Source organism: Copadichromis virginalis, linkage group LG3 (assembly GCF_057382275.1).
Source record: "Copadichromis virginalis isolate Kocher_CV1m ecotype Utaka linkage group LG3, C_Virginalis_male_GT1.1, whole genome shotgun sequence".
In the NCBI taxonomy this organism is placed as follows: domain Eukaryota; kingdom Metazoa; phylum Chordata; class Actinopteri; order Cichliformes; family Cichlidae; genus Copadichromis; species Copadichromis virginalis.
The window spans coordinates 18,711,495-18,783,583 of record NC_140620.1 but is presented as its reverse complement, the minus strand read 5'-3'; the positions used below and the strand labels follow the sequence as shown (position 1 = coordinate 18,783,583).

General features: G+C 39.8%; 3 protein-coding genes and 1 pseudogene across 3 annotated transcripts; 3 read left to right on the top strand and 1 right to left on the bottom strand.

Moving 5' to 3' along the window:
- Positions 1-39,201: 39,201 nt before the first annotated feature.
- On the bottom strand, positions 39,202-40,298 carry LOC146713203 (uncharacterized; annotated as a pseudogene).
- A 6,584-nt stretch (positions 40,299-46,882) lies between these two features.
- Positions 46,883-51,809, top strand: LOC146713202 (butyrophilin subfamily 2 member A2-like). Its single transcript, XM_085452383.1, has 3 exons — positions 46,883-46,971; positions 50,512-50,865; positions 50,961-51,809. The coding sequence occupies exons 1-3, from the start codon at positions 46,905-46,907 to the stop codon at positions 51,194-51,196; spliced, it is 657 nt and encodes a 218-aa protein (XP_085308509.1). The 5' UTR covers positions 46,883-46,904; the 3' UTR covers positions 51,197-51,809.
- A 2,606-nt stretch (positions 51,810-54,415) lies between these two features.
- On the top strand, positions 54,416-58,150 carry LOC146713201 (putative butyrophilin subfamily 2 member A3). Its single transcript, XM_085452398.1, has 3 exons — positions 54,416-54,491; positions 57,299-57,652; positions 57,924-58,150. The coding sequence occupies exons 1-3, from the start codon at positions 54,440-54,442 to the stop codon at positions 58,148-58,150; spliced, it is 633 nt and encodes a 210-aa protein (XP_085308524.1). The 5' UTR covers positions 54,416-54,439.
- A 7,408-nt stretch (positions 58,151-65,558) lies between these two features.
- On the top strand, positions 65,559-67,863 carry LOC146713200 (low affinity immunoglobulin gamma Fc region receptor II-like). Its single transcript, XM_085437680.1, has 6 exons — positions 65,559-65,574; positions 66,499-66,759; positions 66,839-67,084; positions 67,306-67,374; positions 67,520-67,609; positions 67,727-67,863. Exons 1-6 carry the CDS (start codon positions 65,559-65,561, stop codon positions 67,861-67,863), a joined length of 819 nt encoding a protein of 272 aa, XP_085293806.1.
- The last annotated feature ends 4,226 nt before the right edge of the window (positions 67,864-72,089 follow it).

The window sequence follows — 72,089 nt, the reverse complement described above, 5'->3', positions numbered from 1 at the left end:
CTGGAATGTTGAAACTCTCTGCCTTCTCTGATGCACATCTAAATATCTCTCCAAATTTCTCCTCAGACCTCATGGTTTGCAATGTGTGAAGCACACCATCAATTACCTTGTAGGCAGTGGAATGGTCCAACCCTTCTTCCTGCAGAGAATCTGATGCCAAAGCAGTGACTTCGAATACTGGTGTGGTGATTTCCATGCAGAGAATGAACATAAAATTAATGGCATTTCTGTACATCTGAGCATCACCTTGGGCCAGGTTAGGTGGGTCACTGTGATAGGTTTGTAGCTTGAACCCATCCGCTGGAACGTTGAAGACAATATAATTACACTGCTAAGCAAGACACAAATAGGCAAAGTTCTTCATGTTACTCGTGCACGGGAGAGACCGGACAGAGCGCCGTCCCTTCGCTTGACCCCAGTCGCTCTCGTCCGTCCTCCCATACCACTGTCCTTTTATTGAGGTTACATGAATATGCATAGGTTCATTAACATACGACGTCTACATACAAACAAAGAGTACCTTGCCTGTGTGTGTGTGTGTGTGTGTGTGTGTGTGTGTTGCTGATCAAAGGGTCAAACATCCTTGGTCAGGAAGAGGGTAGACTAGACCCCCCCCGGTGAGGAAGTCCAGCAGTTCATCTAAACAGAAAAGCACTTAGACTAGAACAGACGTAGCTACGTTAATCCTACCATAAAACAATTAAGACAAGATGCGACCTCTTCCCGTGCTCCCAGGATGTAGGTGTGCATTCTAGTGTGGAATGCACACCAAGCCTCTGTAGCCTGTTAAAGATCACACAACTTATCACTACACAATTGATTATACACCTCTAAGCATCTATGGTTAAATATTTCTAAGCATAAATGACAATCAACAATACAAACTCTAACACACTGTCACTGATGTCATCAAGGAGCATCAAAATGGCTTTCAAATTTCTCTGAAGTGCCTTCAGTGCTTTTTCCCTGCAAGCCCATCGAGTATCTGACAGCTGCTGGAGCTCCATAACACGTTGTCCAGGAAAGAGAGACTCCTGAAATTTGACCAAGGCAGCATGACGCTTTGGGGAGCCTGAGCAAAAGGCATACAATTTCTCCACCAAGTTGAAAAATGTCACAAAATGCTTGCTGGACTTTGATGCCTCCACTAGTACCAAATTGAGGCAATGGGCTTTGCAGTGCACATAGAGGGCCTTCTCATTGTGTGCACGGATTCTAGCTTGGAGACCTTTATACATGCCACTCATGTTGGCTGCTCCATCATAGCCTTGACCATACATGTTCTTCATCTCTAGGCCATTCTTTTGCAGAAGCAAGACCACTGTATTCTCCAGCTCCTGGCCTGTAGTTGTATCAACATTGCACACTTCGATGAATCTCTCCTTTATTTGCATATGATGAAAATATCGCACAACAAATGACACTTGCTCTTTGTGTGAAACATCAGAGGTTTCATCAAGTAGAATGGAATACATTTCAGCCTCTTTTATTTCACGTTGTATCTCCTTCCTGATGTAAGTTCCTAGTGCTGCAATGATGTCATTCTGACTTCTGTTGGAAAGCAGTGACACCTGGGGCCTTGTCTTGGTGGCTTTAACTGTGGCAATTTTTTCCAAATGCATTTTCAGCACACTATCGTAGCGGGAAAATACATTGACTAATTCACGAAAATTGCCACGGTTATCACTGGACTCACTCTCATCATGACCTCGGAATGCTTGTCCCTGACGTGCAAGATACACTGTTAGGTCAATTAATCTTGTCAGGATTTCTTTGTTTGTCTGCCTCTCTCGCTCTCCAACTTCCACCCCTTTTACGTCTGAAACATCAAATGCAGACTGAAGGGCCTTTTTCTGGAAATTGATCCATCTAACCATGCTTGTCATGTGCATCTCTGCGCTGGAGTGTTGTTTGATTTTTTCAAGAGCAGTACTCCACTTTCTGATGCCATCAGTTGTCCAGGCTGTTCTGCTTTTATATTTTTCATCTGAGAGGAAAAGCCGACAACTAAAACAATGCATTGAATTAGCAGTGGGTGAGTATTCCAGCCACACATTAGCAGAAAACCACTGTTTCTGGAATGATCTCCCCTCAGTTTTTGGGTAAGGTATATCAGGCTGACATGGGCCCACATTGCAGCACATTGAAACGTATCTGTCATTGCGCTTTATTTTAAATGTATGGATGTGTGTTGGATCTGTTGGGTATTGTAAAGCTGCTAACTTTGACATTATGTGATCGATCTGTTCTTCCTCATTGTGGTCTTCAGAGAGCACTACATCAGTGTCTGTAGGCCTAACTGAACCTGTTGCTGCATTGGTCGCGGCTTCATCTGTTTCTATATCTCCCCCTTCTGCTATGCTGGTAGAATGCATAGAGCTGCTTCCCTGCTGTGACTGACTACAATGGAACAATAATAATAATAATAGTATTATTATTTATCATAATAATAAGCTTAAACAGATAGTTTTAATAATAACCCATACTGCAAGTCTTGTAACATAGAAATAACTTTCGTAGGTACAAAATAATAGTTAGCTCAATGTCTGCTGATTAAGTTCATTAAAAATTAAGTGTGAACAGCTTTTAAGATTTTTCAATAGAATTAACTGCAAGGAGCAGGTTACATTAAAACATTAAAATAGAACCTGACTCTGCCCTTGACTCTGACCTTTCATCTTCATTTTCCTTTGCTTTCATCCAGGAGAGCAGAGAACTGCTTCCCTGGGCTGCCTGTTGTAGATCCCTTTCTTTCTCCTTTCTCAGCCTCTCTTTCCTAGGCATTATGCTTGCTGAAATTAGTAAATAAATAGACCAAAATGTATGAGAACGAATAAGACTGACTGTGGTCATTACAAGAACAGGGCAGAATGGTCGTTTTCACAGGCAATTGGGAACTGCCTATTTTTCCTTTAGCAAATTAATGTGTTAATGTTGCCAATATGTTACACCAAAAAAAATTAACATGTCTAACCAGTGCTTCTCAAAACTTTTAACATGCACCACCCCCAACACCGTACCCTTCAAACTACCAATAACAACGTCACTGTTCTGTCACAATCAGGTCACAACACAGTGCGTAAATGTCTGCGAGCATCGCTGAGTCAGTAACAACCAGTCAGGCTAAAGACTGCATCTTTAGACAGTTGGACGGTGTTCTAACTTTCTCACAGGAGACACCTACTAAAGACAGTCAAAGACATTAATTTCAATCTTACCAAAGTAGGACAGTAGTTGACGTTAGTTATGGAAAGGCTAATCCACAAAAACGGAGAAACATCCATAATTCTATTATTCATAATCATGTCAAGGTTTTAGGTTTTTCTGCAGTTCCATCTCTAAAAAGTGTGATGTCTTCCCGTCACTGACTTCAGTTTGAAAACTTTGTATTTATTCACAGATTTCCGTGAGATCATCCTAAAATTTGTAACGAAAAATGGACTCAAAAGAGCCCTCTGCCTAACGGCATGTAGCCTATAGCATAACGTGATATTTTCAATAGTGTATGCAAAAAGGTCGGAATTGATGGAGAGTGGGGTTGCCTAAATGGTTTAGGTTACATTTTAAATGTGTCGTTTTTTTGTTTATCCATATGGATGGATGGAGGGGGTAAGCTGGCAAAGTTTGTCATGTGCAGTTTCTGACAGGCTACTTCACAACAAAACAATTGCAGGTTGGTCTTAGAGGGCAAACAGAATAATTTCACTCGATTCATGGGTTACCTGACTGGTTGGGAAGGGAAAGAGCTGCCGTGTTGTCCGCCGTGGCTCCCAGTCGCTATAGTTAGCCTACTATTCCTACTCCAAGTACTCCTATGTCATGCCGCTGCTACACGCCTCACAACAAATGAACTGCAAGCGTGTTCACGTGACACGGTGACAGTGAAAAAGCGACAGGGTTCGGGTGTCTTTGAAGAAGGGGCACAAATCAAGCCATTATTTTCACACCTTTTTAAATCGCGCAGCTTTAAAAAAAAAAAAAATCACGTCTTTCAAAAGGGCACTTTTTTGGACTGAGGGCAAAAGGGCAAGTGCTTCAGCACCACCTCGTCTCTATCTGTGCACGCCAGTGCTGAAACCTGACTGAAACTCTTCAAATAAGCCATTCCTCTGCAGATGATCTGTTAGCTGTTTGACAACTACTCTTTCAAGGATTTTTGATATGAAAGGAAGGTTGGAGATTGGCCTATAATTAGCTAAGACTGCTGGGTCTAGAGATGGCTTTTTGAGTAAAGGTTTAACTACAGCCAGCTTGAAGGCCTGTGGTACATAGCCGATTATTAGAGATAGGTTGATCATAATTAAGATTGAAGAATTAATTAATGGCAGGACTTCTTTGAGCAGTTTTGTAGGAATGGGGTCTAAAAGACACGTTGTGTCACAAACTGAAAGCAGGGACTCAAGCGCAGAGCAGGTTGACGTCTCAGAACAGGATTTATTTACACACCAGTGCAATAATATATACAGTGACGGGGAAAGTCCAGGGTTCCAGGGGATTAGGGGAAGGCTCTCTCTCTCTCACGCTCGCTCACGTCCTCACATCCGACTCACACATGTTCGTACCGCGGGGAGGTCACAGGTCCGGGAAGATAAACTGGAACAGGAAAGGGAGAAATCCCTCACAAATCACGAAGGTAGGGCGTAAAGGTATAAGACCACGGGAGCTGGAAAGAAAGACTAACGTCAGTAGCTCAATCATCCAGCGATGAGAGGATCTGTGACCCAGCCTCAAATAGTAGATGGGCAATCAGCTGATCGCCAACAGCTGTGTGAGCCAAGGGCGGGAGCCAGCTGTGAGCTCCGCCCAGGCAGAGAGGTAGGGGAGAGAGAGAGAAAGCAAAAACACAAGTGTAGCCTCGTGAGGCCGGCTGGGCAGGCACAGGGACCATGACACGTTGATGGTTTGGAGGAAGAAAGTATTGAAGTTAACTCAGAAAGATCAATTGGAGAAAAAGAGTCTAACTTAACATCAATGGTACTAAGAGTAGCTGTAGATAATATTACATCTGTGGGATGATTACTGGTAATTTTTTCTCTAATGATAAAAATTTTATTTGTGAAGAAGTTCATGAAGTCATTACTAGTTAAGGTTAAAGGGATGGTTGGCTCAAAAGAGCTCTGACTTTTTGTCAGCCTGGCTACAGTCCTGAAGAGAAACCTGGGGTTGTTCTTATTTTCTTCAATCAGTGATGAATAGTAAGATGTTCTGACTTTGCGGAGGGCTTTCTTATAAAGCAGCAAACTATTTCTCCAGGCTAAATGATGATCCTCTAGATTTGTGACACGCCATTTCCTCTCCAGATTACGAGTCATCTGCTTTAGGCTACGTGTTTGAGAATTATACCACGGAGTCAGGTACTTCTGATCTGAGACCTTAGTTTTCACAGGAGCTACAGTATCCAGAGTCGTATGTAGTGAGGAGGTGAAATTATTAACAAGATAATCGACCTCTGTTGGGGTAGCGTTCAGATAGCTGCTCTGCTCTGTGTTGGTACAGGGCATTGAAGATGATAACAGTGGGTGGATTATATTCTTAAACTTAGTTACAGCGCTTTCAGAAAGACATCTACTTTGATAAAGTCTACTCTCCACCGCTGTGTAATCAATTATTGTAAAAGTAAATGTTATCAGGAAATGATCAGACAGGAGAGGGTTTTCAGGAAACACTGTTAAATGTTCAGGTTCGATGCCATATGTTAAAACAAGATCTAGAGTGTGATTAAAGTGGTGGGTGGGTTCTTTTACATTTTGAGAGAAGCCAATTGAGTCTAATAACAGATTAAATGCCATGTTGAGGCTGTCATTTTTAGCATCTACATGGATGTTAAAATCACCCACAATAATTATTTTATCTGAGCCTAGCACTAAATCAGATAAAAAGTCTGAGAAATCAGACAGAAACTCTGTGTAAGGCCCAGGTGGACGATAGATGATAACAAGTAAGACTGGTTTCTGAGTTTTACAGCTGGGGTGGACGAGGCTAAGCATCAGGCTTTCAAATGAATTAAAAGTCTGTCTTGGTCTTTCATTAATTAATAGGCTAATAAGGACTGTTGAATGTCTTTGTCTACTCTGTATTTAAGGAAGGGCTGTGTTTTTTTCTTTAGTGGCTGCATAGCAGCAGTGCCCTACTGGATTTTCTCTCTTATGCGCGGTGATATTATTCATGGTGTGATCAGTCCTTCTTAATGATCAACACCTTGAAAACCAAGGACATGGCTATTGACTTCAGGAAGACATCCCCCCATCCTGCGCTAACAGTGGTAAATGGTGCAGCCATTGAACTGGTGGACAGTTCAAGTATTTTGGGGTTGTTCTTGATAAGTCTCTGTCCTTTGAGTCACATCTTGCTGCTACAGTGAAAAAGGTTCAACAAAGACTGTACTTTTTAAGGAGGTTGAGAGGTTTTAATGTTTCATCTGAAATGATGACTCTTTTTTTATAAAAGTTTTATTGAATCTGTTCTAACCTTCTGTATCATTGCTTGGTATGGTAATATGTCCTTGAATAATAAGACCAGACTTAACAACCTGGTTAAAGTGTCTGGCAAGATTTCAGGGAGGTCTCAGGTCCAGCTTGTGGACTTTTATAACAGGCAGGTGCTGAGGAAGGCAACCTCTGTCCTGTTGTGTTCAGATCATCCTCTCTTTAATGATTTTCAACTGCTTCCATCAGGTCGTCGTTATAAAGTGCCTGCAGTAAAGACAAAGAGACATAGATTGTCTTTTGTACCTAGTGCTATTATCATGGTTAATAACACTAAACCATAAGGGTTGTTACCATTGCACTTTTTGATGAAAAATCTAGGTTGTTTTATCAGGCTTATATTATATTATCTTGGTGAGTGTATGTGATGTGTTGGTTGTCTGTTTGCTTGTTTGTACGGACACACTGCAAATCAATTTCCCGTTAGGGACAATAAAGTTACCATTGACCATTGACCATTAAAAGGTATTGATTACAGCTGACAGTGTCTGCGGACTTTGCTAATTAACTTCCACTAAATATGTAGATATTTTCTATTCTTATGTCTTACACCCAATTACAAATATTTCAGTTATATTTTCACTTGCGGTTTTAGCCAATGTCAGCTTGTATTAGTAGCTCTTTTTTTAGTCAAATGTGTTGTAAGTGTACAAAGTTTCATTGTAAATCTTCAGGCACTTTAAAGTTCTTGATTGTAAATGATAAAGAAAGACACATTCTTGCTTAGTGCTTTATTTCAGATAAGACTTCATGTTGAGGAGGAATACAAAACAAGAAGACAGGATGAAGGATGATCTGAATGTTTTTACCCAGTAGACCTGTTCCGGTCACACGCCTTACATTTGTTTTGATTTTCTGAATTCTCTTTCAGCTCTTTGAGCAAGTTTAGCCATTTTGTATCAATGTTGGGGCGAGGGATTAACCCTCTATTGCAAAATTTCTTTGCTAATGATTCTGCCATTGTTCCATGCTGTGAATAAAACAGATACAATCTCAATTAGGTTTGTTTGTGGCATCACACACTTTGTATATATCATACATTTTATTACAAATTATATCAGTAAGGAAGCTGACTAAACATTAACTGATAATTTATGGCAAAGGGGTGGGATTAAATAAGTGTTTACTTCTTCCCACTCCCTTTCAACATGTAAATTAATCAGAATGGCAGCTATATTGAAATGCGTTGATTTTTTTTGTGTAGTATTTTTTTTTCTCTCTCTTATTTTCTTTTCTAAATGTACCTGTATATTGTTTACATGTTTGAAATAAATTACCAATCAATCAATCAATACATTGCTCTGTAAGAGGGGTTCCTGGAGTAGGCTTATTTTTGCAAGCTTTGTCTCTTTCGAAAGACTAAATTGAAATCATGAGTTTTGCTTGAGAAAGTATAGTTTGTAGTTTTGGAGGACCACAAAAACTATTGCTGAGAGCACAATTGTTATATTACTATGCATGCAATATTGGAATGATGTGTAATTTGGCACTTACCTGTTCTACACATTGTTCTCCATAGCGTATGTAAGTTGCAAGGTGTTCACAGTTGTTTTTCAGGAGGTTATATTCTTGACAGTTAAGTTTCATATATTTAATGCGCTCCAAAATCTCATGTTCTTCTCCTATTTTAATGTTGTCTTTGCCATCGTGATAATTGTCTAGGTTTGGAACCACAGAATCACTTGCAAGTCTACCAAAAACACAGCCTTCCGCTGCAGTGATAATGAGAAAGAAAGTTTTCAGAATAATGTGTATAAACTTAACAAGCAACCGATTACTCAGAACAACTCATACATTGCTTCTTGAAATATTGTTGGCAACCTCCATGGCTAATAATTCAGAATATTGACCTACATACACATTCTGAGATACACTGAGATCATTATCCAAGTCAGATTAAAACATAGATATTGGTAAACATATCCAACTTTTCTTTGGGGATTCTGTTTTTGTTATGTTAGTCAGGTTTTATACATTTATCAGTGCAATAATTGTTAGCACAGAGACTAAACACTTCCTTATGTATCGATTTAACTGAAAATACAGAGAAAAAAATGAATTTCAGCTTTCATCTCTTAATCTGAAATAGCTGGCAAATAGCTGGTGTTTTACATTACTGTTAATCAAAGGTTTTTACTATTTCATTCACACATTTGTTTTAAGTTTGAGTCATACATACCTACGTGGTGAAAAATGTCTTCCCCTCCACTTCGGCCGAAGACATCAGCATCACCCACAAAAATCGCATAGTGCTTGTAAATTGTAAAATCTAAACAGGGACACTTCCTTTCAAATGAAATTATGTCACCAAACTTGAACTGTAAATAAAGGAGAAAGTGTTGGTGTGGTACAAATAATCATGAAATAATAAATAGCGATTTGTGCAGAACAAGTTGTTGGTCAAGCATTTATTTACGAGGAAGAGAACTATATGCAGTTATTTCAGAAAATGTTCACTGTTTATACATTTGAGTTTATTTGGGCATGATTTCCTTATTCAAATCTACATCTGTTCCTCTTTTGTTGTTGAAAAGTGACCCAGGACTATAAATGTGCCACAAATTTCTGTAGATGTCATTGTATTATTATTATTGTTCCATCCATCCATCCATCCATTCGCTACCGCTTATCCTTTTCAGGGTCGCGGGGGGGGGGTGCTGGAGCCTATCCCAGCTGTCATAGGGCGAGAGGCAGGGTACACCCTGGACAGGTCGCCAGTCTGTCGCAGGGCTAACACACAAGGACAGACAACCATTCATACTCACATTCACACCTAGTGGCAATTTGGATTATCCAATTAACCTATCCCCACAATTATTATTGTTGTTATACAAAATAGAAGAAAAAGTGTAAACAAAGTTACTTACACCACTTACACCATCTTTTACTGTGATCACCAGATAAAGGGTCACAGCAAACAGAATAAGGTTTCTCATTGTCTTAATAAACAGGAATAAAAAAAAACTGATATTACTATTAGAAAATATGTAGTGGTTAAGTTTGAAAATCCAAACATTGACACTAAAATAGATAAAATTATGACTTACCACTGTGTGTTGAGGAGCTGAAATTCAAAAGAACCTTGAACCTTAAACAAACATACATCATAAAAAAATAAGTTTCATTAAACTCATTAAATAATTTAATGCTCTGTTAAATGTTGGAAGATCAGCTTTAGAGAATTGGTTTTGCAAAAATGCACCCCTAAGGAAGAGAGAGAGGGGGGGGGGGGGGGGGGGGACTATAAAAATGTGCACAGCACCAAAAAGAGTTTCATAATTGTTTCCGTGGTAAACGTATCCCATCTCTGAACGAAAAAAGAATATTTTTTAGCAGTGGCTAAGAGAAATCCTCCTAAGAAAGAGTTCATTTAAAGCTCTTACCTTCTTTCGTGAATGGAAAACATTAGTTGCAGCAGAGTAACAGACGTAGCTCTTTTATTCATCTCTGCACAATAAACCAGATCTTATCGATTCTTAGTCCAGCCTATGCATGTAACGTGTCTGCAGTGAGAGGACAGTAGTTTCTTTGTTTAAATTTATGTAAATAACTTCTCATTTGCCTAATGTCATTCCCACAAAATGTGCTACCTCTACTGGGTTGAGAGGGTGTCCCTTTAACCCTTTAAGACCTACCATAGAACCAAGTCCGCCAGAGCTTATGTTATATTTTTACATGTTGTAATGCCATTTTTGGGAGCATTTCAAGTTGATATACATCAATACAACCATTATAGCCTAAATTCTAATAATATGTCTGCATTAAGTGCATAGTACTTACATAAATTGCAAAAAATTGCAATAAACTACAAAAAAATTGAAAATCGTTTTTGTTTTTTTAACATATATTTCTAGTTAGAGAAATTTAAGAGGCTTATCCCTCAAAACTGTAAATACAAAAAAGTTGCACAAAATAGTTTCCCACCACAGGAAATTTATTTTAAGTGTCTTCATAGTTTTATTTTTGAAATACACCAATTTTCATATACTGCAGGAAAAACGAAAATGAATATTATAATGCAAATTTGCAAAAAAGCAGCATATGCATCAAAATAAACTATTTCCAGCAGTGCAATATGAGTCCTAAGCATCCCAGAAATGACACAGAAAGTCATAAAGTCTAACATAACTTTTAAAAAAACACCAGTATAGGCTCATGAGGCCCTGATGGTAAAAAACTACATTTCCGCAAAATGACGTCACTTCCGGTTTCTGGCAGGTCATGGCGGACATGTGATAGTTCACGCTGATGGACGTAGGAAGTGTTATGAACAGCTGATCGGATCGGCTTCGCGTGTTTCTGGAATATTATGTTTTTGTTGCTGCAAGCGCTTTTTATGCAGTTTTTGCAAAGCTATATGTGGAAGGAAACTGTGACCTAGGACAAGCTGATGGCATAAGATGTAAGTACAACTCCTCCGGTTTGATATGCAAAAAAAATTGCTGTGCTAGCTTACGTGGTTGCAGTGCTACCGGGATTTAAAAATAGTTACGCAAAACAGAGCGTGTCCGCTCCGACCGGCTTTAAAGGGTTAAGGAGCTGGCCTTCTCAGTAAGCTTGTTCAGTTTCTTCCTGTCCCCAGAGAAGATGCTTCTGCCCCAGCAGACCACATGACCACCGGTCTTCAAGAGCTCCCCCTACACTCTGTAAGCAATGGGCTATTCTTTAAGACTACTTCATGGTCTAAACTTACATGAAATTCTTGCCAGATGTCGATAACAACCTGTCCAGTCCAAATACACATAGAAATCAAACCACAGGTGTCCATGTTATCTATAATAACAAGAAAAGACATAAGGGGGAAAAAGTAATGAACATGCTTACTGAAATTACAGTATTTAATACTTCATATAAAAGCCTTTGTTGGTGATGACAGCATCAAGAAGCCAACTGTATGGAGAAACGTGTCACATACATTGCTTTGGTGTGATTATTGCCCATTCTTCCACACACCGTGTTCAAATGCTGAAGGTTCCGTGGTCTACTTCTATGAGCTGTGGGCTTTAATACTTTCCACAAATTTGGATGAAAATAATGAGAGAGAGAGAGAGAGAAAGACAACTAAATTGTCAGCTAATGCTAAAAAGTTGTGCTAGCAAGCTGCTCCATAACTTTCTTGTTGTGATTATGTTTAAGTTCAACCTTTAGTTAAAGTTTATAATTATTTCATTATTATTACACTAACCACAGTACCTTATCAAATACTATATACGACTTCAGAATATATTGGACCATTCTAGGTTATGACATTTCAGGTCTTCCTGGCCAAATTGAAATACTAAAACACTAGAAAGTTGGCCTTAGGTAGAGAGTATTCAAATTAGTTAAAAAGAAGCTAAACTGATAATGCTGTGCTTAGATTAACCCTTTTGCCTCAGACAATCAGAAATATTATAATTCAGATCATGCATCAGTACCTTTGCATATTTTTACATAAGCCATTTTTACACATGAGCCATGTGTTTTTATGTGTCTGGACATAGGACAGAAAATATACCATGGAAAGTAAAAAAAAATAGCAGCAGAAGTTATCAAACGTTTTTCAAACATTTGTTAATTTGCAGGATGAAAACACTCTTTTGACTTAAGTGACACAGACATACTTTATATTCTTTAATTGAGGCAAAGGGGACATAAAATCCTGCAGAAATGTTATTATAATTTTTGATCATCTTACTTCAGGTTGTTTCTGTTGTCATTATGATTTAAAATGGGCAACGCAATTGTTTGATAATAAAGGGCTTCACCAAACCACTAACCACAAGAGAATGAAAGGTTTTTGTGTTGTCATTCATTAAAAATTATATGATTTATGAATAAAAAATTGCCCCAAAAACTCACTAACTTATATATATGTGGATGTGTGTGTTTCATACCTCCTGTCTCTCTCTCTTACACAAACTCATTGTCTATTATTCTTTCACCAAACTATTCACATTGCTATCACTTTATCTTCTCTTTAACAGCTGATTTGAATACTCTCCCTAATGTGACCTTAGGCAAATGTTCAAGCAGCTAGGTAACCCTAACATGATTGGATATATCATAGTCTATTTTCTATTACTGAGGAGTAACATATTCATGCATATGTGAAATACTTGTGTGAACCCTTAAGTGTTTTTGAAGTAATTTCAACTTATTAGGACTAAATTTTGAAAAATATCGGATTGAATTGTGTGAAGAATTGCTAAAACACATGCAGGGGTCCAAAACACAAACTGTTAGGTTCATTTTGAGAGAGATAAGACAAATATGCTCAATATGTGCATTTTCTTAAATTTATTAAGCAGTTAAGGGTTCAAATTGAACAAAATATGACTGCCGTTTCTCTCTCCTCGCTCAGGAGACCCAAAGAAAGAAAGAGCACCACACCCAGATAGTGAATGCGTTTTAATATTTGTGATAATCTGGACACAAAGGTGATTCGTTAAAACAGTTTAAGGTGGCCTTCGATCTGATGTTGGCTTTAGGCTACTTCCTGGGCCTTATTTGGAGACACTACTTCAACCTTATGTCAGCAACACTCCCGTTACCATGAAAACCACCTCTCCCCTTTAGTCCAACAGGTTTGCACTCCTAACTCGTCACATATGGACGCTTGGTCATGGACCCTCTGCTTTACTTATCAACACGCTGGGTACCCCCCTCACGTCATGAATTAATGTGCAGTTGAATAATTGAATTGTATAATTAAGTGAATACTATAGAGCTCCCTAAACGTTGGTAATTGACAAGAGATTGACATGGATGACCCTGTTGTCTGTATATTTATACATTTCCGAACTCACAAGAAAACAACATTTACTGAACACAATAAATTATATAATGAAAACAAATGCTTGAGATAAAAATTACAGCAGATACATTAATTATAGGCTATTACTTTTGTATCAGTTATTGCATTTATGTAGGGAGTGATGTATGCTGGGTAATGTCTGTCGTGGCAAATTTCTTTTCTGATGTATTACACAGGGAATGGGTGACTTTATTGTACTGCTTTATAAAATGTTCTACAATCCTTTTCATAGTTGGTAATTTTTCATTCTGCTACACCTTTTACATAACTGAGAGCTGCTGGAACTCACAATCAGATGAGCTGTGAAGATGACTTTTTGGAACATTATGTACATAAAATAAATTATATAACTATGCTTCTGTCAGAGGGCGGAGAAAGAGCGGACTCGACAGCGGTAAACAGTGAGGTTTATTTACAAAGTGGTGAAAACAGTGAACAGCTGATCCATGCACAATGGAAGGTGAGTGGGAGGTCTTCTCCTCTTCTTTTCGTCCATGCCCGAGTAGAGAATAAACACCCCGTGTCCTCCAGCAACCCTCGTCCCAGGTGGTGATTAGCCCTCGAACTTCCTCTCCTTTCTCCTCGCGGTCCCTGGTGAAAAACAAACAGAGCACACAGTAGCGGTTCTTGACACGGTCAACACGGGCGGTAGCCCAGGGCGGCATCACGGGTATCGGCAAAAAAAAAGAAAAAAAAGAAAGAAAATTTGCTCGTGCTCATGCTGCCCCAACATCAGCCAGCGCATATTGGGAATAGCATAGGCACCGATCAGTTTTCTATCGCCCATTAAACACGATGCAGTCCTCCTCAGTGAACAGAAGAGGGCAGTATTTCATGGCATTTACTTTCAAGGCTCTGCTGCAGACACTCCCTGGGTACCTCTGCTCATTGATTATATTGAGTAACAGTATCAAGTTCAAGTTCAAGTTCAAAGTTTATTCGCCACATGCAGTGGCAGGTTGCCCTGCAGTGGAATGAACCCGCCCCCCGACCTTACACATACAACACAGACATCACATGGGGATACAAGTCAGAGAACGGTTGCATTACAGAAAAAAACACTGAAATGTACACTACAGTGGGAAAGGTAAATGGCCTGTATTTGTATAGCGCTTTTCTAGTCCCTAAGGACCCCAAAGCGCTTTACACAACCTGTCATCCACCCATTCACACACTGGTGATGGCAGCTACATTGTAGCCACAGCCACCCTGGGGCGCACTGACAGAGGCAAGGCTGCCGAACACTGGCGCCACTGGGCCCTCTGACCACCACCAGTAGGGAACGGGTGAAGTGTCTTGCCCAAGGACACAACGACCGAGACTGTCCGAGCCGGGGCTCGAACCGGCAACCTTCCGATTACAAGGCGAACTCCCAACTCTTGAGCCACGATCGCCCCTAAGGTACAAGAGGAAAAAAAGAGACCTCTACTCATGCTGGGCTACAGGAGGACAGCATGAGAACAGGAAACAAAAAAAACCTCCTCTGCACAGAAAAGCACATAAATGTCCACAGTACAACATTATAGAGCACGTGACCAGCAACAGGGTTGGGTAGGGGATAAGGAGTTCTCCCAGGCAACACAGCAGTCATCCTGCCACTGCGCCGACTCTCCAGCGCGGGCCCAGACCCGCCTCGTGTTCCCAGGAGGCAACAAGCATCAAAGGTGTTGGAAGGGGATGGGGGATGTGTGAGTGCTTATCAGTGTAAGTGTGTGTGTGTGCGTGTCCATAGTTCAGCTGAGACAGTGTCCTTCGCCCTATCAGGCTAAGTAAACAGTCCGCTAGCCAATCCAGGTGTCCTTGCATGGGATGGGAAGAATAGTCATCACACAGTCGTTATCAGGGAGTTGTTGATCGGCTCCAGCCTTGGGCCTGAGCAGCTGGCGCCGTGGTGTCCATATGTGGAATATTGTTGATTTCTCCTTTATGCGAGCAGCTCCAAATTTCAAGCTACTCTTTAACACTCCGACACTGGTCTCTCAATCTCCCGTTGGAGAGCCGCAAGCCTCCCCATGATGGTATCAAACTTCTGTTCCATGGTGTTGTCATTCTTTTGATTCTGAGACCCCACAACTGCAGTGATCCGTTCTGCGATGTGATCCAACTTTCGCTCAAGGGTGTCATTTTGAGCAGGCCTCTCTCTGATGTATCCCATCATACGCTCAATGTTGTTATTTTGAGTCTTCACAGCAGCCGTAAGAGTCTCCAAGGTGTTAACCATGCTGAGTTCGTTGTGAGAGGTCGCGCCTCGTCCCATCGCCTCAATTCCAGCGGTCAGCTTTGGGGGGGTTTGAACAGCTGGTTCCGCTCTCTTATTTCTCCGATAAGCCAGGGCCAAGCCAGCTCCGATCAGCAAGAACCCTGTTATCATGGTTCCGAATAGGTAGATATCTTCAGCATCCTCGATCGACAGTCCCGCCAGGCACATGACCCTCCAGTTCTGCCACCCATCCATCGTGTATCCGGCAGGGACACGAGATTATCTAGATTATTTATACACAGCAAATCCAGCATGTCCAAATTAACACCGTCAGATTTGATTTCAACACTATTAAAGTGTCTATATGGGTCCACACCAGAGAATGTTAATTTAACTCTTTTTGGAGAGTTGGTACATTAACTCTGATTTAGTGTTAAATATCAAATCTGCCTGGAGTTGAAAATTTAACACTCATTAACACTAACTAGGTGTTAAGAGTTTATATATTAACTCTTACAGAGTATTTTATTTTGACTACAAAAGAGTTATCGTCTAATTAATTCTAAAAAGTGTAAATTTTACTGTTCTGATCTTTTAGAAATTCCTTGGGGAAAAAAATATTAAAAAGAGCCAATGTTCTTCTGAAAAAGATTTATTTTTATATGCACCACATTTTCAAAACATTTTTTAAAACATGTAACAATATGGAATAATGTATATCTTCTCATTTTCATTTGAATATTGCTTGTCAAAGGGTCTAACATAGGTGAGCTGGTCAATTGAAATAACAGCATGCTCATTACTTTTTTCTTCAATGCAGTATGCATGAAAGTGTTCATCAAAGTACAAGGTGTTGACAGTACAGCCTATTATGAATGCATGTTGTTCATGTATTATGATATAGCAAATTTTCTTAAACACTGGTAGATCACTGGACATTCCAGTGCATAAAAACAAACCAACTTGGTATTCAGTGCCATAATTTCTAACCCAATTTGTAGTTGAAACATTTACACATGAATCTACATTTACTGCAGGGCAACCTGCCACTGCATGTGGCGAATAAACTTTGAACTTGAACTTGAACTTGATACTGTTACTCAATATAATCAATGAGCAGAGGTACCCAGGGAGTGTCTGCAGCAGAGCCTTGAAAGTAAATGCCATGAAATACTGCCCTCTTCTGTTCACTGAGGAGGACTGCATCGTGTTTAATGGGCGATAGAAAACTGATCGGTGCCTATGCTATTCCCAATATGCGCTGGCTGATGTTGGGGCAGCATGAGCACGAGCAAATTTTCTTTCTTTTTTTTCTTTTTTTTTGCCGATACCCGTGATGCCGCCCTGGGCTACCGCCCGTGTTGACCGTGTCAAGAACCGCTACTGTGTGCTCTGTTTGTTTTTCACCAGGGACCGCGAGGAGAAAGGAGAGGAAGTTCGAGGGCTAATCACCACCTGGGACGAGGGTTGCTGGAGGACACGGGGTGTTTATTCTCTACTCGGGCATGGACGAAAAGAAGAGGAGAAGACCTCCCACTCACCTTCCATTGTGCATGGATCAGCTGTTCACTGTTTTCACCACTTTGTAAATAAACCTCACTGTTTACCGCTGTCGAGTCCGCTCTTTCTCCGCCCTCTGACAGAAGCATAGTTATATAATTTATTTTATGTACATAATGTTCCAAAAAGTCATCTTCACAGCTCATCTGATTGTGAGTTCCAGCAGCTCTCAGTTATGTAAAAGGTGTAGCAGAATGAAAAATTACCAACTATGAAAAGGATTGTAGAACATTTTATAAAGCAGTACAATAAAGTCACCCATTCCCTGTGTAATACATCAGAAAAGAAATTTGCCACGACAGACATTACCCAGCATACATCACTCCCTACATAAATGCAATAACTGATACAAAAGTAATAGCCTATAATTAATGTATCTGCTGTAATTTTTATCTCAAGCATTTGTTTTCATTATATAATTTATTGTGTTCAGTAAATGTTGTTTTCTTGTGAGTTCGGAAATGTATAAATATACAGACAACAGGGTCATCCATGTCAATCTCTTGTCAATTACCAACGTTTAGGGAGCTCTATAGTATTCACTTAATTATACAATTCAATTATTCAACTGCACATTAATTCATGACGTGAGGGGGGTACCCAGCGTGTTGATAAGTAAAGCAGAGGGTCCATGACCAAGCGTCCATATGTGACGAGTTAGGAGTGCAAACCTGTTGGACTAAAGGGGAGAGGTGGTTTTCATGGTAACGGGAGTGTTGCTGACATAAGGTTGAAGTAGTGTCTCCAAATAAGGCCCAGGAAGTAGCCTAAAGCCAACATCAGATCGAAGGCCACCTTAAACTGTTTTAACGAATCACCTTTGTGTCCAGATTATCACAAATATTAAAACGCATTCACTATCTGGGTGTGGTGCTCTTTCTTTCTTTGGGTCTCCTGAGCGAGGAGAGAGAAACGGCAGTCATATTTTGTTCAATTTGAACCCTTAACTGCTTAATAAATTTAAGAAAATGCACATATTGAGCATATTTGTCTTATCTCTCTCAAAATGAACCTAACAGTTTGTGTTTTGGACCCCTGCATGTGTTTTAGCAATTCTTCACACAATTCAATCCGATATTTTTCAAAATTTAGTCCTAATAAGTTGAAATTACTTCAAAAACACTTAAGGGTTCACACAAGTATTTCACATATGCATGAATATGTTACTCCTCAGTAATAGAAAATAGACTATGATATATCCAATCATGTTAGGGTTACCTAGCTGCTTGAACATTTGCCTAAGGTCACATTAGGGAGAGTATTCAAATCAGCTGTTAAAGAGAAGATAAAGTGATAGCAATGTGAATAGTTTGGTGAAAGAATAATAGACAATGAGTTTGTGTAAGAGAGAGAGACAGGAGGTATGAAACACACACATCCACATATATATAAGTTAGTGAGTTTTTGGGGCAATTTTTTATTCATAAATCATATAATTTTTAATGAATGACAACACAAAAACCTTTCATTCTCTTGTGGTTAGTGGTTTGGTGAAGCCCTTTATTATCAAACAATTGCGTTGCCCATTTTAAATCATAATGACAACAGAAACAACCTGAAGTAAGATGATCAAAAATTATAATAACATTTCTGCAGGATTTTATGTCCCCTTTGCCTCAATTAAAGAATATAAAGTATGTCTGTGTCACTTAAGTCAAAAGAGTGTTTTCATCCTGCAAATTAACAAATGTTTGAAAAACGTTTGATAACTTCTGCTGCTATTTTTTTTTACTTTCCATGGTATATTTTCTGTCCTATGTCCAGACACATAAAAACACATGGCTCATGTGTAAAAATGGCTTATGTAAAAATATGCAAAGGTACTGATGCATGATCTGAATTATAATATTTCTGATTGTCTGAGGCAAAAGGGTTAATCTAAGCACAGCATTATCAGTTTAGCTTCTTTTTAACTAATTTGAATACTCTCTACCTAAGGCCAACTTTCTAGTGTTTTAGTATTTCAATTTGGCCAGGAAGACCTGAAATGTCATAACCTAGAATGGTCCAATATATTCTGAAGTCGTATATAGTATTTGATAAGGTACTGTGGTTAGTGTAATAATAATGAAATAATTATAAACTTTAACTAAAGGTTGAACTTAAACATAATCACAACAAGAAAGTTATGGAGCAGCTTGCTAGCACAACTTTTTAGCATTAGCTGACAATTTAGTTGTCTTTCTCTCTCTCTCTCTCTCATTATTTTCATCCAAATTTGTGGAAAGTATTAAAGCCCACAGCTCATAGAAGTAGACCACGGAACCTTCAGCATTTGAACACGGTGTGTGGAAGAATGGGCAATAATCACACCAAAGCAATGTATGTGACACGTTTCTCCATACAGTTGGCTTCTTGATGCTGTCATCACCAACAAAGGCTTTTATATGAAGTATTAAATACTGTAATTTCAGTAAGCATGTTCATTACTTTTTCCCCCTTATGTCTTTTCTTGTTATTATAGATAACATGGACACCTGTGGTTTGATTTCTATGTGTATTTGGACTGGACAGGTTGTTATCGACATCTGGCAAGAATTTCATGTAAGTTTAGACCATGAAGTAGTCTTAAAGAATAGCCCATTGCTTACAGAGTGTAGGGGGAGCTCTTGAAGACCGGTGGTCATGTGGTCTGCTGGGGCAGAAGCATCTTCTCTGGGGACAGGAAGAAACTGAACAAGCTTACTGAGAAGGCCAGCTCCTTAACCCTTTAAAGCCGGTCGGAGCGGACACGCTCTGTTTTGCGTAACTATTTTTAAATCCCGGTAGCACTGCAACCACGTAAGCTAGCACAGCAATTTTTTTTGCATATCAAACCGGAGGAGTTGTACTTACATCTTATGCCATCAGCTTGTCCTAGGTCACAGTTTCCTTCCACATATAGCTTTGCAAAAACTGCATAAAAAGCGCTTGCAGCAACAAAAACATAATATTCCAGAAACACGCGAAGCCGATCCGATCAGCTGTTCATAACACTTCCTACGTCCATCAGCGTGAACTATCACATGTCCGCCATGACCTGCCAGAAACCGGAAGTGACGTCATTTTGCGGAAATGTAGTTTTTTACCATCAGGGCCTCATGAGCCTATACTGGTGTTTTTTTAAAAGTTATGTTAGACTTTATGACTTTCTGTGTCATTTCTGGGATGCTTAGGACTCATATTGCACTGCTGGAAATAGTTTATTTTGATGCATATGCTGCTTTTTTGCAAATTTGCATTATAATATTCATTTTCGTTTTTCCTGCAGTATATGAAAATTGGTGTATTTCAAAAATAAAACTATGAAGACACTTAAAATAAATTTCCTGTGGTGGGAAACTATTTTGTGCAACTTTTTTGTATTTACAGTTTTGAGGGATAAGCTTCTTAAATTTCTCTAACTAGAAATATATGTTAAAAAAACAAAAACGATTTTCAATTTTTTTGTAGTTTATTGCAATTTTTTGCAATTTATGTAAGTACTATGCACTTAATGCAGACATATTATTAGAATTTAGGCTATAATGGTTGTATTGATGTATATCAACTTGAAATGCTCCCAAAAATGGCATTACAACATGTAAAAATATAACATAAGCTCTGGCGGACTTGGTTCTATGGTAGGTCTTAAAGGGTTAAAGGGACACCCTCTCAACCCAGTAGAGGTAGCACATTTTGTGGGAATGACATTAGGCAAATGAGAAGTTATTTACATAAATTTAAACAAAGAAACTACTGTCCTCTCACTGCAGACACGTTACATGCATAGGCTGGACTAAGAATCGATAAGATCTGGTTTATTGTGCAGAGATGAATAAAAGAGCTACGTCTGTTACTCTGCTGCAACTAATGTTTTCCATTCACGAAAGAAGGTAAGAGCTTTAAATGAACTCTTTCTTAGGAGGATTTCTCTTAGCCACTGCTAAAAAATATTCTTTTTTCGTTCAGAGATGGGATACGTTTACCACGGAAACAATTATGAAACTCTTTTTGGTGCTGTGCACATTTTTATAGTCCCCCCCCCCCCCCCTCTCTCTCTTCCTTAGGGGTGCATTTTTGCAAAACCAATTCTCTAAAGCTGATCTTCCAACATTTAACAGAGCATTAAATTATTTAATGAGTTTAATGAAACTTATTTTTTTATGATGTATGTTTGTTTAAGGTTCAAGGTTCTTTTGAATTTCAGCTCCTCAACACACAGTGGTAAGTCATAATTTTATCTATTTTAGTGTCAATGTTTGGATTTTCAAACTTAACCACTACATATTTTCTAATAGTAATATCAGTTTTTTTTTATTCCTGTTTATTAAGACAATGAGAAACCTTATTCTGTTTGCTGTGACCCTTTATCTGGTGATCACAGTAAAAGATGGTGTAAGTGGTGTAAGTAACTTTGTTTACACTTTTTCTTCTATTTTGTATAACAACAATAATAATTGTGGGGATAGGTTAATTGGATAATCCAAATTGCCACTAGGTGTGAATGTGAGTATGAATGGTTGTCTGTCCTTGTGTGTTAGCCCTGCGACAGACTGGCGACCTGTCCAGGGTGTACCCTGCCTCTCGCCCTATGACAGCTGGGATAGGCTCCAGCACCCCCCCCGCGACCCTGAAAAGGATAAGCGGTAGCGAATGGATGGATGGATGGATGGAACAATAATAATAATACAATGACATCTACAGAAATTTGTGGCACATTTATAGTCCTGGGTCACTTTTCAACAACAAAAGAGGAACAGATGTAGATTTGAATAAGGAAATCATGCCCAAATAAACTCAAATGTATAAACAGTGAACATTTTCTGAAATAACTGCATATAGTTCTCTTCCTCGTAAATAAATGCTTGACCAACAACTTGTTCTGCACAAATCGCTATTTATTATTTCATGATTATTTGTACCACACCAACACTTTCTCCTTTATTTACAGTTCAAGTTTGGTGACATAATTTCATTTGAAAGGAAGTGTCCCTGTTTAGATTTTACAATTTACAAGCACTATGCGATTTTTGTGGGTGATGCTGATGTCTTCGGCCGAAGTGGAGGGGAAGACATTTTTCACCACGTAGGTATGTATGACTCAAACTTAAAACAAATGTGTGAATGAAATAGTAAAAACCTTTGATTAACAGTAATGTAAAACACCAGCTATTTGCCAGCTATTTCAGATTAAGAGATGAAAGCTGAAATTCATTTTTTTCTCTGTATTTTCAGTTAAATCGATACATAAGGAAGTGTTTAGTCTCTGTGCTAACAATTATTGCACTGATAAATGTATAAAACCTGACTAACATAACAAAAACAGAATCCCCAAAGAAAAGTTGGATATGTTTACCAATATCTATGTTTTAATCTGACTTGGATAATGATCTCAGTGTATCTCAGAATGTGTATGTAGGTCAATATTCTGAATTATTAGCCATGGAGGTTGCCAACAATATTTCAAGAAGCAATGTATGAGTTGTTCTGAGTAATCGGTTGCTTGTTAAGTTTATACACATTATTCTGAAAACTTTCTTTCTCATTATCACTGCAGCGGAAGGCTGTGTTTTTGGTAGACTTGCAAGTGATTCTGTGGTTCCAAACCTAGACAATTATCACGATGGCAAAGACAACATTAAAATAGGAGAAGAACATGAGATTTTGGAGCGCATTAAATATATGAAACTTAACTGTCAAGAATATAACCTCCTGAAAAACAACTGTGAACACCTTGCAACTTACATACGCTATGGAGAACAATGTGTAGAACAGGTAAGTGCCAAATTACACATCATTCCAATATTGCATGCATAGTAATATAACAATTGTGCTCTCAGCAATAGTTTTTGTGGTCCTCCAAAACTACAAACTATACTTTCTCAAGCAAAACTCATGATTTCAATTTAGTCTTTCGAAAGAGACAAAGCTTGCAAAAATAAGCCTACTCCAGGAACCCCTCTTACAGAGCAATGTATTGATTGATTGATTGGTAATTTATTTCAAACATGTAAACAATATACAGGTACATTTAGAAAAGAAAATAAGAGAGAGAAAAAAAAATACTACACAAAAAAAATCAACGCATTTCAATATAGCTGCCATTCTGATTAATTTACATGTTGAAAGGGAGTGGGAAGAAGTAAACACTTATTTAATCCCACCCCTTTGCCATAAATTATCAGTTAATGTTTAGTCAGCTTCCTTACTGATATAATTTGTAATAAAATGTATGATATATACAAAGTGTGTGATGCCACAAACAAACCTAATTGAGATTGTATCTGTTTTATTCACAGCATGGAACAATGGCAGAATCATTAGCAAAGAAATTTTGCAATAGAGGGTTAATCCCTCGCCCCAACATTGATACAAAATGGCTAAACTTGCTCAAAGAGCTGAAAGAGAATTCAGAAAATCAAAACAAATGTAAGGCGTGTGACCGGAACAGGTCTACTGGGTAAAAACATTCAGATCATCCTTCATCCTGTCTTCTTGTTTTGTATTCCTCCTCAACATGAAGTCTTATCTGAAATAAAGCACTAAGCAAGAATGTGTCTTTCTTTATCATTTACAATCAAGAACTTTAAAGTGCCTGAAGATTTACAATGAAACTTTGTACACTTACAACACATTTGACTAAAAAAAGAGCTACTAATACAAGCTGACATTGGCTAAAACCGCAAGTGAAAATATAACTGAAATATTTGTAATTGGGTGTAAGACATAAGAATAGAAAATATCTACATATTTAGTGGAAGTTAATTAGCAAAGTCCGCAGACACTGTCAGCTGTAATCAATACCTTTTAATGGTCAATGGTCAATGGTAACTTTATTGTCCCTAACGGGAAATTGATTTGCAGTGTGTCCGTACAAACAAGCAAACAGACAACCAACACATCACATACACTCACCAAGATAATATAATATAAGCCTGATAAAACAACCTAGATTTTTCATCAAAAAGTGCAATGGTAACAACCCTTATGGTTTAGTGTTATTAACCATGATAATAGCACTAGGTACAAAAGACAATCTATGTCTCTTTGTCTTTACTGCAGGCACTTTATAACGACGACCTGATGGAAGCAGTTGAAAATCATTAAAGAGAGGATGATCTGAACACAACAGGACAGAGGTTGCCTTCCTCAGCACCTGCCTGTTATAAAAGTCCACAAGCTGGACCTGAGACCTCCCTGAAATCTTGCCAGACACTTTAACCAGGTTGTTAAGTCTGGTCTTATTATTCAAGGACATATTACCATACCAAGCAATGATACAGAAGGTTAGAACAGATTCAATAAAACTTTTATAAAAAAAGAGTCATCATTTCAGATGAAACATTAAAACCTCTCAACCTCCTTAAAAAGTACAGTCTTTGTTGAACCTTTTTCACTGTAGCAGCAAGATGTGACTCAAAGGACAGAGACTTATCAAGAACAACCCCAAAATACTTGAACTGTCCACCAGTTCAATGGCTGCACCATTTACCACTGTTAGCGCAGGATGGGGGGATGTCTTCCTGAAGTCAATAGCCATGTCCTTGGTTTTCAAGGTGTTGATCATTAAGAAGGACTGATCACACCATGAATAATATCACCGCGCATAAGAGAGAAAATCCAGTAGGGCACTGCTGCTATGCAGCCACTAAAGAAAAAAACACAGCCCTTCCTTAAATACAGAGTAGACAAAGACATTCAACAGTCCTTATTAGCCTATTAATTAATGAAAGACCAAGACAGACTTTTAATTCATTTGAAAGCCTGATGCTTAGCCTCGTCCACCCCAGCTGTAAAACTCAGAAACCAGTCTTACTTGTTATCATCTATCGTCCACCTGGGCCTTACACAGAGTTTCTGTCTGATTTCTCAGACTTTTTATCTGATTTAGTGCTAGGCTCAGATAAAATAATTATTGTGGGTGATTTTAACATCCATGTAGATGCTAAAAATGACAGCCTCAACATGGCATTTAATCTGTTATTAGACTCAATTGGCTTCTCTCAAAATGTAAAAGAACCCACCCACCACTTTAATCACACTCTAGATCTTGTTTTAACATATGGCATCGAACCTGAACATTTAACAGTGTTTCCTGAAAACCCTCTCCTGTCTGATCATTTCCTGATAACATTTACTTTTACAATAATTGATTACACAGCGGTGGAGAGTAGACTTTATCAAAGTAGATGTCTTTCTGAAAGCGCTGTAACTAAGTTTAAGAATATAATCCACCCACTGTTATCATCTTCAATGCCCTGTACCAACACAGAGCAGAGCAGCTATCTGAACGCTACCCCAACAGAGGTCGATTATCTTGTTAATAATTTCACCTCCTCACTACATACGACTCTGGATACTGTAGCTCCTGTGAAAACTAAGGTCTCAGATCAGAAGTACCTGACTCCGTGGTATAATTCTCAAACACGTAGCCTAAAGCAGATGACTCGTAATCTGGAGAGGAAATGGCGTGTCACAAATCTAGAGGATCATCATTTAGCCTGGAGAAATAGTTTGCTGCTTTATAAGAAAGCCCTCCGCAAAGCCAGAACATCTTACTATTCATCACTGATTGAAGAAAATAAGAACAACCCCAGGTTTCTCTTCAGGACTGTAGCCAGGCTGACAAAAAGTCAGAGCTCTTTTGAGCCAACCATCCCTTTAACCTTAACTAGTAATGACTTCATGAACTTCTTCACAAATAAAATTTTTATCATTAGAGAAAAAATTACCAGTAATCATCCCACAGATGTAATATTATCTACAGCTACTCTTAGTACCATTGATGTTAAGTTAGACTCTTTTTCTCCAATTGATCTTTCTGAGTTAACTTCAATACTTTCTTCCTCCAAACCATCAACGTGTCATGGTCCCTGTGCCTGCCCAGCCGGCCTCACGAGGCTACACTTGTGTTTTTGCTTTCTCTCTCTCTCCCCTACCTCTCTGCCTGGGCGGAGCTCACAGCTGGCTCCCGCCCTTGGCTCACACAGCTGTTGGCGATCAGCTGATTGCCCATCTACTATTTGAGGCTGGGTCACAGATCCTCTCATCGCTGGATGATTGAGCTACTGACGTTAGTCTTTCTTTCCAGCTCCCGTGGTCTTATACCTTTACGCCCTACCTTCGTGATTTGTGAGGGATTTCTCCCTTTCCTGTTCCAGTTTATCTTCCCGGACCTGTGACCTCCCCGCGGTACGAACATGTGTGAGTCGGATGTGAGGACGTGAGCGAGCGTGAGAGAGAGAGAGCCTTCCCCTAATCCCCTGGAACCCTGGACTTTCCCCGTCACTGTATATATTATTGCACTGGTGTGTAAATAAATCCTGTTCTGAGACGTCAACCTGCTCTGCGCTTGAGTCCCTGCTTTCAGTTTGTGACACAACGTGTCTTTTAGACCCCATTCCTACAAAACTGCTCAAAGAAGTCCTGCCATTAATTAATTCTTCAATCTTAATTATGATCAACCTATCTCTAATAATCGGCTATGTACCACAGGCCTTCAAGCTGGCTGTAGTTAAACCTTTACTCAAAAAGCCATCTCTAGACCCAGCAGTCTTAGCTAATTATAGGCCAATCTCCAACCTTCCTTTCATATCAAAAATCCTTGAAAGAGTAGTTGTCAAACAGCTAACAGATCATCTGCAGAGGAATGGCTTATTTGAAGAGTTTCAGTCAGGTTTCAGCACTGGCGTGCACAGATAGAGACGAGGTGGTGCTGAAGCACTTGCCCTTTTGCCCTCAGTCCAAAAAAGTGCCCTTTTGAAAGACGTGATTTTTTTTTTTTTTAAAGCTGCGCGATTTAAAAAGGTGTGAAAATAATGGCTTGATTTGTGCCCCTTCTTCAAAGACACCCGAACCCTGTCGCTTTTTCACTGTCACCGTGTCACGTGAACACGCTTGCAGTTCATTTGTTGTGAGGCGTGTAGCAGCGGCATGACATAGGAGTACTTGGAGTAGGAATAGTAGGCTAACTATAGCGACTGGGAGCCACGGCGGACAACACGGCAGCTCTTTCCCTTCCCAACCAGTCAGGTAACCCATGAATCGAGTGAAATTATTCTGTTTGCCCTCTAAGACCAACCTGCAATTGTTTTGTTGTGAAGTAGCCTGTCAGAAACTGCACATGACAAACTTTGCCAGCTTGCCCCCTCCATCCATCCATATGGATAAACAAAAAAACGACACATTTAAAATGTAACCTAAACCATTTAGGCAACCCCACTCTCCATCAATTCCGACCTTTTTGCATACACTATTGAAAATATCACGTTATGCTATAGGCTACATGCCGTTAGGCAGAGGGCTCTTTTGAGTCCATTTTTCGTTACAAATTTTAGGATGATCTCACGGAAATCTGTGAATAAATACAAAGTTTTCAAACTGAAGTCAGTGACGGGAAGACATCACACTTTTTAGAGATGGAACTGCAGAAAAACCTAAAACCTTGACATGATTATGAATAATAGAATTATGGATGTTTCTCCGTTTTTGTGGATTAGCCTTTCCATAACTAACGTCAACTACTGTCCTACTTTGGTAAGATTGAAATTAATGTCTTTGACTGTCTTTAGTAGGTGTCTCCTGTGAGAAAGTTAGAACACCGTCCAACTGTCTAAAGATGCAGTCTTTAGCCTGACTGGTTGTTACTGACTCAGCGATGCTCGCAGACATTTACGCACTGTGTTGTGACCTGATTGTGACAGAACAGTGACGTTGTTATTGGTAGTTTGAAGGGTACGGTGTTGGGGGTGGTGCATGTTAAAAGTTTTGAGAAGCACTGGTTAGACATGTTAATTTTTTTTGGTGTAACATATTGGCAACATTAACACATTAATTTGCTAAAGGAAAAATAGGCAGTTCCCAATTGCCTGTGAAAACGACCATTCTGCCCTGTTCTTGTAATGACCACAGTCAGTCTTATTCGTTCTCATACATTTTGGTCTATTTATTTACTAATTTCAGCAAGCATAATGCCTAGGAAAGAGAGGCTGAGAAAGGAGAAAGAAAGGGATCTACAACAGGCAGCCCAGGGAAGCAGTTCTCTGCTCTCCTGGATGAAAGCAAAGGAAAATGAAGATGAAAGGTCAGAGTCAAGGGCAGAGTCAGGTTCTATTTTAATGTTTTAATGTAACCTGCTCCTTGCAGTTAATTCTATTGAAAAATCTTAAAAGCTGTTCACACTTAATTTTTAATGAACTTAATCAGCAGACATTGAGCTAACTATTATTTTGTACCTACGAAAGTTATTTCTATGTTACAAGACTTGCAGTATGGGTTATTATTAAAACTATCTGTTTAAGCTTATTATTATGATAAATAATAATACTATTATTATTATTATTGTTCCATTGTAGTCAGTCACAGCAGGGAAGCAGCTCTATGCATTCTACCAGCATAGCAGAAGGGGGAGATATAGAAACAGATGAAGCCGCGACCAATGCAGCAACAGGTTCAGTTAGGCCTACAGACACTGATGTAGTGCTCTCTGAAGACCACAATGAGGAAGAACAGATCGATCACATAATGTCAAAGTTAGCAGCTTTACAATACCCAACAGATCCAACACACATCCATACATTTAAAATAAAGCGCAATGACAGATACGTTTCAATGTGCTGCAATGTGGGCCCATGTCAGCCTGATATACCTTACCCAAAAACTGAGGGGAGATCATTCCAGAAACAGTGGTTTTCTGCTAATGTGTGGCTGGAATACTCACCCACTGCTAATTCAATGCATTGTTTTAGTTGTCGGCTTTTCCTCTCAGATGAAAAATATAAAAGCAGAACAGCCTGGACAACTGATGGCATCAGAAAGTGGAGTACTGCTCTTGAAAAAATCAAACAACACTCCAGCGCAGAGATGCACATGACAAGCATGGTTAGATGGATCAATTTCCAGAAAAAGGCCCTTCAGTCTGCATTTGATGTTTCAGACGTAAAAGGGGTGGAAGTTGGAGAGCGAGAGAGGCAGACAAACAAAGAAATCCTGACAAGATTAATTGACCTAACAGTGTATCTTGCACGTCAGGGACAAGCATTCCGAGGTCATGATGAGAGTGAGTCCAGTGATAACCGTGGCAATTTTCGTGAATTAGTCAATGTATTTTCCCGCTACGATAGTGTGCTGAAAATGCATTTGGAAAAAATTGCCACAGTTAAAGCCACCAAGACAAGGCCCCAGGTGTCACTGCTTTCCAACAGAAGTCAGAATGACATCATTGCAGCACTAGGAACTTACATCAGGAAGGAGATACAACGTGAAATAAAAGAGGCTGAAATGTATTCCATTCTACTTGATGAAACCTCTGATGTTTCACACAAAGAGCAAGTGTCATTTGTTGTGCGATATTTTCATCATATGCAAATAAAGGAGAGATTCATCGAAGTGTGCAATGTTGATACAACTACAGGCCAGGAGCTGGAGAATACAGTGGTCTTGCTTCTGCAAAAGAATGGCCTAGAGATGAAGAACATGTATGGTCAAGGCTATGATGGAGCAGCCAACATGAGTGGCATGTATAAAGGTCTCCAAGCTAGAATCCGTGCACACAATGAGAAGGCCCTCTATGTGCACTGCAAAGCCCATTGCCTCAATTTGGTACTAGTGGAGGCATCAAAGTCCAGCAAGCATTTTGTGACATTTTTCAACTTGGTGGAGAAATTGTATGCCTTTTGCTCAGGCTCCCCAAAGCGTCATGCTGCCTTGGTCAAATTTCAGGAGTCTCTCTTTCCTGGACAACGTGTTATGGAGCTCCAGCAGCTGTCAGATACTCGATGGGCTTGCAGGGAAAAAGCACTGAAGGCACTTCAGAGAAATTTGAAAGCCATTTTGATGCTCCTTGATGACATCAGTGACAGTGTGTTAGAGTTTGTATTGTTGATTGTCATTTATGCTTAGAAATATTTAACCATAGATGCTTAGAGGTGTATAATCAATTGTGTAGTGATAAGTTGTGTGATCTTTAACAGGCTACAGAGGCTTGGTGTGCATTCCACACTAGAATGCACACCTACATCCTGGGAGCACGGGAAGAGGTCGCATCTTGTCTTAATTGTTTTATGGTAGGATTAACGTAGCTACGTCTGTTCTAGTCTAAGTGCTTTTCTGTTTAGATGAACTGCTGGACTTCCTCACCGGGGGGGGTCTAGTCTACCCTCTTCCTGACCAAGGATGTTTGACCCTTTGATCAGCAACACACACACACACACACACACACACACACACACACACACACACAGGCAAGGTACTCTTTGTTTGTATGTAGACGTCGTATGTTAATGAACCTATGCATATTCATGTAACCTCAATAAAAGGACAGTGGTATGGGAGGACGGACGAGAGCGACTGGGGTCAAGCGAAGGGACGGCGCTCTGTCCGGTCTCTCCCGTGCACGAGTAACATGAAGAACTTTGCCTATTTGTGTCTTGCTTAGCAGTGTAATTATATTGTCTTCAACGTTCCAGCGGATGGGTTCAAGCTACAAACCTATCACAGTGACCCACCTAACCTGGCCCAAGGTGATGCTCAGATGTACAGAAATGCCATTAATTTTATGTTCATTCTCTGCATGGAAATCACCACACCAGTATTCGAAGTCACTGCTTTGGCATCAGATTCTCTGCAGGAAGAAGGGTTGGACCATTCCACTGCCTACAAGGTAATTGATGGTGTGCTTCACACATTGCAAACCATGAGGTCTGAGGAGAAATTTGGAGAGATATTTAGATGTGCATCAGAGAAGGCAGAGAGTTTCAACATTCCAGTACCTACCGTGGTGCCTGGTCAGGAGAGAAAGCGGAAAGTTCCAGTGCGTTTCCAACACAGCACCACAGTGTCTCAAGTAGGTGCTCAGTTTGAGTCAGTGGAGGCATATTTCAGGAGTGGTGTATATTTCACCTTTCTGGACATCATGACTGGGGAACTGAACAGGAGGTTCAAAGGGGACAATACTGGAAGCCCAACGGCCAGAATCATTCAGTCCTTCCAGCCCTTAACTGTGCATGCTAACTGGGTAGGCCCACCAAACCCAGAAGCCATTGAAGCTGTCCACATCCTCTGTGAATTCTATGGAGAAGATGAGGACCAGCTCAAAACAGAATTAAAGGTCTTCCACTGCAGAGAGGTGCAGTCGATTAAGCAGTAGTCACACAAGTCTCAGCTCACTTCCTCTCAAACCGCTTTCAGCTACAGGAAGATGCAAGCTGTTTCCACGAATCTGCAACACGATCAACACAAGTCACGTTAATATAAACATTAAACAAAGTCATTGGTAGTCATTCAGCTTCAAAAAGAAAAGTTTGCTGTCTGATCTCAAAGGCATCATACTGTCAGTGAAGGCATCGCACAAGTACTGACATGTTTTCATTCATGTGGATTTATTCTCTGCGGCTTCCTCAGTTAATTCAGCCACTCACAATTTGTTTTAACGGTCAATGAAGGCATCAAATTATTTCTTTATAGTTAATTATCATTCTGTTTGAGCATTTGAACGCTTTCTGAAAGCTTTGTCAAACAGTCGAACCATTTCTTTCATGATAACCACAACAAAGACATCATGTCACAGAGGAAGAGGAGGAGGGCTTGAGTGACTTTGAACTGGTGGTGTTGGTTTGATATTACCGAGAGTGGCATGAAGGACACTGTCCTGTCTTCCCTGTGATGGAGGGAGATGACGTCACTCTGCTCTGTAAATCAAAGACCACTCCCTCCAACCTCCCAGCTGCTTTCTATCAGTGGTGGCCAAATGAGGTATTGAAGCTTGGGGCTCATTACGCGAAGCTTTTCAACACAGTCATCTCTGGTGACATCTGGTGGCCAAAGATATAAAGAACAGCATGAATCTACAAAATAAAACTGCTTCATTACAGTTTTTTCTGAATGCTTAAACCCTAACTGTGATTCCTGTAGCACAATTTCTAAAACTATTCAGACTTATAGCAAATCCACTCACTGAGTTTGCAAAATTAAAAGCACAAAAACTGCTTTGCACTCAGTTTGCAATTTTGTAACACACACTTGGCAAAACTGTAGGCACAATTCACTGCACAACACTCAATTACCAAATTTCCAACACACTCCTAGCAAAATTATACACATGTATGGCTATCATTAACACTAATTTGCCAACTGTCTGGCACACTTTCACATGTGAAAACTGTTTTAGATAATTAGTCCACTTTGCAATCAGCCTAAGCACTATAAACAGGCCACAGGTAAGCTGTCTATGTGGAGTACAATGGAAGGAGCAGTAAGAGTGAGAAGAGTGAGAATCAGAGGAGGCCGAGGGAGAGGACGTGGAGGTGAAGAAGTTGGAGGAAGAGGACGTGGAGGAGCAAGAAGAGGACGAGGAGGGGAAAGAGGAAGGGTGAGAAGAGTAAGAAACAGAATAACTGATGACACCAGAGCTACAATAGTGGACCATGTCATCAACCATGGGATGACCCTGAGGGAAGCTGGCCAACGTGTTCAGCCTAAACTGAGCCGCTACACTGTGGCAAGTATCATTAGGACATTTCGAAATGAGAATCGGTAAGTACTAGAGATGGCACGATACCACTTTTTTATGTCCGATACCGATATCATAAATTTGGATATCTGCCGATACCGATATGAATCCGATATAGTGTTTTTTAATCAACAAAACTGTTTTTTAAAATATCTTGCTGCATTTTGTATAAGTTCATACTCAAGTTTAAAACAACAACTACACTAAAGCTATTCTGTTATACCTGTATACAAAAAAAATATTTCATAGTTCAGCAATACTGATCAATCTAATAAACTTAAACCTACACCATCCTCCCTATTCTGGTATTTTAAAGAGTACTTAGCGTAAATATTAAGCAATCTAACTAATAGGGTTCCAACTCCCAGCAACAACAAAAATAAATAAATAAAAAATAGGGAACCACCCCTCACACTCCACCTCATGATGCTTAATCGACGTAATCAACCTTAATTTGATGAAGTGTGAAAAAAATGCACAGAAATCAATTATTTTTCAAGAAATATTAAATAGATTCAACATCTTTCTTCAACAAAATTGCAGACTGCACAGATGGTACCTTCCCAAAGTAAAAAGTACTATAGCTTACTAGGGTATATATATTAGACTTAACAGTTACTATATACAGTAATTGACTTCTATTCATTTTACATCAAATTAAAACTTTGGGTGTCAGATAATTATTTATTAAAAGCTCGACATTTTAAATGAGAATAAGAAAGAAAAGTATGTCTTTGTGCCCCCTTTTCCCAGTTAATGCCCTATCGGCCCCCCTGGCTAAACTTTGCTAGATCCGCCCCTGCACAGTTACCAGCCGTCAGCTACATAGAAAAAGATCCTGGTGTAGAAAGTAATATTAAATAAATTCTAACAACAGCTTATCAAGCTTAAACGTGCTGCTGTTGTTCAGCCGCTGGTTTCCTCTTTCTGGTGCAAAGTGGACCAAAAACAAACAAGAGAGACGGACTCGCCACAGAAAAGCCGATCAGCTGATCATTTAAGCAGTTTCACGATTGAAGTAGCAGCCGGAGAGCGAGAGGCAGTCGCTCGTTAAGCTTAACGTGGGAATGCTTTACAAACATTCAGAGATGGACTTACACACTTGCTTTACTTCTCTCGGGGATAACTTTGTCGGAGATGAAATGCCAGGTTGCTAGCGAAGCTCCAAATGCTATCCAGACCGGTCCGCATGCCACAGCTGCTCTATCACGTGATGCATACTGCTCCGACGTGCTAACGTCGTTCTGAGGCGAGTTACGGCGTGTTGCAAGTTTTGTGAGGTGCTTTCGTGATATTTAATGGATCGGATTACATTTTTTATTTTTCTCCGATATCCGATCCAGTAATTTAGGTCAGTATCGGACCGATACCGATACGTAATATCGGATCGGTCCATCTCTAGTAAGTACTTTGTAGCACTGCCATACTCTAATGAGAAACACAACAGTACCATACATGCAAAAATACTGAAATTGTTCCTTTACATTATTGCTAGACATCCAGATGTTGGGGGCAGAGGCAGAATGTTCACTCCAGAGCAAGAGACCCATATAGTGAACATGGTGATTGCCAATAATGCAATAAGACTGCGTGAAATACAGCAGCGCATAATGGATGATGACACCATCTTTCAAAATATACACAGTGCAAGCATTTCTACACTAAGTCGTGTACTTGCGCGTCACAGAATAAGAATGAAGCAAATTTACAGAGTTCCTTTCGAGAGGAACACAGAACGTGTAAAGCAACTGCGATATGACTATGTGCAGGTAAGCTAGTGTCATTGGTTCTGAATTTGGGAGTGCATACTGTAGTGCTGTGCATGGGCCTGATGTGTTGCATTTGTTTTGTCTTGTCCAGAGAGTGATGGAACTAGAAGCAGATGCAATGGGACATGAGCTACTTTTTGTAGATGAGGCTGGTTTTAACCTCAGTAAAACCAGGAGACGTGGCAGGAACATTATTGGACACCGTGCCATCATCAATGTCCCAGGACAACGTGGAGGTAACATAACCATGTGTGCAGCTATAAGCCAAAATGGTGTTGTTCACCATCATGCAACCATAGGCCCATACAACACTGCACACATTATTGCATTCCTGGACACCTTGCATGACATGCTCACTGTTCAGAGACCAGAGCAGACCCGATATGTCATCATATGGGACAATGTTAGTTTCCATAGGGCTGCTTTGGTCCGCAACTGGTTTACAGACCATCCATCCTTCATGGCACTCAACCTCCCTCCATACTCTCCATTCTTGAATCCCATCGAGGAGTTCTTCTCTGCCTGGCGCTGGAAAGTGTATGACCGTCATCCTCATCAACAGGTAGCCCTTTTACAGGCAATGGAGGAGGCATGTGGAGATATTGACCAGGCATCATGTCAGGCCTGGATACGGCATTCAAGGAGATATTTTCCCCGGTGCCTTGGACTGGCGGATATCGCATGCGATGTGGACGAAATTTTGTGGCCGGACCCAGAAAGACGACATGATGTAGGCTGATTTCTTTTTTTTCCTCAGTGAAATTACTATTTTGTTTTCACTTGGAAATAAACACTTGTGTTTGTTTTGATGTGTGTGAATAAACACCAGTACTTGAAGTTTGGATCCGTCTATGCTTATGGACCTATGACAAAAGTATGAGCTCAAACTGACACAGCCTACCTTGTGCACAGAGAAAGCAAAAGCCAGATGTGTTTTGTATTCATACCATCAGTGTGCAGTTGGCGCATTGTGTGCTTAGTAGATGATGGCTTGTGTGTACTGTTTGATACGGAAACACCATTTTTACGAAGGTGTGAAGAGTTAATCTAGCTGTGTTCGCTTTTGCAAGAGAACTACAATGTTTTGATTATTGGGTGACAGATTTTTTTTATTTGTGTGTAGAGTTTTGCAAAATTAGCCAATAGTTACAAAAAATGTGCTTAAGCAATCAGAAAAAACTGTAAGACTGCTCACTCTACAGAATGGAGTTCTGTTTGATATTGGGCCACCGCTGTGTTGCTTTGAACTTTGAAAAAAATCGTTGTCCATTTCTTTAATAAATAATTTTGTTCAGTAAATTTTCCTTGCACATGCGCCATGGTGTGGGTCTGTTTTACTTGTGACTTCTTGATGAAAAATACATGTAACATACATATAATTCACTGGACAGCTGAACAAGTATGTCTATAAATATAATATTAGGCCAATTTTCTTATACATATCTTTGACCTAGAGGTTGAATTGATTGTGAACTGGAAAGGGAGAATGCTTATGAACTTGCAAAGTAAAAACTTGACGCATTTAAGGTAACACTTTTTCATTTTTCTTTAAGAAGAGAATTTGTTCTGCTGTGCGATGGCCGAGGCTGTTTCTTTTCTTGGAGAGAATTTCTCCTGCCTTAGAGAAATTATTTCCCATGAAACAGAAGAGGCTGGAATGCAGAGAAACCGCAATTCAAGTTGGTAGAGATGCAGTTATACGGTCTTCCTGGGTCCCACAGACGATCACCTTAAAAGAATAAACAAATTAAATTGCTGGACATTTTGTAGAATAACATTTTAAGATTATTTAAAAAAAATATTTTTTTCCATCCATCCATCCATCCATCTTCATCCGCTTTATCCGAGGCCGGGTCGCAGGGGCAGCAGCCTAAGCAAAGAGGCCCAGACCTCCCTCTCCCCAGCCACCTCCTCCAGCTTATCCGGGGGAATACCAAGGCGTTCCCAGGCCAGCCGAGAGATATAATCTCTCCAGCGTGTCCTGGGTCTGCCCCGGGGCCTCCTCCCGGTGGGACATGCCTGGAACACCTCACCCAGGAGGCACCCAGGGGGCATCCTTGTCAGATGCCCGAACCACCTCAGCTGGCTCCTTTCGATGTGGAGCAGCAGCTGCTCTACTCTGAGCCCCTCCCGGATGGCCGAACTTCTCACCCTATCTCTAAGGGAGAGGCCAGCCACCCTTCGGAGGAAGCTCATTTCTGCCGCTTGTATCCGCGATCTCGTTCTTTCGGTCACTACCCACAGCTCGTGGCCATAGGTGAGGGTAGGGACGTAGATCGACCGGTAAATTGAGAGCTTCGCTTTTACACTCAGCTCCCTCTTCACCACGAAGGACCGGTGCAGCGTCTGCATTACTGCAGCTGCAGCCCCAATCTGTCTGTCGATCGATATTTTTTTATTATATTAAATTCATGTCTTTCTAAATGTGTTTATAAGTTATATAATGATATTTATATTATGAAAAACGAATTTTTGACATTTTAAGTTTTTCACATTTTCAGATAGAAACACGCACATAAATAAGCACAAAACCAAAGTAAACAAAAAGAACTAAAACCTGGCAAACCCACCTGATTGACCAGAATCAACTCACATACATGACAGGACCTCCTCTCTTCTGGCTCCATATCTCTCAATAGAATGATCAGTGGTTCGCCATCTCTCACCATGAGATAAAGTGGTAGTACAAGACTTAAAGTGGCAGTTAGTACAGTGTTGCACAAAGTAAGCGTTTTTATATTAATTAATAATTTAAAAAAATGAAGTGCACAGCGCAGAGTGTAAAGTGTACTTGCGAAACTGTAAGGCAGTTTCTCTGTGCTTTCTGTGACGTGTGGTGTGTGTTCAAGTGTTTGTGTGAACTTTGTGAATAAAGTTTTATTTTTTATTTCAGCTTGTTGATATCCTTATGTTATTATTTTAAAATTTTATGTTATGACTTATGGTCTTATGGCTTGATCAACAACAACATAAGTACATGTCAGCAGTTAATCAGAGTCAGAATCATAGTCAGAATCAGAATACTTTATTGATCCCTAGGGGAAATTATGTATTTCACATGCCTATCCTTAGAGTGTGGTATTAAACCCACACAGGCTCCCATCTGCTGCCTCGTCCACATCATAGCCTGCAGACTCTCAAGTGACATCTTTCTTTGAACCAAAACTTTGACTATTTTGTGTCATTTAAAAATGTCTTATGACCTAATTTTGCAGGAAATGACCCCACCATCTCCTTGGCAACAGCAATCAGTGGTGAGGCAGAGACTGTGTGATGACTGTGATGAGACTGTGGCACTGACCACTGAACATCAGTTCTAAGCTCATGCTCCATCAGATGGTGGATGTCAGGCATCGTGTGTGATGTCTTCTTTTGCGCATGCGGGCCGCTTTGAGGGTTCACACTAGAGCGCATTTGCTGATACATTTATTTGTAGTGTGAACAACAAATGGTAAATAAATGGTAAATGGCCTGCATTTGTATAGCGCTTTTCTAGTCCCTAAGGACCCCAAAGCGCTTCACACTACATTCAGTCATTCACCCATTCACACACACATTCACAACAAGACAAAAAAAATTGGATTTGATAAAAAAAATCAGAATTGAGCATTGAGACCTGCAGTGTGAATATAGCCTGAGTTTGTCTTTTCCAGTCTCATGTGCCTCTCCCACCGTATTCGTATTGTCTGTTTGGAATCTCGGCTCATTACTCCACTGGTCTCAGCCAGGCCTCATTTCCACGCTTCTCACCTCCTTTTAAACCCCACCTGTGAAAAAGTAAGGCTGTTTCATTCTTCAACTGTGGATCTGCCTTGTCATTTTCCCAAACCAACTCGGACTCAGCTCTCCCTTTCTTTCAGTGCCACTCCATCACCACTGTTCCCCTTGCTGAGCTGCATCTATCACAGTTTATGTTCAAAGTTTACAGTAATCTCATAGCTTCTGTTCATAGTACATCACACTCACTTTGTCTGAGACCTCATACTTCATGTTACAGTAACTTCATTTTTACTTCATGTAAATATTATTGTCACAACATCACTGTGAATTAAATTGTTGTTCACTTCATTCTGGGCCTCCGTTTTAAGTCTGCTTTTAGGACCACCTCACGTTCTGGCTTCAGCCCTGACACATGTCACCAGTAATGACATGCATATCTTTACACTGTGGTAGGAAACCCACACATGCTCCTGTCTGCTGTCTGGTTTTCCACAGACTGGTGTACATCACAGCCAGCAGACTCACATGTGACACCTTTCTATGTAACTGACACGTTGGCTGTGGCTTAACTTTAGCCATCTGTGGTGTGTTTGCTCTCAGCTTTGTCTGCAGCACGCCTCACAACAAACATCCACTACAACTGCAGTGCTATTCAGGTCTGTGGCAAAAATTTCTATTTCTCTAGATCAAAAATCAAAGCAGAAATAAAAAAATAATGATGTTGCATCATTACAGTTTTTCTCAAATGCTAAAACACATGTCACAAACGTTACCACCAGGTCCCCCAATGTCCAAACACAACACCCTTCTCTAAAGCTACACAAACACACCTTCCCACTGCAAAACTCAAACTCCCACACCAAGAGAGCAGCTCGAAGCTGTCAAAACTGTAAACACTATACACAGCATTACACACTACAGCAAAACAATTGAAAACACAATGCTCAATTTGTGAGAAGGTTCTTTGTTTCATAACTGCCAATGCATATTTTTATAAACTGTACAGTAACGGATCGTCATAGAACCCTGCAGAGGATTAGGCATTTAGATTTGTGAGTTTCACATGAAGACTATAAATCTATAAAAACATCCTGCATGTACGTACACTACTGTAACACAACTCAATGCAAAAACAGAATCTATCGCACACAACAGTACTCTTGGAAACATGATCAGGGTGTGAAGTCTTTTTTATTGTCTACACGGTCATTTTACAGTATTACACACAGTCACTGTGCGGCATCATGTCGCCGAGCTGCATTGGGCCACATCACCTCATCCACATCACAGGCTATATTGTCCCTTGCTAGGCACCGCGGGAAAAACGCCCTGGAATGGCGAATCCATCCCTGGAAGGCCTCCACTGGGATGTCAGCACAGGCCAGCTCCATTGCCCGTACGAGGTTCTCTCTTGTGTATGGCTGTCTGTCATACACCTTCCATCTCCATGATGAGAAGAACTCCTCTATAGGGTTCAGGAAAGGGGAGTAGGGTGGCAGACAGACGTTTAAAAAGTGGTCACTGTTGGTGGTGAACCACTCTGATTTGGTGTGTCTTGTGGAAGCGGACGTTGTCCCAAATGATCACATACATGTGATGTGCTAGCCTAGGATGGTGTTGTTGACGGTCCAGGAGGAGGTCTTTTAGCTCCTCTAGGAAGGTGAGGAGACGTTGGGTGTTGTAAGACCCAAGGACAGCATGCCGGTGGAAGCCCCTCCGTACCCATAGCTGCACAAAGAGTAATATTACCCCCCCGTTGGCCAGGAACCTCAGTGATGGCTCTCTGGCCAATGATGTTACGGCCTCTTCGCCTTCGTTTCTGGAGGTTGAAGCCAGCCTCATCCAGGAAGAGGTACTCATGGGGTCTGGCCATCGCGTCCAACTGCATTATCCTCTGTGAACATGGAAAAGCGTACAGGTGTTCAGAACGGTCAATCAGGTAGCACAGTATTGTCCAGAAGTAATGTAGGCCACTAAGCAACACAGTATGTCCACTAACTGTAGTGTGGACATGGATGTATACGTACTTGCACATACTCGTAACGTTGTTCTATGTGTCGCGCAGAGTTGCGCTCAAAGGGAACCCTGTAGACCTGTTTCATCCTCATCTGTTGGCGCCGGAGAACTCGGTCTATTGTGGACACGCTGACAGCATCAATGTTCTCAAAGTTTACATTATCAATGACTTTGTCTCTGATCTCTCGGAGTCTAATGCAGTTGTTCTCACGGACCATATCTGCAATGAGGGTTTCTTGTGCCGCTGTGAATATGGCAACCCTCCCACCTCTATGTGGCATTCTTTCAGCTCGAAAGAAAGATGTGTTGTCAATTGACTGATTTATATGTAAAACTACATGTAAAGTAACAGACCACTTTCACAGGCCTGTAAAACTGCAGTGTGACAAAGAAAGCAATAGCGTACTATACCTGTTGTGTTGTCTAAATGCCTTGATAATGGTGGCCACGGTGAACCTACTCAGGTTTGGATGTACTCTTCGTCCCGCTTCAGCCATTGTCATGCTATGGACAATGACATGATCAATTACTGTTGCTCGCATATCATCTGTTATGATGGTGCGAGGTTGTCTTCTTCTCCCACCTGGACCTTCTCCTCTCTCTTGTTGGCCTCCTTCTCTTCCTCCTCTACTCCGAACTCCTCTTCTTCTTAGGCCTTCACCTCTTCCTCCTCTGATCTCAACCCCTCTTCCTCTTTGGCCTGCAGCTCTTCTCCTTCCGCACGCTCGAATGCCTTCATCCATTGTGTTGTTTGGCATCTTCACCAAACTATGCTTTTATAGGTGGGGTCACATCATTAGCAGCAGGTGTCTTCAATTTTGAGTCGTTGTGTGTAGTGACTGACACCAGGTGTGTTCCCTGTGTTCAAAGATTGGTGACTGTGGCAAGCATTTTGCATCACATGGGCTTTCATTTGAGAATATGAGCAGAGTTGTTTTGCAACATGTGTTTTAGCAAGGAAAAATGTGTTTAGATTTATGAGTACAGAGGGTTGTGTTTTGTGAATTGTGTCTTCATGTGACATGTGTTTATGGTACTGGAATATGGTGGCTACATTTAGTAAATGTGTTTAGACTACTGGTCATTTGGGTTACAGGATTGGCTTTTGTGTTTTAACATTTGAGAAAAACTGTAAACTCAATGAAATTGTCTTGGTGGAGTTTAATAAACTCAGCCTTCTGCTCCTTGCTATCTAAAATATAACAGGACACCGGAGAATATTCTGGAGCATCTCACACTTCTGTTTAATCACTATAACTTTAATCTCAGCCAAACCGATTTACTCAGGAACAAATGAAACACTGAAAAAAGCCAAACAATAACATTTTTAAGTTATCTAAGTGACTTATATATCATGTTTTACCTGAGCTGTGCTAAGAATTCTTGGATAGGTGTTGGGCCACGAAGAATACACCCATCCCATCCTTCAAATCTGGGGAAATGAAGGACGCATTTTTTTTAGCCGCATTTAGGGAAGTCTTCGAATTTGGACAGCCTTTGTTTCATTCCTGTCACGTAGTCGGCCTACAAATGACACTACCCGATTTGTACCACGTATGTGTGAAAGGCGACCACAAAATACTTTCTAAAAAAACCTTTGAGTTTATTTTCGAGCGAGAGGTGTGTAAGCTTGAATATCTGCTTGATTTATCAAGATCTCATATAGTTCCAAATGTGCTGAAAAATCTGAAAAAACAAAATCTGACATTTTCGGAGATGTCTGTTACCTGCCAGCTTGATAGCAGACCGAGATGTCAAGGATCACTAGAGCCGGCGAAAACAGTGGACTCCTGGCACATCGTTTTCAAACCCCGCCACGGTCTTTTGCTACTCAGGTTAAACATGATATATCTCTTATCGTGTTTGTTTATCATATATCTCCAAGTCTCTTAGGTAACTTCAAAATTTTAACGTTCGTTTTTTTCATTGTTTCATTTGTTCCTGAGTAATTTGGTTTGGCGGAGATATATTTCAATTCAGGAGGAAACATTTTCACCAGGAACAAAACCAGCATGTTAATACATGGGGATTCTGAAGGATGCTTCAAAATAATCAGATATTAGATATTTATCTGACATTAGAATATCAGATAAACATTTGTTCAGCTCTCGTCCAAACCCCAGCAGCTGTCTATTGTATTGAGTGTCCACTAAAATAAAAATAAAAGCGTTTTAACATCTCACCTGTTTGTTTTTATCAAGACATACATGTACATTATTTTTTTTATTAATAGAGAGATTTCGCTACTAGGGTTAAACAGGACATATAAGTCACTTCTAAATGTTAATGTTTGGTTTTTGTCAGTGTTTTCTTAGTTCTTGAGTAAATCGGTTTGGCTGAGATTAAAGTTAAGCTTCATAATATATTATTCACAGTTAAATTAAGAGTGGACGGCAGTAAAAACTCTGGATCATCAATTACACTGGTGTTCCAGTTGTACAAATCGCGAGTCCGTGCTCGTGTTCTCATCAAGTCCGGACTCACCGAGAACGCGAATCCTTGCCGTGTGTACTTGAGAATTGAGAAAGGGCCAGTAGTTACGGACCGGGACCTGATCTGTACCGCGCATGTGCAGATGTTCTCTCGTTAGACCACAATTTGAGCCCATAGTGATCTGACATACCCGCAGAAAATATATCAAAAGTTCATTAAGTTACATAATAAAACACTGAAAGTTACATTATTGTAACTGTGATGCATTCACTGACATATAAAGAGAACAGAGAGGCTCTGCTTTGTGCTTATATTCTCCTCCTGTGTGTTTGTGTGTGCAGAGTTTCTACCAGAGCCAAATGTCATCTACTCCTCACTGAAGTCGTCCACCAGTCCAACCACTGGGATCCAGCTGCTGCTCTCTAACTGGTCCACACAGCAGCTCAGACCTGACACATTCACTGTAAACACACTGGTTTATATTCAGTTTGTTCTCCTCATGAAGGAAACCTCACACAACCTCTGAGGGCAGAAAGTTCAAATGGAGAGTTTTTGTTATTGTTTTCTTTTATAAAGAAGCTGGAAAATTTACTTTCTTAAACTTTTTATATTAAAAAGATAACATTTTCTTCACCATACCTTTCAGAATAAAAGTGTGACCAAGACATCATTTACACATAAACAATAATAAATGGTATGTAACTAAAATGTAGATGTAATCCATGTTTTCATGTCTTCAGTAACTTTGCTGTTATTTATGTTATTTCTAAGTGTGCTGTCATCTCCACAGCAGTGACCTGGTTTCTCTGCAGGTTCAATAAACTTTGGTCTCACTTGATCTTCTCGTGTGCTTCTGTGGGTTTCACAAAGATGTCTGATGGAAAACGTTGAGTTGCTGTAGTGAACCCAAACACACTTCAGTCCTCTTCAGAGCAGATAACAAAGTTCATGTGAGTCACAGACTTAAAGCAGCAGGAACACTTTCACACAAGAGTCTTAGTTACTGTGAAGTTTCATGTCTGTTGACAATAGACCTGAGAGTCATCTGCTTATCAGACATTACACATTTGATTTTAACAGATTTGATGGACAAAATCAATCTCAGGCACAGCTGGACTCAGCTTCTTCTATATCTACACGATGGATCGTAGTTCATTATAAAACATGATTTTTAAACTTATTTTATAACTAAAATGTTCAACAGCACATTTCAATGAAGGAAGAAAAACGTGGCAACTCTATAAGGAGAATAGATTGTAACAAAGTCAAACTCTTTTTTTTTAATAGATACATTAAAATTTGGGGATATGAAAGAAACTCCATTAATAAACTCCCTGTATATACAGTGTGTTGGAGTTTCTTCTAACCATATGATGAAACTGTCTTCAAAAGAAAGCTCAGTGAATGCATCACAGACACATCTGCTTGTGCCCTCTGGTGGAAGGCTGTTTGACACTGGACCTTAAACATTCGTTTGGAGACCTCGGTAACAGACTCAACAGTTCTTCTGTCTGTAATATGTAACTCAGTGTTTGTCTTCACTTACCCGCAGGTTTTAATTCAGGTGGCCATACAAAACAAACAAACAAAGCAAACAAAAAACATTTGAGGGCTCTGAGGAGCTTTTACAAACCTCCATGTACTTAAATTCATGAGACTATAATCAGTGTACTTATTGATATTGTTTATGTCTGCAGGTGTTCTGTCAGCAGTGGGGAGTCACTGAGGTGACCGCTGCTTCCAGAAACATTACAGCATGATGAATAAGAGGCGTTACTCACTTTCTCATTAAATCTGCTTAATAATAATTTAAAATAAGTATCACCTGCACTATCAACTGATATTTATTTTCAGTGATGATTTTTTTTTATAAGAAGCTGATTTAATGAGAAAGTGAGTCTTTTTTGGCTGCTGTTCCAAGATTAAGCCATGCTCCAGTGGTGCCATCTACTGACATTAACCTGCAACAACAGGCCCTCAAACTGATTCTGCAGCACTCAAAATTTTAAAAATCCACTTTGTGAATGAGCAGCAGCTGTTTTGTTTCTGATATGGAGCAAACGTCACACTAACATATATAAACTATGGGTTGCCTGCTCAACCCCTAGAATATGTGGCCATATTGTTGATTTAGTTATGGTGTTATACACACACGTTGTTAGGAACACCTGTCTAGTGTCAAGTTAAACTCCCCTTTTGCCTTTGGAACTGCTTCACTTCTAATACTAATAAAAATACTACTACTAATAATAATACATTTTATTTTAGGGTACCTTTCTAAAACCCAAGGTCACCTTAAAAAGAGACAAAGATGTCAATAAAACAGTAGATTAAAATAGATTCTAATAAATTAAAATACAAAAAAACAACAAATAAAAACAAAACACAAAAAAATAAACAAGATTTGACATCAAGTAAAATCAGTATTAAAGTGAGGAAGCCAGTTTAAACAAGTAGGTTTTGAGTTGTGACTTAACAAAGGGAAGGGACTGAAGGAATTGAGTTTCAGAGCCGAGGAGCAGAGCGACTGAAAGCTCTGTGCCCCACAGTGATAGTGGGAGCAGAAGGGGCAACAAGATGCGTGGCAGATTAAGATCTGAGAGAGCGGAAAACAGTGGTGATATGAAGAGGATCACAGAGATAAAGGAGGGGCAAGGTGAATACACTTCTTCGTGTCATAGATTTTTAAAAAAGTGCTGGAAACATTTCTCAGATATTTTGGGCCAAATTGACATGATACCCAAAGTTACTGAAGATTTCCAGAACATCCTAAAGGTTTGTGTTTTATGTGGTGACTGCAGAGGCTGTCTGATCACAGTGAACTGATCGTGTTAAAGAAAAAGTTTAAAATAAGTGGTGTGTTATCCTGCTGGAAGCAGCCATCAGCAGATGTGGTCTGAAAGAGACGGACATGGTCAGCAAGAACACTCAGGTAGGCTGTGATGCTCAGCTGGTACTAAGGCAGGCTGGATCCATTTTCTTGTTGTTCACACGAAATTCTGATTCTACAGTCTGAAAAAACAAATATTTGGTTGGTTCCTATCTTGAAATATGAACCATGTGTGTTCACAGCGAGGTAACATCCAGTCAAAGGCACCGCCTGTCGACGCTCGGCTCTTTTATTTTTCTAAAAGAGGAAACAACTCAGAGCAGCGAGGTTAAAGAGGTCAAAGGTAAACGGTTCACTACTACAGCAGCCAATCAGAGTGAGGAGCTGCAAGAGGAGATCATACAGGTCTCTGAATCCCTCCATTCAAACACAGAATATAAACAATACGCTGTGAAGCAGATCCTGACAGTCTGCAGTGAACACAAGTGTAAAACTCATTTCAATGCATATAAAACATCTTCCTGTTACCTCGACGTTCGACAGAGTCACAAATAAACCAAGATAACATTTTAAAGGATAAAAGACAAACAGGAAACCATCAGCTTATTGCAGGCACAGCTTTTGGTTATTTATTGAAAGAAGTCACAAAATCATTTGGTCATATTTAAAACAGTTTCATATTTTTTAAGTCAATAAGTTGTGTTGTGATTGTTAACATAAAAACCTGCTCTGCAGAGGTTCAGTGAAGCTGTTTGTTCCTGGTTCCTCAGTCAGCATGACGCCTGTGTGTGGTTACGCCCTCTGAGCCCTCCTACACTCCTCTGATTCAGTGAACACAGCGTGAGTCATGACTTTGATCTTGTTAGTGAAACTGAAAGTGAGTTGATACAAATATTCCTCTGGGCTGCTCACCAATAGCTGTGTGTGTCAATACATGCCAGAGAGCTTCAAAACAAAGTTAAACATATTTAAAACCCTCTCAGATTTCTTCATGACTTAATTTAAATGTTTTTGCATTTGTTGTCAGCTTCATTTCTGCTGCTGGGTTGTTCAATAAATATACAAATATGGAAGAAAGATGACATGATTTTAATGTCAGCTCTGAGATTTAGACTTTAAACTGATCTTGCTACAGGCTGTTCAGTGACTTTAGGTCTAACCCTGAAGAATCTGTAGACATGGATGACAGGTACTCTCAGGTATTCTCTGCAGCACAAACAACATGCAAAGTGACACGCAGCTTGTGCTGCTGAAACTTTACCCCTTGGCTTTTTTGCTGGTGTCAGTAACGTGAAACTCAACAGATGCACATGAAACCTGATTCTTTAAGCAGAGAATATATCTCTCTATTATACATATATATATATATATATATATATATATATATATATATATATATATATATATATATATATATATATATATATATATATATATATATATACATCTCCATGAAGTCGTCATTGGTTGTTTTTATTTCTTACATTTAATTTGGTGTGTTTGTAAACAGAAGGTCACTGACTCATTTCCTTTAAATCCTCCACTCACGGATTTACTGTAAGTCAGTATCATTTACCAGGAAGTCTCTTTCTGTTTCACTCTGGACTCTGCTGCTCTGTGGTATTCATGCTCCTGTTAAACATGGGATATTTTAAAATCCTTCTGTTTTGTTTTCTAATTTCTGCATTAACAGGTGAGTAACGTGTTTATATTTTTACTTCTACAAGTTCTCTATCTATCTATCTATCTATCTATCTATCTATCTATCTATCTATCTATCTATCTATCTATCTATCTATCTATCTATCTATCTCTAAATGTCATTTTTAAAGTTAACCATTTTCAACTAGTTTTAATGTGCTCTGTATGTATGTATGTATGTATGTATCTATGTATGTATGTATGTACAGTGTTGGGGAGTAACGGAATACATGTACCGCCGTTACGTATTTAAAATACAAAATATGAGTAACTGTATTCCGTTACAGTTACCGTTTAAAAAGGTGGTATTCAGAATACAGTTACTTTGTTGAAATAAATGGATTACACTGCGGTACTTTCCTGTTTCATTTTGTCGCGGGTCAGGACTGTTTGGGTTTGTTTGACAGCTACGTTCTGTTGTTCCAGGCGGCAGCGTTACGGTTGCCATGGTTACAGGGCGACGAGCTCTCTCTCTGACTGTGTGTTTCCTGGGTGAGAGAGCGCCTTTTCGTTGTTGTTGTTGTTGTGCTAAGCTAACAGGCAGAATGCTACAAGCATAGCTCTAAAGAATGTAGCATCATGGGCAGTGTAGTCCGTGTTGCAGGGAGAATGGACTGCCATACACGTTATGGGTCTGTGAGCGCGAGGAGGGAGAAAAAGGGGAGTGGAAAGGTACGAGTTGTCATCGAGGAAAAACGGGAGCTGGAAGCATGTAAATATAATAATAACCACTGCAGCCAAGAAGAGTGCCTGACGAGCCCGGTTGTAAGTAAGCTATTAAGACTCGACTGTACACTGTGTTCGTGTTTTCCTCCAAAAACAACAAGTTCCGTTGGAGCAGTCTTTCAACGCCTCTCTCTGTCTCTCGCAAGAAAAGTTGACCCACACAACACTGTATTCAGCACAGATGTTTCTGTATACTGTGCTGGACACTTGGTTATGTGGTTCCATGTATGTTCCATGTGGCCTTCTTGTAATCAATCCACAAAGTGCACACGTTGGTCAGCCTGGTTTTACAGTCTCGAGCAATGGCTCGGTCTACCAATAGCTGGTGTATGTGCCTCTGGTATTCTTGCCAATCCTGGTGCTGTCCAGCTCTTCATACTGGAGACGCTTTCTTGGATGTCTGCCACTGTGATGGTTACTGGTCCCTGTTTAGGGAGCTTGCTGTGGTCTGCCCTCAGATCCACTAGCCACTGAGCATTGCCGTTATGGGTTGCATCCTTCTCCCACATGTTCTTCCAGTATTGCTCTATCTCCAGCCTTGGTGGTGCTGTTCCCCTGCCACTGAGAGTCCACCATGGCTGGTTCTGTGGAGAACAGCTGGTTTATTCTCCTGAGTTGTTGCTTAGCAGTTTCCAAGGCCTCAGGTATGGACAGCTTCCTGTACTTCTTAGGCACCTTCTTCATCGCACCTTTCTGCAGCTCCAATGGTTGGCTAACCTCCCTTCATGCTACCTTGACCTTGGCCTCTAGTCTCTAGTCTCCCCATGGAGGTACCGCTCCTTGTGGCTGTTCAACTTTTAGCCGAGCATCTCATTGATCACTGCTGCCATAGTATTTTTTAGCTTGTTAGTCTTGGTAATCGTGGCTGTATCGTCTGTAGTGCTGCATTCACATCATCTACTAGATTTTCTGAGGGTGTTTCACGTAGTCTTGGTAACCGGCTACTGAGGATCGAGGTTTCAAGCTTCGTCATGATTTGGTCTCTCAGGTCAGTTTCTCTCGCACTCAACACTTCTTCTTCTATTGAACTTGGGGCTTGGCACCCAGTCTTGGGTGGGTGTGATTATATCTCCCCCCGACCTGTCGTCCATGTGGGATATGGTCCTTAGTGCAGCGTTCAGTACTGCTGACCATAGTATTCTATTAACGCGATTAGTGCACGCTGTAGATATTACAGGTACTGTGCTATGATATCTATGTAATAGACTCCAATTTGTAAATGTAAATGGAGAGTCAATTAAGGAGCTTGGAAAGAAAAGCGTCTGGACTTCTTTGAGTTGTTTGAAGACGTTTCACCTCTCATCCGAGAAGCTTCTTCAGTTCTAAGGGTCAATTGGTGGAGAGTCCCAGATTTAAACCCAGTGGGCGTTTCCCCCCAAACAGGGAAAAAGGACCCCCTGATGATCCTCTAACTAATCACATGAACCAAGGTGTGAAAACGGGTGTGGGTCACAATCAGCCAGGGTTTCGGGGGAGCTCATTGTGAAACCTGGCCCCACCCTATCATGTGATTATGTGATTTCCTGAGGTCAGATGGCCCAGGATCCCCCCCCCCCCCCCATCATATTCCTTTTCAAGATTTACTTTCTTTAATCACTACATATATCTACATATATTTATAGATACATATATATTTAGTCATCTTTTCTCTTTTACTACGTCTCTCTAATATTTTGGTCTTTTCTATTTTTCTCTTTATTTTTTTATTATTTTATTTTATTATATTTTCTCCTACTGTACCATGCTGCTGAGTGACTGCTGCTCGTCAAACACATTTCATTGCAATGTTGACCCTGTGTGTCCGAAAGTCTCCTTATATTTCAATTGTATCGCTATAAGTGCAGTGTTAATTTCTGCCGATAAGTTCCACTTTGTTCTTACTGTTTGCTGCGGTGATGACGTCACATGCTTTTACGACGCTCCTGCCGTATCACGAGTCCGAGGAGCACTAGCCATGTTTTTCTCCATGAGTGTGGGGGAATAGCGATCTCCAGCCGTGTGCGTTCCTGTGCAAATGTGCACATCCATCTTTTCATGGCCGACCAACCTGCTGCAATTGTTAATGGACACACAGGTTCACCAGTTGCTTCTTCATAAAGACGTCCAGAATCCACAGACATTAAAGTTCATGTTTGGAAAAGTGACACAAGGAGGGAGAAACAATAAGGAACTCTGTTAAACCTGACAACAACAGCACCACAGCTTAGCAAGAAGGGAATGAATGCAGGAAGGTTCACAATTCATTACTCAAGCCAAGTTAAAAGAGATTTTGCATGAAGTAATAAGTGCATTTCTGCCAGAGGTTTCTTCCTGTTAAAAGGGAGTTTTTCCTTCCCACTGTTGCCAAAGTGCTGCTCATAGGGGGTCATATGATTGTTGGGCTCTTGTACGATCTACTGTACAATATAAAGCGCCTTGAGGCGACTGTTGTTGTGATTTGGTGTTATATGAATAAAATTGAATTGAATTGAATATGTGGAGCATGAGTGGACACTGGACACTCCAGGACTTTTCCTTCCTGTTGAGTTTGGCATCTTTGTAAAAGGTCTCTACAGATTAGCTTTTGGAGACTGTGATTGTGTTTCTCTATGTTAAATATAAATATGGATAAAATATGAAATATGCAATGTAATTTATTTTTGTTTGATTGCCTCATTCTGTCTGAGTGAATGTTTTATTGTGGTGTGAATGGGAGCAGCTGGTAAGCCTTATTAATTAATTACCTTCGGGATTAATAATTAATAAAAAGTGTTTTGAAATGAAATGATAAAAACAAGGGAAAAACACATTATTTTCATGTATTCAGCTCTTCAGCAGGATGTTCAGGGGAGAGTTGGAGATGACGTCACTCTCCAGTGTCAGATTTCAACAGAAGAAATAATCTCAGTGCTGAAGTGGAGCAGAGCTGACCTGAACACAGACGGCTACGTCTACTTTTACAGGAACAAACGCTCCTATGAAAATTACCAACATCCATCTTTTCATGGCCGAGTGAAGCTGAGGGACCCGGAGATGAAGGATGGAGATGTTTCTCTGATCCTGATGAATGTTACATTTAATGACACTGGGATGTATGAGTGTCACATAGCAGTGAGGAAATCTGGGAGAAGTAAAAGAGTTCACACAGAGATCAGTCACTTCATTAACCTCACAGTTACAGGTGAGTTTGTGGAGCTCATCAAATGTAAACTAAAAACTCCAGCTTTATGATCCAGTTAGAATCCTCTCCATCTGTGACTTCTGCTTTCTCTGCAGCTGAAAGACATGAAAGCGTGTCGGAGAAACAAGTGATGGAAAAAGGAGATGGAAACATGCATGATGCTGAAAGGGTCAGTGCTCTGACTCAGCAGGCCATTATTCCTGTTGTTGTTGTTGTTCTTGCTGTTGTTGTTGTTGTTGTTGCCATTGGTTTTGTGGTACACCGACGAACTTGTCAACATAAGAAGCAACGTCTAGTCAAACTTCCTACTGAGGACTCAGCTGAAGTGTAATGAAGCTGCTACAGAAATGCATAAGCTCTGTTGCTGAAAACTAAAGCACGCTGTTACAGCATGAACACATTTATTTTTATACAACTTTTAACAAATTATTAGATCATCATCATAAACCGAGAAAAAGCACCCAGCGTTACAAACTGCTTTAATACGGGCTCTTCAGTGAGTTCTTGACTGATATAATATATCTCCAAAAGTTGAATCTGTTCATCATAGCGTTTTTGTGGGAGAAAGGTCATTGAGACTGTATATTTTAGCCATGATAATTGTCCCGCATCTTCACAATGAAATGAAAACAGTTGTTTTATTATTATGTCACGATACAACCTGATGTTATAATATTTAGAGGGATTGTTGAAGCTCACTGTGAACTAAACTAAACATGAATTAAACGATGCAAACAAATGTGTACTGAATGATCCCACCCTGGGAAGTAAATAGGAATAGATAAGTTTGTAACATTGATGAAAGTCAAAACTTTAATATTTTTGTTTAATGCTGCTCAAAATTGTTAGTTCGGTTATAAGAGCTGTTGAATTTTCAGGTAACTGTTGTTTTCATATCAACACTAAGTTATTGTTTGAAAATATTAAAAAGTCATTCACACTGATGCTGGTTGCCAGATGTGGTGGAAGCTGCTCTGTGACAATGAATGTATTTATATTTGGCTTGAAAGATCTGTGAACGTTTGCATTGGTGATTTTGTCTGTCTTTAAATATACATACAAATATACTCATAAAACAGAGCAAACAAAGGAAAATTAAAAAAAAGACAAGAAATAAGAAACGTTATGTACTTTGTGTACTATGCACTATGCCTAATTATAACATGTTATTGTTATTAACACACCTGTGTGTAACATATATTTATCATTAAAATGCTTTAAAAAAATAAGCTTTTTTTGACACATGGTGTGCAAAAAAAATAAATCAAGGAACATTATATTACATATGTCGCATTTCCCAGTGCATCTCATCGGCTGTCCCCAACATGTGTCATGAAAGTATCGGGGAAACTTCACACAGTGAGAAGAAGAAACAGTTGGTATTTCCTGTTTCTCACCCTGTGATTTATCAGAAAACCATCACATTATAAATCACTTCTTAAAACATGCCCCTTTTCAGTGGCCACAGAGTGACAGCTGATTTTTAAATTGTTTTAAAGTCTTTTCACATAAATGATTTTGTATTTTTATTCTGTTGTTAACTTTGGTCAGCACTTGCTGTTTTAAAGAACTTTACTAATAAAGTTGGCTTGGTCTATCAAATATGTAAATTAGTTATTTACTCAGGAAGTCTGAGTAAATATTGTTTATATTCCAGCTACAGGCCAGTATTCAACACAGTCACAGATGTGCATCAGTCAGCTTTTTGTTAATATTTATTCCTGCTGGATTCTGAAGTCTGTCTTCACAGCCACATCTTTTCCTCTTTTGATCATTTTTTCCCTTCTCTGCATTTAATACTTTAATAATCATGCCGTCACGGTTCCTGGGCCTTTGACACAGCATTTGGCGTTTCTGTTGTGGACTCCTTCATTCTTTTTGGACTTTGAGATGTGGCTTATTTTTTTTTATTTATTTTTTTAGTTCAGTCTGTTTGTTCCCTTATGTGTTGTTCTGCTTCTAAGTTTCTCTTATTCCTGTTCTATTCTCACTTTCTGGTGTCTTGCATGCTTGAGTTTAATTCTACATGCCATGTCTCCTTATCCTGAGATTATTATCAACTGTGCTCCCACCTGTTTCCTTTTCCCTCATTACCTGTTGTGTGTATTAGAGCTTTTCAGCAGCCATTCAGCCTTTTTAAAGACAGGAATAATCGTTGTTGCCATTCAGTATGGCTTCCACTTCACAGAAAACTGTATGATGCCCATCATCATCCCGGGTCTGCTGATTTAAAATGATGCGTTCACACAATCCACCAAAATGAGATTATTTTAACCTAATTTAAGTCTGACTCTGCTTCCCTCCACGCTCAAAAGCCAGTATAAAAACTTTGTACTCAAGTGAGTTTCCATCAGCACGTCTCACACAGGCAAAGATGATGAATGACAGCTGCTGTGATCTCCTTCTGTTTTTGCTTTATATTGAAAATGCCTTCAGGTGCTTCCGCCTCGACTTTTGGCTGCATAGTTTGCATTAATCCCTAAGAGAGAACTGATGGTGCTGGCTGTTTTTCATGCACATGAAGCCCATGAAGAAAATCACAAATATTTTGACTTAACTGCATATTACCTGCCTCTTTCCTTACAGCGTCCTAAAAGTGAAAATGATCCCTTCCTTTAACAGACTCTGTAAATGGATCGTATTCCTTTGCCACGGAGTGAAGGGTGTTAGAAACTGCAGGTTGCCGAGTCTTCCTTTCCAGGTGCACTGTGGCCGATGATGCAGTTATTTCAGTCTAAAAAACACAACCTACACACTCAGTCGTTGGTCCTGTTTCTCCATCTCGTGCTTCTCCATCAGAGCAGCTGTCCCAGTTTCCTCTGTAATGCGTGCAGATGCAAACTGCCTTTACATTCGATGCACCATTCACAGGAGAAATATCCTCACCCACCTCGATTTGACTTCCCTATTTGGTCCTTACATGTGACCCTGTGTGTAACTGAGGAAGTAACAGCCCTTGAAGTTTCCAAATGTGTAACAACACAAACTACCAAAAAAGGGAATAAATGACTCTTACAACATGCAGTGAAACACAGAGGCTTCCCAGAGCTGTCTGTGGTTTCTGTCTACACATAGAAGACTCTGACACTTTGACTCATTGTCAGTTTCATTTCTTTTAAGTTTTATTGTGTTTTAGAAACTAACTGTGAAACATTTCAAACATAAATACAAAATACAAAGAACAAACACACAAGTCAGACCTTTATATGATTCAGAGACAGACTTAACTGACTGTGTCAAGAGATTTTTTTCTTATGAATTTAACTTCAAGGTAAAATTTGTTATTTCACGTTGACATTTTACTGAGAAAACCATGAACCAGGTCAGACTTCAATCTCTGAGTCAGTTGTTCATTAACTTTGACAAACTTCTCCTCATTGGACCACAGATGCAAATCTATTTCAATATTCAAATAGTCAAGCAGGGACTTGACACCTTTATACTAGTGTACTTATTAAATGTGCACTCGTGAGTGAAAGAGGTGTGAACTTCTCATCTTGTGCTTTTTGGTGAAGCTGCTCTGTTTCCTTTCAATCACCACTTTCCTCTCTCAGTTTCTACCCTGCTGTCATGGATGGCTTCTCTCAGCATGCTCCTGTCCCTGTGTTTGATTTCAGCATCTGCCGGTGAGTTAAACCAGAAAACAGATTATTTCTAATTGTAAGTAATGTTTAATCTGTATCATTCTGAGTAATTTGTTTAACACGTTAAAAGATAATTTGAGGGGTTTGTTTGGAGCAGCAAATGTTGCAGTCATATAGTCTAAAATATAACATTTTCTGTCTTCAAATCACTGTTTAATCACCTTGATGGAGATTACAACAGCTAATAATGAGACGGTAGCTGTTGTTAACAGTCTCTGTTTTGAGGATTTTTTTTTAAAGGAGTGGAGATATTTGATCAGGAAAAAGCCTCAAATTCAGCCCTTCTGGATAAGTGAGAAACAAGATTCAAGATTCTTTATTCGTCACATGCATAGTTATACAAGTACAACACGCAGTGAAATGTAACCTGACACGCTCCTCGACTGTGCAAAAAGGGAGAGAAGAACAACATTATATATTATATACATTAAGTGACTGAACAGACTGAAACATAGGACCTTAGATGACCATGACCAATTCTGAATATCTATACAACGTCTGAATTTGATATGAACTGTGACCTAACCTGGACGTCAATTTTGACTTCACACTGGGTAATTTTTTTGGGGGGAGCCAGGTGCAGGGAATTTGAATGATTAATAGATCAAATATTTTTTTATTTATAAATAGCAACATCGTTATCAACATGATAAATATGATAATTTATAAACAAACACAATTTATTATGTGTTAGCCTATTGATTTATTCAGGTTTTTTCTTTCTTATTTTACACTTTTCTTTAACTGTTTTATTTATTTGGATTAATCTTAATTAAAACGGTAATTTATTAAAGTGTATTTAAATATAAAAGAATACTGATTAAAGGATTTAGAAAAACATACTGAATTCCTTTTACAGGGAGTACAATGTGTTTAATAAGTTTAAAAGAGCATTTGTATTTATATATGGTTTTTATTTTAGTGAGGTGTGCATCTCGGAGATGGTCCACTGGTCACGCTGCTCTCCTTCACACATAACTGTTTCTGTACAGAAAACATGATCTCCACTCTCTGGAAACATGGGACTACAGAGCCTATACGTGTATAAGCATCATAAAAACCATGTCTAAAATGAGTTTGAAGTTTGACGTTGAAAAGTCGTCCACCACGACCACATTTGGACTATAAATAGCCCGAACATGGTGGTCCTACAGACGTCAACCCTAAAAGTGCAGTAGACAAAAAAAGGTGTTGCCTGGTGTTACAAAACAACTTCAGTGGATCGAAACCATACGTCCAAATATGACAAAATGAAATGAAATGAAAAAAATCACTTTGCTCAGTGGGTATAGTGCTTTTATACCCTACCTGAGCCATTCACGTCCTTTCATACAAGCACTGTTTTCTATGCTTAAGCGCTTTCTGTCTAACATTCACACTCTGAAGACTGCACAGGAGGGAAACTTGGAGTTATTAAGAGATCAAACTACTAACCTTCCAATGGGTAGGTGACCTGCTCTACCTCCTGATCATCCAACATAAAAGTAAAGTAAAAGTAAAAAAATAACCACTAACCGACAGAATCATATTCCCTGTTTAAAACAACACAAAAAACTTCATTACAGTTAGAGTTCAATAGAAGCCCCTCAGCACCTGAAGCTAACATCACGGGATGCAGAAAACCGATGTGTATGACCACTGACCTTTAAGAGCAACAGAAAAGGTCAAGTCAAAGATGAAATGCTCAGACAGAAAAGTCATCTCAGCTTTCCCTCCACAGGCCCTTTGAGGGGGATTTTTTAAATGAAATCCTGCCTGAAGTATGACTCTACTGTGAGACCACTTGAGAAGAAGGGGCTCATTACTGAGCATCATGTGATGAGTTGGACTGTTTCATGCTAACACATCAGGCAGAGCTAAAACCAAAAGGTTTTACAACATTAGTCGAATAACTTCTCAAATACAGGAAAGTCAAACCTCACACGAAGGGAGGTGGAGACAGTTTGTAACCATATCTGTTCAAACAAATCATATTTAACATGTTGGCCCTAAACATGCGTTTACCTAGAAATTAAAAATATATGACATAAGAAATGAAAAGCATTTCCATGAAGGTTTAATCACTGACTGTTATGTGAAAGTCATTGACATCAGTCTGAAGTCACTGTCTGACGGCCAGGAGATAATTCAAAGGAGACATGTGTTCAAGTGTCCATCTGACAGCTGGATACAGCTGTGATCACATCTGCTCGGGTCTGGTGTCAGAGAGCAACACTGGTTCATTATCTGGGTGGAGACCATTCCAGGTGTTTTAAATCTAACTCGGAAAGCTGGTGAAGGAAACTCGAAACTCGATATGTCACGAACATCTTCAGGGAATTTGATCATGTTTACAAATGTTTACCTGATCTGAAGGACCAGACTTTTGTTTCCAAGAGTCAAATATCACTTTAACATCAGAAAAAAGTGTTTTTGTGTTTCCAGAGCAAATCTACAGCAGAGAGGCTGGAAAACAGAAAAATCTGACGCTGTAGTTGCAGAGTTGTTGTGTAAACAATTCAATGAAGTGGAGTAACATTGTAAAGAGTTGCCCAAAATTCCTCCACAGATGATGATGTTATACAGAAAAAACCTAGGGCATTCCTATCAAGTCACTGAATCATGAGTGTGCTGACATACCTTACTGAACACTGTGGGCGGATTAAAAGAAGCACGTTTGTTTGACTCACTAAAAATGTTTCCGGTGTTTTCTCACCTGAGACCATGTGATTTATGTTAAATGTTCCTGTGAGTTCAGGTCACTGAGGTGTGTTAAATATTAAAAATATCACTTCGTCTTTTTGCTTCAGCTCTTCAGCAGGATGTTCAGGTGAAGCTTGGAGATGACGTCACTCTCCAGTGTCAGATTTCCACAGATGAAATAATCTCAGTGTTGAAGTGGAGCAGAGCTGACCTGAACACAGACGGCTACGTCTACTTTTACAGGAACAAACGCTCCTATGAAAACTACCAACATCCATCTTTTCATGGCCGAGTGAAACTGAAGGACCCGGAGATGAAGGATGGAGACGTTTCTCTGATTCTGAAGAACGTTACGTTTAATGATGCTGGGATGTATGAGTGTCACATAGCTGTGAGGAAATCTGTGAGAAGTAAAAGAGTTCACACTGAGATCAGTCACTTCATCAACCTCACAGTCACAGGTGAGTTTGTCACCTCTGAGAAACTGCAGCACTGCCCATGTTTACAGCCCTGCTAGAGTTTCCTACACTTGTGATTTAACACATGAACATCCAATAGATGCTGAGCTAAAACGCTTCACTCACAGCCGCCTTGATGTTTAGATGTTTTCTGTGTCTAAGCTGAAACTGCTCAGAAACTGAAGCTGTTCACTTGCAGAACTCACACCTGTTAGTTTGCTGCTGTGCTGCTGTGTGAAGGACTTTGCTCTGACAGCTGCTGTTTTCTCTGCAGGTGAAACACATGAACACATGTGGGAGCTGGATGGTGTGAAAGAAGAAGAGGCACAGAGAGATGTGGATGACACATTCGAGGTGGAAACTTCAACCACCCTGAAAGTCGTTCTTGCCGTTGTTGCTGCTGCTGCTGTCGGTGTCGCTGTTCTTGGTTTTGCGGCACTTTGGAGATTTAAAAGAAGCAAGAGTCAGCTCACTGAGGCGGACAACCAGCCGGTGGTGTGAAACCTCCTGTTCTCACCACAGCAGCGATCTGGTGTCTGTGCAGGATCAATAACCTTTGTCTCACTGGGTCTTCTTCTGCTCTTGTGGTTCTGTTGGTAAAGCACAAAGAACAAAAAAAACTTGACCTCAGGACTCTGTTTCACTGTGAAGTACAAATAAGATGATTTAATACCTCAATATTAACGCATTACATGTTGTAGATCATTTGGTTAAATGATCACTCCACAATCTTTGTCTGTTGAGAGCTGCTGTACCTGCATCTCTTACAAACTACCTCCAACACTTCAGTGACTGGGATGCAAGTAAAGACAGATGTAACATCGCACGAGACCACGGTTTCATCTGCCTTCATAATGACTTCTCTCATCTTCTCAACAAAATCCAACGTGTGGTGTTCAGAGCTGCCCACCAACAGGTTGAGGATCCAGGCAGAAACTTAGAGATGTGACGGAGTTGATCATACAGACACCTGTATAAATTGATGACCTGTTTATGTATCTTCAGTAAACCACACAGACTTGGTGTAAGTCTGATGTCATTAGCTGTTTAAGGGTCCAAACTCTGCTTCAGGTCCCAAAAGTCAAACGAACACTGCAGCATCTTTGTGAGTTAAAAACTGTCTAAAATCTTTCATCTTTAATAAAATGATCAGTTTTGCTGCTTTGCCAGGTGTAACAATGGAGTTTAACATCCAGGCATCTATGAAAACAGATTAAAAAAAAAATTAACAGAGTTAGAAGTTAGCAGGGAGTTAGCTCACTCGTCTCCACCTAAACATGATTTACTATTATCTGACTGAGTGGTTTCAGAAACAATTCAAACAAACAGCTCTGCTATCACTTCCAACATAAATGAGCCTTATGCCCATGTATTCTGTTTTGCTTTCTTCCTGTTGCCTCATGTTTAATTAGTTTCAGATGTATTGTTTGCATGCCAATTCGTAGCTTCCCTCATTACCTTGCATGTTATAGTGTGTGATTCCTTTGTGCATCGTTGGACACTCTTGACACTCTTCAACACCCACATTCATAGTACATGTTAAAGTGAAGGTACTATTTATTGACAGATGAATGAAATACATCACTTTTAATAGGAACAGCACAACCTGAGCCTCTCATTTACTGTAATAAACTATGGAAGCATCAGTGATGACCTGCTTGTATTCAAGAAGTACTTAAAGACAATTTTCTCCCTCTAGTGGTCATGTATGAAACAATCAGTGTGTGCCTGGAAAGCTGTGAGTGGAATGATCCAGTTTGACTAAATCAATAAAAATCTAATAGATTGTTGGAATAATCTGTAATCAGAGGTGACAAATCATCAGATCTGTAGTGACTGAAAAACTGAACACAAAATGTTTAATTTTGAAAATGATCGCACAATTTACATGTGAGAACTGATTATTATGAAGCAAACTAGCATAATCTCCATGGAAATCCACACTCAGAGACAGGCGCTCATTGTAATGTTAATACAATTGAAACTGGTTTAAATCTTCACTGCTGAGTGTCTGTGAGCGCTAACAATAACAATATAATAACATATGCTTTGTTGTTGTTTTGAGGTTGTTTTGTTTGGTTTCAGATGAAGGTCATACAAATATCTCTCTCTCAATTTTATTTATATAGCACCGAATCACAACAACAGTCACCTCAAGGCGCTTTATATTGTACAGTAGAGCCTACAATAATACATACAGAGAAAAACCCAACAATCATATGACCCCCTATGAGCAGCACTTTGGCAACAGTGGGAAGGAAAAACTCCCTTTTAACAGGAAGAAACCTCTGGCAGAAATGCACTTATTACTTCATGCAAAATCTCTTTTAACTTGGCTTGAGTAATGAATTGTGAACCTTCCTGCATTCATTCCCTTCTTGCTAAGCTGTGGTGCTGTTGTTGTCAGGTTTAACAGAGTTCCTTATTGTTTCTCCCTCCTTGTGTCACTTTTCCAAACATGAACTTTAATGTCTGTGGATTCTGGACGTCTTTATGAAGAAGCAACTGGTGAACCTGTGTGTCCATTAACAATTGCAGCAGGTTGGTCCTTGGCGCAATGACGCAATGTCACCACCAGGGGGTGGGAATCATGCAGGTCCGAGTTCGACTATCACTCCACCTGATGATGTCATCATTAGGGGTAAGGTCTTTAAGTACTGGAGCACTACAATAATGTGCATGTGTATGAATCACTACCATCAGTATTTCTATGACGACAAAACAGCATTAATATAACTGTGATGAGTTTTGGTCTATTTAACTTCTTTGTTCTTTAAATAAGAGAACAACAATATTTTGTTCTCTCATCTCTAGACTACACAGTGTAGAGATCTCCATAGTTTCTTTTACTATTGTGCTGAACAGACACACAACAAACATACAGTCACATGAACAAATGAATGTAATCTTTATTAAGATTTAAAGAAAATAAGGCCATTTCATTAAGAACAGCAAGCGTGCTGAGCGTGTGATTTATTCAGTTATTATAACAAACTGTAAAATAATTAATGATCTAATTGTATTCATGAAGTATTTAAAGTCAAGCATCGCCCTCTAGTGGCCATAAACAACCCTTGCGGGAGGATTAATGTAACGTTGCAGTTATTAAGTGTAATTTGATTGTTATAAAACACTTGTTTCTTCTGGATGTTTTTAGCTTTTAATGATAAACTCATCATCTCTTGGTGTTGTGTGTTTGTTTGTCAGATCTAAGTCAGTGTTTTAATTCAAATTATTTAAAAAAAACACACTTCAGGTTTTTCACTGGTGAACAGTATATTTAAATAATTGTATTCACTTCTATCTTTAGACAAGAAAGTCAGTCTCCCACTCAATGTTTTTGAACCAATAGAAAGCTGGTGCTCAGAGGAAGAGGGCGGGCTTTACTTGGTGTCAGTGACAGAAATGAGAAAAAGCTGAAATGAGTGAGAAGGACGATGAAGGAAACATCTGTGCTGTGTCTGCTCTGTAAGTAGAATCTCTGTGTTTGTTTGAATTCTTGTACTTTGACTGTCTGCTCTCCTGATAACTGATGATGGAGGAGAAGACATGAAAAACAAATCAGGCTGAATTCAAGTTCAAACACCACGAGGACCAACTGCAGGTCTGAACTGACTCTTTATCTTTGCTCAGGAGTCGAGGAAACACAGCAGGCAGTGAAAAGATCAAATCATTCACTCATTATATCAACACAGCTGCACAGTGGACACATGACTTTTAAAAGTAGTTGATAATTTTTACTCACATTAAAGTCAATGCACATAAAAAGCTGCTTTCAAGATATAAACTGTGAGAACAGTACAAAATTACATCATTACTTGTCAATAACTGTAAGATAAACCTCAAGACATGTTAATAAAAACATAATTTAAAGATATGTAAATGATATTAAAAAAGTACAGGTGTGACAGATGTGCAGTGGTTAGTGTCTATGTAGGTTTCCTCTCACAGTCCAAAGACAAGTTAGACTAGCTGATGATTCTAAAGTGGCTGCAGGTGTGAATGTCTGTAATGTAATAATAATAATAATGTAATAATGTAATAACAGCTGTGATAGAGTCTAAAGTGGACAAGCAGCAGAATGGATACATGGTTCTGTTTTTTTGTTTTGTTTTAGTTTTACACATTTTTCCAGTATTTTTTTCCAGTGAGTTTGTGTGTTTGTCGGCTGTTTGTGTGGAGTTGTTCTTTATGTTCACCTCAAATCAACCTGAGTGTCATTTCTCTTTAGTTCTGATCTCACTGCTGAGCTGCACAACAAACCAAGGTCAGTAACCTTCTTCTGTCGTTTCATCTGCAATCCTGTTCTACTTATCATTTAATATATTAATGTAAATTTTAAACACTAAAGTTGACAAGTTTCACCAACATCTAACCACTAACACCTGCTACACTTTGCCTTCACCACTTCCCTCAGACCCGTTCACTTGCATACTTTCAAATCGGAAACTTTTCGCTGTTTCTACAATTTCTAACCTTATTCAAAAATTCAAGTAATCCACTCGTCAGTTTGACCCTCTTAAAACTTACCCTGTGTTCACCATAATAACTGATATTATTCAGTTTTCCTTCACCTTTCTAATCAGCCTTTACAACACCTGTACTTAAGAAACTGCATATAAAAAATATAAAAACAATACCTTTCATCCTAAATTCAACTCTTTGTAACTAACATCCTATCTCTAAACACTCTGTGGCTTGCAAACCCTAAACATGCTGCACGAAAATTGGTCCACCCCAAGGATCGGGTCCCCCGACACAAACAAAGGAACATAGTGTTCGCTGTTATGTGCCAAAATTTATACATCGGGGAAACCAAACAACCTCTAGTGAAGCGGATGGCACAACACAGAAGAGCTACCTCGTCAGGCCAGGACTCTGCAGTCTATTCACACCTACGGGCCATCCTCTGTACACATCCTGGACAGGGAGGAACGCTGGTTTGAAGGCAGAGTAAAGGAGGCCATTTACGTGAAAAGGGAAAGACCATCTCTGAATCGAGGAGGGGGCCTAAGGGGACATCTGTCGCCATCTTACAATGCTGTGATTGCAGCCAATCCCCAACTCTCTGTGAATGGGACTCATGGCCATTGATCAGTGGTTGTTGATCAATGGTCATGAGAATTTGCATATTAATGATCAAGGAACTGACCTCTGTTGAGATTATTCTGTTATTATATGTTACCATATATATGTAATCAAAGTAGTTGAATTATGATACCGCTGTAGATCATATTATACCCTTTAATATAGAGTGTGTGATCAGTATGTAGTTTAGTCCTCATTATACTTTTGAGTTAGAAGAACATAATCATTTTGTAGTTCATTAGATAAGTGTGCATCATTCTGTATCCTTGATCGGCTGTGAATGTCTTATACTGTTTTCTTGACATGCTTTACTGCTGAATCATCAAGAGAAGGTTGTAAGCAGGAGACTTGGTGTCTAGGGAGATAGACAACATTCCATACCCCCACCTTTGCAGGGAGCAGAGAAGACAGGGAGCCGAGGTCATAATTTAGTAAGAGAGAAAGAATGTGAATGTTTAGACTTTTATGACTAGGAGGGGGGCCACTAGAGACTATAAAAAGCTGAGCAACCCGTCACCATTTTGAGACTTGCTGTGACCCTCTGCAGGCAGCTCTCCCCATCATGATGGTTCAAATGCTCTTAAGTGTTGAATTGTATGGAAATAAATGATTGTTGATTGAGCATTTATACACCGAGTATTGTCCTTCCTTCAGCCCAAAGATTCAAAGAATTGGGAGATTTCAACACCTCCCAGCCCATTGTTCCTTCAGTGGTGCTAGTTTCACTCATTATGCAAATATAGTGTTTATAAACCTGCAGTCAGCTGAGACTGAAGAAATCACTTGAACGAGTTACAAAAAGTTTCCCCCACTGAAAACATTATGTCCAGATGAACAAAATCAACCTTTTGGGATTCTTTCCATAATTCTTCAGTTGGATTCAGGTGATTGGCTGGACCATTCTAGCAGCTTTATGTCGTTTTTGTGAAACCAGCTGAGTTTCCTTTTGTGTGTTTTTGCAATCATTGTCTTGCTTGACTCTGTTGACCCTCGCTTCATCTTCATCACTCTGGTAGATGGCAACAGATTTTTATCAAGAATGTCATTTTTCCATTCGTCCTTCCTTCAATTACACGAGTGCGCCTGTCACAGCTGCGATGACAGTCTTGTAGGGTTGAAGGGAAAAGTGCCCAAACGCAGATGATGAGAGTGAGCTTTATTTACAAAATGGTGAGAAAACAGGCTGAGCAGAGGTTGGAGGACCGAAACTAAGATAAATGTAAACTGGGGAGAATCTAACAAATTAAACTGAAACCTAAACTCATGGGATGACATGCATGGAGAAACACAGGAAGACATGCGGAGGAAACACAGATGGACCAGTGACCAGCACAAGAGAACACACACTATAAATAAACACAGAGGGAAACGAAGAAACTGCACACAGAAGAGACACAGCTGAACTTAACAAATATGATGAGACAGGGAGGATATAAACTGGATGCACTAATATCAGATACGGACCTTCAAAGTAAAACAGGAAATACACTGACAGAACTCAGAGACAGAGTACAGACAGAGTAAGATGAGGAGCATAGAGACCAAAACCTAAGAACAAGCAATACAGAAACCAAACACTAGTAACCAAGAAGAAACTACAGACCAGTAAAACTAATAATAAAACATCAAAACACTGAGTCACACAGAGGGGGCTCTCTGAGTACAGTCGTGGCCAAAAGTTTTGAGAATGACACAAATATTAGTTTTCACAAAGCGTGCTGCTTCAGTGTTTTTAGATCTTTGTGTCAGTTGTTTCAGTGATGTATTGAAATAGAATTACAAGCACTTCAAAGTTTCAAATGCTTTTATTGAGAATTACATCACGTTTATGCAAAGAATCAATATTTGCAGTGTTGGCCCTTCATTTTCAGGACCTCTGCAATTCAACTGGGCATGCTCTCAACTTCTGGGCCAAATCCTGACTGATAGCAACCCAGTCTGTCATAATCAATCTTGGAGTTTGTCAGAATTAGTGGGTTTTTGTTTGTCCACCTGCCTCTTGAGGATTGACCACAAGTTCTCAATTGGACTGAGGTCTGGGGAGTTCCCTGGCCATGGACCCAAAATGATTTGTTCCCTGAGCTACTTAGGTATCCCTTTGGCCTTATGGCACGGTGCTCCAGCGTGCTGGAAAATGCATTGTTCTTCATCAAACTGTTCTTGGATTGTTGGAAGAAGTTGCTGTTGGAGGATGTTTTGGTACCATTCTTTATTCATGGCTGTGTTTTTGGGCAAAATTGTGAGTGCAGCCCACTCCCTTGGATGAGAAGCAGCCCCACACATGAATGGTCTCAGGATGCTTTACTGTTGGCCTGACACAGGACTGATGGTAGTGTTCACCTTTTCTTTTCCGGACAGGCCTTTTTCCAGATGCCCCAAACAATCGGAAAGGGGCTTGATCAGAGAATATGACTTCACCCCAGTCCTCAGCAGTCCACTCGCTGTACTTTCTGCAGAATACCAGTTCTTCCCTGATGTTTTTTTTGGAGAGAAGTGGCTTCTTTGCTGCCCTTCTTGACACCTGGCCATCTTCCAAAGGTCTTCACCTCACTGTGTGTGCAGATGCGCTCACACCTGCCTGCTGCCATTCCTGAGCAAGCTCTGCACTGGTGGCACTCCGATAGCGCAGCTGAATCATCTTTAGGAGGCGGTCCTGGTGTTTGCTGGACTTTCTTGAGCGCCCTGAAGCCGTCTTCACAATAATTGAACCTCTTTCCTTGAAGTTCTTGATGATCTGATAAATGGTTGATTTAGGTGCAGTCTTAGTAGCAACAACATCCTTGCCTGTGAAGGCATTTTTATGTAACACAATGATGGCTACATGTGTTTCCTTCCAGGTAACCATGTTTAACAGGAAGAACAATGATGTCAAGCATCCAGTCTGCTATTCTAACTCAGTCAGCATAACAAAATGATCTCCAGCCTTGCGCTCGTAAACATTGTCACTTGAGTTGATGAGAACATTATTGAAATGATCTCAGCAGGTCCTTTTATGGCATGAAATGCTGAATGATGAAATGCAGTGGAAATTGAATTTTTGAGATTAATTTCATTTTCATGACAAAGAAGGATTTTGCAATTCATCTGGTCACTCGTCATAACATTTGGAGTATATGGAAATTGCTATCATAAAAACTGAAGCAGCAAACTTTGTGTCATTCTCAAAGCTTTTGGCCACAGCTGTACAGTAAAAAAACAAACACTGCATAAGAACTATTCATTGGTTTTAATCATCATGAGATGTTTCTTGTGTGACATTTTGATAATGAGACACATATGGAAGTGAACCAGCTGATATTAATTTGCACTAACTGGCAGGATTGCTTTCTAATTATTTATAGATTTCAGCTGGTTTCATGACTGCCCATGCCTTTCTACCTCTCTCTCTCCCTTTCCTCTGTCATTTCTCATTATTACGCACAATTTATGGATTTCTACGGTTTGATTTCTTTGCGTGTGTGGATCGGTTGTCACCCACACCTGGTGTCAGTAGCATCTTTGGAAATAAATTTACTGAAGAAATGATTGTACTTATTTTTACTTATTTTACCTGCTGGTAATCCTCTGTTATTAATGGTTTTATGTATTTCAAACTTAAAATATTTTGGTTTATTCGTATTGCTTTTAACTTAAGTTAATGTTTCCAGAATGGATCTCAGATATAAAACTGATGAAACAACTGATTAAGCAAAACATGCTAACAATTGTGTCAGATTTCATAAAATAAACAGATCATTGGTTTTTCATTGTAACCCTCACAGCTCGTCTGACTGTGAGTCCCAGCAGCTCTCAGTTCTTTAAAGGAGACTTTGTGTCTCTGAGCTGTGAGGAGGACGACAGCTCTGCTGGATGGACTCTGAGGAGAAACACAAGCAAACAACAGATGAGTCAATGTGAAGATGGGTGGGGGGAGGCAGTTGGTTCCTCCTGTGACATCAATGTTTTCCCATGGGACAATGGAGTTTACTGGTGTGAGTCCAGAGAGGGTCCCATCAGTAACATGGTTAACCTGACAGTCACTGGTAAGCTGAGTGTGTGGAGTTAGTGTTGATGAAGCTGTGTGTAAATGGATGAAATGCTGTAGTTTGTCTCTGTGCTCAGATAAATCAGTGATCCTGCAGAGTCCTGTCCTCCCTGTGATGGAGGGAGATGACGTCACTCTGCTCTGTAAAACAAAGACCACTCCCTCCAACCTCCCAGCTGCTTTCTATAAAGATGGCTCCCTCATCAGGAAGCAGCCTACAGGTCACATGACCATCCAGCATGTTTCCAGGTCTGATGAAGGCCTCTACAAGTGTGACATCAGCGGTCATGGAGAGTCTCCATCCAGCTGGATCACTGTCACAGGTGACACACTCACCTGTCTGTGTTTCTGCAGCTTTCAACATTCACAATGTGACGACAACTTAATGACTGTGTTTGCTTTATTTTAGAGAGACACACCACCACACCTCCACCTACATCCACACCTCCACCTACATCCACCTGTCCTCCTGGTTCCACCTCCATCACTCTTCCTCCATCACTCTCTCCTCCTGTTCTCTCTGTGTTGTCATCTGTTGGATCAGTCTGTGTTGTGGCTCTACTGGTTTTACTGGTTCTGCTGGTGAGACGATGTGTTCACAGGAAACCTGAAGGTGAGACTCAGACTTCCTGATGTTTCATGTCTGAGTTTGTTTATTAGAATACATTTCACATTCATTATGATCACAGTAACAACTTTCTTACATGTAATCTCTGTTTACAGAACTTATATTATTGTTTAATTTTTATCGGATCAAGGTAATGGAGAAGATGACATCATCACTGACATCACGTGCAGTGTCATCAACATATCCAAGTGTCTGCAACAACCAATCAGAAAAAGTGAAGGTAATGCAATGTTTCAAACTTTTTTACGTCAGGATATTTGTAAATATTTTAAGACATCTTTGGGAGGAAATTTCCAAATATCATAAAAGTAGTTCTTCCTCTCCCTCCGCTCGTAAGCAAGACTTAAATTCTTCCATTTGGGGCTGAACTCATCCTCCTTACCCGAGGACCATGGCCTCAGACTTAGAGGTGTTAATTCTTATTCCCCTCTTGGCTGTGAACTGCTCCTGAGCGAGCATGAGTACATCACCTGATGAAGCCCTCAGTTATGAAGAGCATCTGTGACAAAGAGCCCAAGACCTTGGGCTCTTTGTCACAGAGCTATTCCAACTGTTTTACATGGACTGAATTGGTTGTAGCATTGAACAATATTCCAAGAGGTGAAGTTACATGTCCCAGTTGCAAGACTTAATAGCTGAGTATACATCCACACTTCACTGCACCACACATTAGACCTGGCCCATATGGCAGCTCCTGTGGGTGGAGGACTGACAGAAAAATTCCACATATCTTGAAGCTGGCCCTCATGGCCTATGGCCCAGCCACCAGGTGCTCCATTAAGCATCCTCCCCAGGCTTGGCTCCAGGGTGGGTCCTAGTAACCCAGTCCCAGAGAGGGTAAACTGGTCCTTTGGTTTATTGCTTCTTATAGAGGGTCACTCTTTGTCTGAACACACACTCTGGTCCAGTCAGTCTTAGGAAGCCCTAACAGTCCTTGACAACACAGTCTGTGGGATCACTGGGACACACAAATACCTCCACCACAGTATGGTGGCAATTCACTGACTGAAGGTCTGTGAAAATATCGCAGTATTGTGATATTTTGGATTTTGAAAATATTTTCTACCTGTATAATAAAAAAAGGGAAAGAAGAAATGTCTAAAAAATTTTGAAAGGCAAAGGTAGGAGAAGATGTTTTCATAGCAATACACATATACTTTTGTTATGAATTCGCCTTACCTAAAATGTGCAAACTTAGTCTTTCACTCTGTGCTTACTGAGTGTTGTTCACTGTGAGCTGGACTGTGTGTTTGTGGTCTGTGGTTAACTGAAGCTAACAGCTCTGCAGTCGTCCAGCATCCTGTTTCTGATAGAAAGAAAACACTTCAGCTGCAGGTGTTTCAACACAGAGCTGTTCATTTTAAAAACACATCTCCAAGGACATGGAGACATGATCTGGAAAAGCATTTCTCTAAATCCTGCACACAGAAATTCAGCCAAAGTAGATTTAATTTTTAAAATAGTGTTCAGGCTGCGACAAGTGTTTGCTATGTGCTCTATAGTAAAGAGAGTCAATCTGCACTGAAAGCAGGTGGCAGCTTTGTGGTCGTCCAGTTTTCTTTTCTACAGAAACACCTCCACTTCTCTATTGTCAAAGCTGTGTCACAGTTGAGGTGTTAAGAACACTGAAAAGCTGCTGTGGTTTATAAAAATGATCACTTAATCTCTTCACAGTGCATCATGGTAAACAAACAATGTAGTAATCTAATATGTTTTATTCTCAGAGTGTGACTCAGCTGTGATCTACTCAGCAGTGAGAACTGAAGACGTCGGTTATGGACAAACAACCATCAGAACAAGAAGGCCCAGGTTCAGCTCCTTATCTTTGACTATGGACAGAGACAAGCGGCTCACCCTTTTTTCCAGCCATCATGGTAACCTAAGCTGAAAAAAAAAAACACGCTATGACTCATGCTCTTTACCAGATAAAAGCTCACTTCACACTTATAAACCTTTATCTGGAAGCCTGTGAATCAAAAAAGTTGAAACTGGGGCTGATTGAACTGCAAAGCATGTAATCACTTTGCCACTGCTTCTTTTTACTGTTTAAACTGACATCCAGATAAATGCAAAGTATGTTTATTCCAGATAAACATACTTTGCATTTTTCAAGAAAACAGTATCAGCATGTTATATGTCAGAGATTGGAGGACGATTTTCATTGTGATGTTCATACAATTATATTATACTCGGCCTTAAGACAAATGGACCATAACAGGTCATTCAAAGCAGAAGTTATTACAAAATGCTCTGTAGTAACCTTTAGCCATCCAGAGGAAACAGAACATTTCTTTTCTGGATTTTGAAGCTTGGAAATATTCAAGTCAAAATGATCTAATTACACTTAAAATAAGACACAATCGGCTACAGAGCAACATTTCTGTAAGATACAGAAACTTGTTTCAAGACAGTGAATCTTGAAACTAGAGAGAAACTAGAGAATTTTCACTTGTTTCCATGGCAGATTTTTTCACTTAATACAAGATATTTTAGGTTGAAATTCACTAGATTCACTGTCTTAAAACAATTTAATATACAGTGGGATTCAAAAGTTTTGACAGCCTTGTTATCAATATCAGTCATTATTTTCCTGTATAAATCGTTGGTTGTTACAATAAAAAATGTCAGTGAAATATATCATATAGGAGACACACACAGTGATATTTGAGAAGTGAAATGAAGTTTATTGGATTCACAGAAAGTGTGCAATAATTGTTTAAACAAAAGCAGGCAGGTGCATAAATTTGGGCACCACAAAAAAAAGAAATGAAATCAATATTTAGTAGATCCGCCTTTTGCAGAAATTACAGCCTCTAAACGCTTCCTGTAGCTTCCAATGAGAGTCTGGATTGTGGTTGAAGGTATTTTGGACCAGTCCTCTTTACAAAACATCTCTAGTTCATTCAGGTTTGATGGCTTCCGAGCACGGACAACTCTCTTTAACTCACACCACAGATTTTCAATAATATTCAGGTCTGGGGACTGAGATGACTCAGATACTGAGTGGAATCCATGTGTCCCTCAGCTTTGACAAGATTCCCAGTCCCTGCACTGGCCCCACAGCCCCACAGCATGATGGAACCACCACCATATATTTTACTGTAGGTAGCAGGTGTTTTTCTTTGAATGCTGTGTTCTGTTTCCTCCATGCATAACGCCCCTTGTTATGCCCAAATACCTCAATCTTAGTTTCATCAGTCCCCAGCACCTTATTCCAGAATGAAGCCGGCTTGTCCAAATGTGCTTCAGCAAACCTCAAGCGGCTCTGTTTGTGCTGTAGGCGGAGAAAAGGCTTCCTCTGCATCACTCTCACATACAGCATCTCCTTGTGTAAAGTGCGAATGGTTGAACGATGCACAGTGACTCCATCTGCTGCAAGATGATGTTGTAGGTCTTTGGTGCTGGTCTGTGGGTTAACTCTGACAGTTCTCACCATTCATCGCTTCTCTCTATCTGAGATTTTTCTTGGTCAGCCACTTCGAGCCTTAACTTGAACTGAGCCTGTGGTCTTCAATTTTCTCAATATGTTCCAAACTGTGGAAACAGACAGCTTGAATTTCTGAGACAGCTTTCTGTATCCTTCCCCTAAACCATGATGGTGAACAATCTTTGTCTTCAGGTCATTTGAGAGTTGTTTTGAAACCCCCATGTTGCTACTCTTCAGAGAAAATTAAAAGAGGAGGGAAATTTACAATTGACCCCTTAAATACTTTTTCTCATTATTGGATTCACCTGTGTGTGTAGGTCAGGGGTCACTGAGCTTACCGAGCCAATTTGAGTTCCAATAATTAGTTCTAAAGTTTTTGGAATCAATAAAATGACAACAGTGCCCAAATTTATGCATCTACCTGATTTTGTTTAAACAATTATTGCACACTTTCTGTAAATCCAATAAACTTCATTTCTCTTCTCAAATATCACTGTGTGTGTCTCCTATATGATATATTTCACTGACATTTTTTATTGAAACGACCAACGATTTATACAGGAAAACAATTAATATTAATAAGGTGGCCAAAACTTTTGCATCCCACTGTATCTCACTGAATTGTTACTCTTTAGCCTAATGTGTCTTATTTTAAGTGTAAAGAGATATTTTTGACTAGAAATGAGACAAATATACTTGGTAAGATTTTGAGTTTTTGCAGTGAGTAAATATTCTGGTGCCAGTAAACTGTCTTACAATGGTTTGTCTAAAAATTTATCTTGTGGTTAAAATGTATGAAAATAACACTGCATGTCTATGCAGATGCTGTGTGATCTGACACATCAGCAGAAAATATGTAAAAAAGTTAAATACGTCACATGATCAAAAGCAGAACGTTAAATTATTTTAACTGTGATGCATTCGCTGACATGTCCTCATTCTATGCTGTTTATAAAGAGAAGAATGAAGCTTGGCTTTGTGCTCGTATTCTCCTCCTGTGTGTGGATTTTTTTTTTTTTTTGCTGTTGTTTTGGCAGAGCCAAATGTCATCTAATCACTGAAGTGGTCCACCAGTCCACCCTCTGGAATCTAGCTGCTGTTCTCTAACTGGTCCACAAATCCACTGTAAAGCACACTAGTTTATTTTATCTTTGTTCTCCTCATAAAGTTACCCTCACTGAGGGGCAGAACATTCAAATGGAGAGGTTTTTATTTTATATAAAGATGCAGAAAAAGAATGGCACCATGAAGATGTTTTTATGGTAACTTCACC

Coding starts and splice junctions, on each gene's coding strand:
- LOC146713201 (XM_085452398.1), top strand. CDS start 54,440: ATGGCTTCTCTCAGCATGCTCCTGTCCCTGTGTTTGATTTCAGCATCT. Junction 54,492..57,298: donor TTTGATTTCAGCATCTGCCG/GTGAGTTAAACC, acceptor TTTTTGCTTCAG/CTCTTCAGCAGGATGTTCAG. Junction 57,653..57,923: donor CATCAACCTCACAGTCACAG/GTGAGTTTGTCA, acceptor TTTTCTCTGCAG/GTGAAACACATGAACACATG.
- LOC146713200 (XM_085437680.1), top strand. Junction 66,760..66,838: donor GGTTAACCTGACAGTCACTG/GTAAGCTGAGTG, acceptor CTCTGTGCTCAG/ATAAATCAGTGATCCTGCAG. Junction 67,085..67,305: donor CAGCTGGATCACTGTCACAG/GTGACACACTCA, acceptor CTGTTGGATCAG/TCTGTGTTGTGGCTCTACTG.
- LOC146713202 (XM_085452383.1), top strand. CDS start 46,905: ATGCTCCTGTTAAACATGGGATATTTTAAAATCCTTCTGTTTTGTTTT. Junction 46,972..50,511: donor TCTAATTTCTGCATTAACAG/GTGAGTAACGTG, acceptor TCATGTATTCAG/CTCTTCAGCAGGATGTTCAG. Junction 50,866..50,960: donor CATTAACCTCACAGTTACAG/GTGAGTTTGTGG, acceptor CTTTCTCTGCAG/CTGAAAGACATGAAAGCGTG.